Raw genomic sequence first — 70,446 nt, forward strand, 5'->3', positions numbered from 1 at the left:
GCCGGGTCCACTTCCTGCCATCCTTGCCAGAGAGCTACCCCATCTTCTAGCCTGTGTGAAGAAAACAAGATAAGTGAATGTCTGTTCGTGCAGAAATAATGTCTCTGCAATTTATGAGCATGTGGTTATTTTCTTGGATTTATCTATTTATTTAAATTTATTTATTTATTACAGACCTTATCTTGTATTTCATCAACCTCATTATCAGTGTGGGCATCTTTGTTGATTAGGTCCAGTATCTCCTGGAAACCCTGAAAATATTAAAGAAGATTCCCAAGTAAGATCAGGACTAATATATCAACCAACAAAGCCCAGAGCAAAAGTTTTCTTCCTTAAACATGCTTTGCATTAGAAATGACATTTTTACTCACTGTCCACAGTTTTTGAACAACTGGTGCCCTTTCTGGTGGTAGCAATTTTGAAAAGTTGCAGGGAAGTTTTCTCAGGAGTAACCGCTTCTCTCCACCCAGCAGAGATGTCCATTCCACTTTCCTTGCTGATTCCTTCGGTCTCCATACATTGAGGGTAATTCCTAGTGAGCGCATTGTGGTTAAAAGTGCATCTAAGTGGATGGGCTTTCTTGCTGATGGGGCTTTATCTTTGTTTTCAGCCTGATTTGGTAAGAGGTAATTCATTAGTAAGATGAAACTGTTGATACATGTGCTATGGTGTTAGTAACTGTCAGTTCATATGTCAGTTAATTATGGTAGGGCAATCAAAATATAACATACATAAACCTTTTTCAAAGCAAAATTTGTTAAGAGAATAAATATTGATTCTACCTCATCCCAATCTAAAACTTCGAGGATTAGGCCTGTTTCCAGTCGATCCATCACACGTAGCATAAGGTGAAGCTCATCAATAATGATGTTGTCGAGGGGTATCTTGAATAATGGCTGATGTTGGCATCCAGGTTGCTTAAACCAATCTGGACCCAGCGTCCTTTTCATGTTCAATGACTGGTAATAAGAGAATGGAACATCCATGTTGCATCTAAAGTTGAAGACCAATAGAACAGAAACTTAAGGAAGATCAGAATTTTACAAAACATGTTGAAACCTCAAATATTAAAAAAGGGTATGCAATCAGTTAATTATCAAGAAACAAGATAGTTCTGAATAGTACCTGTCTTTTTTATGGATCAAGCACCAGATGCATGAATTGTTGGAGATGGCCCCCTTCATTCCCATTGAAAGAAGTAGAAACTGTTGGAATGATAATAATAATGCAATAAACCACCAAGCTCAATGTCATCCAGTACACAGTACACAGTACACAGTCCTGGAAACTTTGCAGTTTTTTTATGTAATCATCAAGTCATAGACATTGTACTTACTTTGTAATCACCCCCCAAGAAGAACTGCAGTTTTACTTTCTTTCCATTCATTACAACAAATCCATCGTCGATTAGCTTATTGACAGTTGATGTCACATTTGCCAATCCATTTCTCAGGTTTTTATAGTCTTCAGAGGTTTTCATTACAGCAATAGTGTGGTTGCCTGTAAAAAGCACAATACATGTAAGGGGGGAGTAGAAATACTTGACCTAAGTTGGTTGAAATGTTTAACTTCAGACTTTTTCAACATGTTCATTAGAATCGAACAACATTGGCAATTAGTCATGAGATGTATAGAAACAAAAACAGATAACTTGTGAGTACACTGTAGTTTTATCAATTAGGGATCTCAATTTTAAAAAACGCTGTTCTGCTATTCATAAATAAATGCATGTATATTGTGGGAGGAAAAAAACAAGTAAACTACATACTCCGCTCTACATTTATGTATTGAGCACTGTTTTACGAAAATCAAATTTTACACTTTAAATGCATGTGTATGTATGTATGTATGCGTGTATTTACCTGCACTAGAGAGTACATTTTGACCTTCATCCAAGATAGAAAAGGAGCACACAAATAAATTGCTGGAATGAGACATTCTTGCACCATCACCAGATATTTTCACTTTCACTGTTGGGCTTTGGTCTTCTGGTTGGTTGGTCTTCTTCAGCTAGAGCAAAATGTAACAGAGTGTGAAATGATTTCTTTTGGACTTGTTCAACTTATAGTTTATTTGCTGTGGCTCCCATAAGCTAACACACTGTGCAACCATAAGCTTAATTAAATTGTGTAACTTGTTTTACTTACATGTTTTTCAATTTGTTGCTTCAGTAGGTCCTCAAGTGGTAACTCAGCTCCTGGTTGGTCCCCTGGTGCTTTTCTTATGTTCCAACTAGAGTCTATGGTGCCTTGACAATTCCCTGTACCAAGTAGGATCTAGGCAGTGTCTGGTTCTGCTGAGTCAGCTCATGGTAAGCCTCCCATGAAATGGAAAACTTGTCCATTATAAAAAGTATTCCCCTGATTTTCTCCTTTTCAGTTTCGGGCAACTTCTCATATGCATGCATTTTCTTCTCTAAAGGGAAATAACAATTTTGATGACATTATTTCTTGAAACAACGTTTAACCATCAAGTACCTAACCCAACATAAGTGTATTTTTTTGTGCTGAAGACTTGGAAGTGTTTATGTTTTGTTATTCTTCGTGTTCATAGAGACAAGACATTATTATTATTATTATTATTGTTGTTATTATTATTCTTATTATAAATATTATTATTATTATTATTAAACGCACAAAGCAGGGCTGTTCTGAAAACCACTTTTGTGACTCAGAAGGCACCCTGTTTAAAGATAATTTTTGTTAGAAAGGTCTCCCTACCTTTGGAACTATCTCCTTGCTTTGAATGGTCTTCGTTTTGTACACGTATGTCAGGAACGGCTCCACTAATGGGCAGGTTTTCTTTCTCAGGACCATCTGCCAAGAAAGTGAAAAGAGGACAGTTATCTTTTGCTCTCGTGAAGTACTCTATTACAGTATATTGGTGTTTGAAGTTTAGTTACCTGTTGGAATACCCTTTAAATTGATGTCATGAGTCTGTCCGGTTTTATCCCGGAGCTTCAAGGACTCGGGCATTAACCCATATGTTTCTCCGAACCAGAGTGCATCTTTGGCTTTCCTTCTGCAAAGAAATAACAAAGGGCAATATGATCCTATGTATACAACCATAGGTAGCTATGTTCTTAGGTCTTGTCATAATTTGTGTGAAGGCTTTCCCTAGGTATTGTTTACAATAGTTGTTTACGATAGTTAAAGCACTTGATTAAAGTTTACTCACTGTATTTGTGTCAATTGCCTGTATTGCTGCTTCTTTCCCACTTCTGTGTAGTCATTTCCAGAGTGGGCTAGTCTTTGCCGCATCTTATTGTAGAGATCGGCCGCCTTTTCCTCCACAGTCTCGCGAAGGTTGCTATTCTCTTCTATGAGGTGAGCCAAGACGTCTTTTGGTGATTCCGCGATCTCCTCCAGTTTCACTCCCAGCTTAATCCACGTCTCCGCTCGCATCTCTTTCCGTTTCGTCGTGCTTTTGACGTGTTGCGTCTTTCTCCAAAACCGCCTGATGCTTTCGGCCAACGCTTTTCCTACGCGCTCTCCAGCAGATTCTGTCAATCGATAGCCAAGAGGCAGAATACTTAATTGCAGAAGCGCAAACACTGTGTTCGGCTGTCCACAAACTTCTCTCCATCTCCAAAGAGCTTTGCCATTCAGTTGAAATTGAAATATGCCATTGCTTTCATTGACGAACGGAGGTACTATGTTCATCAGCAGGGGATGGATCGGGGTTTCGAAGAGCTCTGAAAAGAGCTCCCGATCACTTACGATTTCGCTTTCCATGTTCATTGAGCAACAGGTTTTCGAATGAATCAGCTGCGCCGACAGCATACTTTTGAAATTCGCGGTAATGAATATTTCAGTTACAGTCAAGTGGTTTTCTTGAATGGGTATTGTTTAGTTTTGACAGCTATTGTTATACAGACGTGTGCTTAAGACAATAGCTCTTCCATCGAAGACGCGCCATTTTCAAATGCAACTCCAACAAGAAGTTTTCAAACTCAAAAAGCTACAGGTTCCTGTGGACCAATTTTCAAATTTGAAACAGGTTTTGTTTCAGTAAAAAGCCATCTTTCATTTGCCGTGCGTGAAAATTAGGAAGGCCGGTTTAGATGGTCTGAAAATTGCTTCTGAAAACAGTCCCCATACAAAAAATGGCCAATTTTTGCCCATTTTCAAGAGCAAAAAGCTACTCCTTATACCTCATATATCAACTTACTTAACGGCTTAAATTGAAGATTCAACCTTCTTCAAAAAGCCGCGCGTGAAAGTTGAAGTTTTAACTCCTGGAAACCAGAACAGTAAGTTTTATCAACGCTATTGGGCCAATTTGGACCCTTTCTTCTCTTAATCAGGGCATTTCACGACACGCAAACATTCAAATTTGCCGCTTCGCCAGTCATGAATAATTAATAATGTCCAGGCATTCTACCTGATGATTCGCATCTGTTGGGGCAATCGATGAGCGTGTGCCCATCCGATAACCCACAAACCATACGTTTTCTTAATCATGTGTCCCCCATTATGAAGAGAATCTTTCTTGGCATGGAAACTTAACTCCAATTAACAAGTTTTGCTTGGTTTGAGTTATATACTTGTTTAACACTACCGCCACCTGCTGGCCGGCACCCTTGGGACGGACGGCACCATGAAGAGTGTAGGAAAAACTGACAATTATCAGATCAGAAACTTTTAGCCTCAGGCCACTAAAAATTAGGGGGATCGGGGCTATCCAGAATTCTTGCAGTTCAGTCCCAATTCTCACATTTAGAATGCAAGTTGATTTATTCCATGACTAAGAGGTAAGTAACGATAGTTACATTCTTTAAATAATATTACTTACGTTTAAGAAATTTTTTAATTTCACACCCGGCAATTCCCTTTGTTCTTCCCGCTGCTCTTTCTTCTCCCGCTAATCTTTTTAAAAGTTCTTTCAGAAAAGGGCTGTGACAAGTGTTCTGGTCACGTTTTGTGATCATCTACGAGCTCGCGTAAAGTTCACACGCAGCAATTTGCTTTGTTCTCCCTGCTGTTCTTTGTTCTCCCGCACCAGCAATACTGACAATTTTCAGTGATTCATCACTCTTTCAATATGCCATCTAAACAAATTGTTCGTAAACAGTAGTGAAATTTCATGCCCCTACATCTAGCCATAAAAGGGAAGTCTGGGAACAGGTAATAGCGACAGTGACACTGCCAGGCTGGTGAATTTTACAATTATAGTTGTAGCATCTGAGCTACATTTTTAAATGGAAACATTTCCCATAAAAAAAATTTCCAAATTATATTGTTACCAGTACAACAACATACCAAATATATTTTGCAGAGAGGTTTACTTACTAATTTTCTATTTAATTTTTGTACACCTGATATCACAGAGTGCAACCTTTGGTTTAACTAGTTCACTTCACTGTTAAGGAATAATTAAACCACACCAGAGTGGCTTTGTGTCTTTATTACAATTCTCAGTAGAGAAATCACACTTGTACACTGGTCTACTGATGCTCTTACGTGTATGTTAAACATGGGAAAGCAGGTTGCATCATCTAAATCATAGCATTGTATGCAGGCCTGTGTGGGGTGTATATGCCAGGAGGTACCCTTGTGAGATAACTTTAAGAATTCCTAGGAATTCCTAGGAAAAAATTCCTAGGAATTCCTAGGAATCTAAGGTGTGAATTTTCACGGTAATTCGGACTCGGAATTCCTAGGAATTCCTAGGAATTCCAAGTTTACATAGAGCTGACTTGGAATTCCTAGGAATTCCTAGGAATTCCAACTGAAATATACTCACCTTGAAAATTCCTTAAAATTCCCAAAAATTCCTAGGAATTTCTGAGAATAACTTGGAATTTGTAGGATTTTTTGAGAATAGGTTGGAATTTTTGGGAAAATCTGAGAAAAACTGGGAATTTTGTATCATTTGTAGGCCAGACAAAATTTTGATAATAAATGCCCAGCATTAAAATAACAAATAAAGTCACTGATATCACATCACACAGGTTTTAAATGAATGGTTTATTACATTGGCTCTCATGAATTTAAACATAAGAATAATCATCCTGTTTGTTTTTCATTACATCAAGAATCAAAAGTAAAACTGAAAACAGATATGAAGGTCAAACTTTTACATGTTTGATAAAAAGAGAACTTTTTCAGATAATTTACTTACTTTTTTAGTTTACAAATCCAACAATTTTCCATACACAAGATTTTACCTTAAATTATTGTTACTGTGTGGAACATATCTGGATTTTCATGATTGTAAGGAATCAATGATAAGAACAAAACTGAGACATTCCTTAAAATTAAAAAAAAGGCTGAGTTTGGGCAAACTTAGCTGCTGTTCAGTTATTTCTGTTGATTCTGCAGCTAGCCTCTTCATCTTCATCTTTGTTGTATGACACCTAAAACAAAATTAAAAAAATACATTACACTGAGATATATATGAGGTACTGTAAGACTGAGATCCAAGTATTTATGTGCTCACAGTTTAATACATGCAGCTAATAAAGGCCTGACTGTAAGCTGGTTGAAATGTTAAAAGAGAAGACTTGATAATTGTGAGGGTGCTTGTATACTATTGATAAATATGTTACATAAATCTTGAGCTTACAGTAGACTAAATCAAGGTTTTCCTTCTTCTATAAGTGTATCAACAACTCTCAAATTGGAGGATATATATCACGGTTTTTAGCCAAATTTAGACATTAGAAATATTAAAAAAGACACTTAAAACATTAAAGGAACATTTAAATAATAGAGTAAACGCAAAAGAATATACGGATGGACAAAAATTGAAGATCAACACGGATTGCCATACAGTCAGGCTGAAACACTCAGGAGACATATCAAACTCATGCAGACTGTGGCTGCCTCGTTGGAGTTTTTGTCAAGAACTTTGACTGGGATCAGCGAGAACTGCTATATTTGTTTCGTTTGAACAAGTGTGGCGAGAGAAACGACTTGTTATTCGCAAATCAAATTGTTTAAGCATGCCCTCTGGGCAACCTAAATTGTTTCAACCTTGCTTTAGCCAGAATTCATTTCATGCCATGACTGAGTGACCCACTCGTGTATGATTCATGATGACAAAGTTCATTCAAAAGCTTTTGTCTAAATAAAAGAAGTTACTTTGTATAATATAGGGTTACTTGAATTCGATTACTCACCAAATAATTTTGTATACAGCTAATCTGCCCTTTGAATTTTTCCCCGTTGAAACATCCACAGTAAGACTTTCTTTTAGCTCCAAATCTTCGCCAAGAATAACATGTTTCTCGTTAATGACACTCACGCTGTTTCCTTCTAGTCACAGGACCGCAGCAAAAACCATTTTGATATAATTTTGGAAGTGAAATCTACTAATACGCACGAGCGATCAACCGTTAACGCTGAATTCAAAGATGGGCGCCAAAAGAAAATGACTAACGCGATCTTTGTCACGTTCAGTCACGAGGATAGTCACGTGAAAATTCGCATGCTGTGATTGGTTCAGTTAATCAGTTGAGGAGAGAATGGAAACTGGAGAAGAAAGAGAGAGAGAGACTGGCAACGAGGTTGCCAGACCAGTGGCCTTTCGATGGTAAGTCTGCTTCCCTTTCCACGCTGTGTTGTTGGTCTTTTGAAAGATGGGTCTTGCTTCAAAAGGAAAAAACTACACAAACTTTTTACGAAGAAATCGAGGAAAATGGAACGTACTTTAACTAGTTGATCTGTTCCCGACGGTTGTCAAGATAACAAAGGATCGTGAGGCACTTAAATCAAGTTCACTGCAAAGGTAAGGAATCCAATTTTATAGGGATTTTCTGTTATGATAAGCTATAATTCTAAATAAATCAAACTAAGCAATGCATTGTGTGCTCTTTAAAAACCCCAAAAGCCGAAATTCACCTAAAAGGTTTCAGATCGACCTGAGAAAACGAGATAAATTCTGCGAAATAAGCTTAAGCTTGTTGTAAGTCCACCAAATCTATTTTGAGAGCCCACGTGTTTCAACACCCAGTCAGCACAATACAGCAAGTAGAAATTTGCAATGCTTATCATTTTTTCCCTTTGCATTATTTATATGGATTAACATTATATGAGATCTATAGTCTTTTCAATACATCAAGATGTAGGTTTTTTTTTTTATTTGTCATTTATTTATGTCAGTTATTTATTTGTTTCCCACTGACTCATAATCTTTTTTATTCTTTTGATTTTGTTGTGTCATGAATTAAAGTGACCGCGAGTACAAGGAAATAGAAGAAACATATTGATGAACCCACCATACCCATACCAAAATCTACAAGATTTGACCACATAAATTGCTTAAAGCAGTCTTCCCAGGCCAGTTGATGTCATCTCCTTCTCTTGCATCACTTTTTCCTGGAGGTCATTTCTAGCACCATGAACAGAACACCTCAGAGTTTTCGGCTCGCCTGAGTGAGATGGCTGTTGGCAGAAATGTTGTGGATGACTTTGATGGACTATGGAGCCAACCTTTATGCAAGAATTGAAGCTTCACAGAAGCATTTGATGAAATTAGTTGCCTATACACTGTACCTGAAAAGACTACAGAAATACCAATTGATGTAACACACACAACAACTCAGATTTGTCCACAGACAGTGATTCAGATAATGATGTTGAAGTTTCTAGCTCTGACTCCTCTGAAGAAATTGAGAACTCTGACACTGATGGCCATTCACTGGACTCCCCTGATGAAAGTGAAACTAATTGTTCACAAGAAAAAAGCATTTTCTGCCAAAGAATATGCCTGTATGGCTATTCTGGCCTTAATTTCAAGACATTGTATGACAATGAGAGGCTGCTAAAGATATCCTTGTTTTAATGAAACTACGGGTAATTTGTCCAGAGAATGTCACAGTACAGTTTTACAAATGTACAGCAAGTGTGTGGAAACTGTGAGCTTTTCATTTCTGACATCTGTGAGAGATGTCTTCCTCTTTTTCCTAAAGTCATAAAGGATCAAGTCAAAAATTGTTCAACAGTGGGCTGTGATGGGTATGTGTGTGAATCTACAATTATATTAAATATATACATGCATATATATACTTTTGGTTTTATTGAAATTGTAAATATTATATATATACATTTATGCTGACAGGAATTTTTTGCTTAATCTATTTATCAAATCTGAGAGCATCCATTTTTCTATCAGTTAAACTCTGGGTGTTTGATTTAAGGGTCCATACAGGCACATATACAGTAACAAATCAGGTTGGATCTAAAAAGCAATGTTATGAGTGCTATAGTTTTATGTTGAGTTGTCAGACTTAAACTGGAATTAATGTTGTAACATTTGTTTGGAAATAATTACCTTGGAGCTTGACAACAATAAAAAGGTATGGAACTCCAGGGAAATGATCCTGTTGATTTTTACTAATTCACAAAAACTGATTCATGCACTGAGTTCATCTTTAATTTTGACATTTTGGGAAATTTATAGAAATTTCAAACACAATATTTCATGTGTTTTAGCTGTTCTCAAAAATTCCTAGATATTCCAAACACATTTTTAAAAACAGTCTGGGAACTAATAGGAGTTCCTAGGAATTCCCAATAATTCCCAGTCATACTTTTCACTATTCCCAAATATTCCCAGAAATTCCAAGGTCTTGGAATAAGCATAATTTGCATGGCTTGGAATAACTTGGAATTCCTAGGAATTCCCAATAATTCCCAGTCATACTTCCACTATTCCCAAATATTCCCAGAAATTCCAAGGTCTTGGATAAAGCATAATTTGCATGTCTTGGAATAACTTGGAATTCCTAAGAATTCCTAGGAATTCCTAGGAATTCCCAGACTACTGGGAATTTATTTCGCAGGGGTAACCACCTAAGAAAAGACAAACATAAATTATCTCATTGTTTCAGCGACTCACCCTAAGTGGGTATTTGCTCATTTACCACCCTAATAAACAAGATATATTAAAGTATAATTTTTACCTCTGCTCTAAACTTTTCAAACCTACAGTTAGTTTTCACTTTCAGAGAGGTTCTTAAATTCACAAGCACACCACCCACCCCTCTCGGTCCTACTCTCCCATAGCCAGGATCCCATTTCAACCCTCAAACATTTCCATAATCACATTAAATCAGTAATTTTTTTTTCTAATTTTGGTCTGACTTAGATTCATCTCCCCTCAGCCATGAAAGCAATGGTGGCAGATTTCCATATCTTTGTTGGTCTAGTTTACTATTGCTCTCAGATTCCCACCTCCCTTTTGACAAAACTAAATTCGGTTAAAAAATAAACTACAGTAGTTTAATCAAATTAATGCAGAGGCAAACATTGAACCAGAAAATTACTATAATTTTGGTATGAATGACACCAAAGTATAACTTACATAATTAATATCACATCTTTTCTATTGTAATTTAAGACAGTGCAGCTACCAATAGATTGACCACAAAAACCTAAAAACATGACTTTAGAAACACAGGTAAGTGAGAATATTGCCAGTTTTGCTTTTGCCACCAACCACTCTGGTTTTAAAAAAAATACATGGAAGATAATGGCAAAGCAATAACAAAACCAACCAACCAACCTCTGCCAATTCAATAAACACACCAAATTCCCCTCCAAAATTCTCTTCAACACCTTACAGTACATGTAAATGTCAGCAGCATAAATTCAACTCAATGATTTGGCATGCTACTATCATCAAATGTTTACCCCTTGATTCAGAATTTTCAGGAGTATCAATTAGAATTCCACTATAGATTACAAATGCTGTTTACCTTTGCAAATATCTGCATTAGTTCTCATCTGGAGATATTTAAGTTTAAAATGTGTAAAATATATGCAAATGAGAGGACTGATGATGTCATACACCAAACCCAATATTACATCAAGTGCAGACCATATATACAGCAGAGATCACTGAAACTTGGTAGCCTTATAGTTCTACAGGCAACACACTAATATGGCCATAAAAGATATGTTCCCAATTGGCAATTCAATCTTTTCCAGTCCCCTCTAACCCAATTTCAATAATGCAGTGATTTTCAGTTTGAAAAACATTAATCAAGGCCACGACTTCGACCTTACTATTCAATAAGCTTGCTGGATCATGCAGATAAAGCACCATTGGCAAATATCAAAATGGAACTCCAAAGGTGGCCAGAAAAGCCTAAAATATCAGGGAAGGTCTGAAATGCAGTCTGTTGGCATGGTAACAAAGCCGTTAAGCTCATATTATGTAGCACATCTGCAAATTGCATCGTAATAGCACTGTCCCCACTGGAGCCCATGGTTCAGTAGTTTACTTGGACAATAAATTTCATAACTTTCCTGGGGGACTGGATGATATAAATGGTCTGTGGGAGACTCCCAGAATATTTGCAAGGATGTATGACTATCTCTTTACAGGTATTCATTAATAAATAAATAAATAAATAAACAAATAAACAAATAAATAAATAGACACTAACACTACTAACATGATTGAGTTTGGAAAAAAAAAAATTTTAGTTTATGATATTTTGAAAAATTCCTCCCTCCCATCTAACATGCTGATCTTCTTTAATTTGGTACTTGAAATTGATAACAAGGATGCTACATCTTGGCAACTCATTGGCCAGGATATGTTGGACAGTCTTCACATCAGATAATGGGTCTGTACATATTATTTATGTATTTATTAAACAGAGATCTGCCCATCCCATCCCTATGGAAATTCCAATTTTGATTAATACTTTTCTTTAAAACGTTTGGCTTCTGAGACCCTCCCCATCCTTGGAATATCCAATAATCTCCTTGGGGTGGGTATGGAAATTTTTGTAGAACCACACTGACAATAAAACAAATAAACAAACTTTAAGATAAAATATTAAAGTATAAGTCAGTGTGACATATATACATTGATTAACTTATAAAGACATGATTGATCATTGCAACTATACACAACTTGAGCAAAGGTGAAATTATAGCCTGAAAAAAAAATTAGGTGTGAACTGGATTCCAACCCATGACCTCTGTGATACTGGTGCGATAACTTAATTAATTAAAGTTCTATGCTACAACATACCAAACTGCTAATTTATTATGAAGTGACACAGCTAAAGGAGAGTTGTCAAGATATCAACTTTTTTGTGAATTCTAAAAGATCAGTACGAGTCTTCTAAATTTAAGATTATTATACCTAACAAAAGACATACAGCAGGGCACTGCACTGTGTGCTCTCTCTACACACTCTTCCAGGCAGGATAGTAAAACATATACATGTATTTTTTTTTTTTTGGAAATTCCAAATTACACTGTTACTGCATGGTCATACAAGAGGTACTAGTTGCTGATGAGTAGTCTTAAAATAAATGAAAAAGTGTGACAAAATATAACGTATATTAAATGTGCACCAGTTCAGTACAATTTAATACTAAATTTTAATCAGCCACAAAAAAAATTATTGTTAGCACCTGATATTACATGTACTTTGTGAAGGCTTCTGGAGGGGTTATACTTTAATTTATAAAGTACCTGGCAGCAACTACTATTTTGATTTACTAAAGCAAGACTGTAATAACTGCAAGAAAACGTGTTTGGTACATCCCAGAAAAATTGGCTGGGAGTCAGTGCGGCCCTCTTCACAAAAGTTAAACCCTTAACCTATTTATGACCATAATCTGCAATTTTCCCTACCCCATTTATGACTGTTGTGACTGCTACAGTTGCCCTAAACATAAGTTTTGAAGGACTTTAGTTGATGGTCTTATCAATAATGATGAAAATTTAGGTAGCTTATTCTAAAAAACATACCAAATTAAAGATAAGAGGGCAAAAGCCTTACCCTAGAGTATTCATGACCAAAACAGCTGAATAACCATACCCTTTGGGGCTGTACATAGCTATATATAGCACATAGAAGAGAGTCTCCCCCCTCCTCCCACTGGAGCAGGAATCAAACTATTATTGCTCTGATGACAAAATAAAGATAAAATCTCAAAATAATCAAGAGTTACATGTATGCATGGGCCTTCACTATCAAAATGATGCCTGTTGCTTACTGTAAATTGCATAAATTACTCCTACAATGTGCCAGAATTCTGTTAATCTAGTCACCAACAGGCCACAAAAATCTGACTGTATAATTAATAAATAAGAAAATGACCGACTGAGCTTTTGTTTGAGCCAGAATAGAGTGGCCATAATAACGAGGTGGCTATGTTAACAGGGGTGGCTGTAAGGTGAGGTACATTCCACGGTAGTGATAAAGATGACACTCTCAAACACCAATACCCATAAAGATTTTGGACAGTATATTTTGCATAATCAGTTGGAAGAGGAAGAGGGAAAATGGAAATAAAATAGAATGGCTCTTGTGTGCCAGAGACAACCCTTTCCCCGAGTTACCCTAGTGGAGCTAACTATTCACTTAATTCTTTGCAAAATTCAACCAACCGTTTACACGAGGATCGCAAACCAGACTTGGGGGCAAGACAATTCAGGTGGGCAGGTTGACTCAGTTGCCCTAAGTCAGGGTAAGTTGGCAGGTAAAGTAACCAACAACTGTTCTTTGAGTATACATAAACACTTTGGCTCGCCTAACTGGAACAACTCTTGGCATGGCGAGTGTCACGTAATGCCTAGATTTAAGATTTAAAGAAGCAATTTGTATCAAAGAAGAGAAAATTAACTCAGCAAAACCCACTGTGATCAAATGACTGAGGGAAACAAACAAAGAGGGATAGTTGCACATTTGATTATTTAACCCATTGACGTCTGTGCTGCCCGTAACCGCCCGAAAAAAAGCACATGGGGACAACTGCCTTTCCTACCCTCCCTGAAGATTCTTTGGTTCCCCTATTGTTCTATTGTTCTTGAGGACAAATAAACCAATCACAATGGACTTTCTGAGCATATTTTCAGAGGACTTTAGGGGTCCTAGAAAGATGGTTTTTCTTAAAATCGCGTGCTCGAAAAGTGCAGGTAACATGGCGCATTGCGGTCCAAATCTAAAAAACTTCCAAGGTCTTGTTTTCATTCCTAACACGGATAAATTACTGCTTTGGGCTTTAAAATAGAAAGGAAAAATACAAATCAATGTTCAGGTGGCCTCAGAATGGAGGATCAAGGAATACAGAGTCCTAAAAACTTTCTGGTGAAGAAGTTTTTCTTCCTACAACCACCGAGAAAACATGAAGATCGGACGCTTTCAAGTAAGTTTCGACGACAGATCGCAGGTTTAAAGCGGCTTTTCAGATTTCAGAAACAAAAGTGGTAATGTACATTATTACTTCGAAGTTGAATTCAAGTTTTGGAACGATTGGTAAAGCCACGGGCGTTAAAATGACTGCAAAAGCGGTCGGCAAAAACTCAAGCTTTCGCGTTAGCGTGAAGAATAATTTGAACATGTGGTCATGCAGCGAAGCACGTCTGCAAAATTTTGAACAATTTTTTGCTTTTAAATAGGTTTCTTCGTCTCAGCTTGAATGAAAATTTATTGTTATTGAACTTCCTTTCGCATCTCTTTCATTTGGTTCCCTGTATTTGGGAATTTTAGGTTTTAACAGTCAACAGTAACTTGCACACTGGATTTCTACATATTTAATTTACAGCAACCTCTAGGCGCTTTGTTTATTTAGTTTATTCGCTTCGTTCAAATATTTTTTGGAGTCTTATTCAGCTACTACAGAACCGCTGAGAAAAGAACTAAATGGCCACTGATTTAACACAGTTGAAATACGACTGATCTCAAAATAATTCGCTTGTTTTTGACGTCTTTTTGATTGACGACTTTCATCTTTCTTTCGCAGGGCCGTAATATTTTCGTCGCGCGGCGAAGAAATTACTTGATTTCTTGTTTTCAGATTGATTTGTACATGAGTTCTTCGCTTTTATTTTTCGTTGTTTTCTCAAATGTTAGCCGTTATAGTACAAGAAATTCAATTCTGTTGTATTTGGTTTCGTTTTTGTACTCCAAAGTCAATAATTGACTCATTTTCGCAAAGTCAATTTTCTCAGCTTCTGTGGGACATTTTGTCACGCGGTAAAGAAATAATATAATTTCTTGTTTTCTCATCAGTTTTACACATTAGGTTGAGTTCTGTTTGCTAATATTTTTTAATATTTTGACCCTTCATTTATTCAAGTTTAAATAAACGATGTCTTGAAACCTGATCCTGTGTCTGGTTACTGTGCATATGGTTTATTTTTGTGCTTTCGCTCGCTCAGAAATATTCCAAAAAACGCCAGGGAATTAGGGGTGGGTCGCGGGCAATTTCATTCAGGCGTCAATGGGTTAATAAGAGTTACAAATAATCATGCAGGGTCAACTTTTACTCCACCTACAGGGGCTACACTTTCACCTACAAACATGTGATAACGTTGCCTCAGGGGGAGGGTTATCTCGGGTACCTGAGACTATATACCCTTGTAAAACAAATCTGGAATATTCTAGGAATTTCTAGGATTTTTCTAGGAATATTACAGAAATAATCTCTGGAAATTTCTAGAATTTACTAGTTTTCTTTTCTGGAAAATTCTAGAAAAAGCTAGAATGTTAATGAAACATGCTAATTAGGGTGGAAATGCCAGCCTTATTCCAGAAATCATAATTTGGGATCAAGTAAGATTTTTTCAGCTTTTTCCAGGTTATTACAAATGCTGCTTTCTAGATTTTTCTAGAAAATTCTTGCATTCCTTTAATGAAAGGAGGCAGAGATAATGTATTCATTTCCAGTTTTTTCTAGGATATTTCAGTTTTCAGGATTTTTCTGCAAATTTTCCCAGCCAGCATATAATTCTGATGGTTTTAGCTGGTTTCTTATAGCATATCAGCTCCTGCCAGCTATTAGAAATTAATTCAATTCAACACAAGGTAATTGCCATGAACTTTACCAAGCTTCTTATTCAATAAAGGAGTCCCATGCCCAACAAATACAAAAGTCAAAACAGTTCCAAAACAGTAACTTTTTATTTTAAAACAATTTAAAACTTTCACGAGGCAAATTAAAGAGTCTATTTCCTATCTGTTTTCGTCCCATTTGCACTGGCCTTTTTTAGTAACAGCCCAAGATCTTTTCTCACAGATGACCTTGTTGCCGCTGGAAAGCCTTTCTTCAACACCATACCTATAAAAGAAAAACAAGCAAATGAAAATCAGCCTTAAAAAATCAAATAGAATAAATTTTAAGGGTTAAATAACAGATGCTGTCATGAAGGAGATATTGAATTATGATATTACAAGTAATTGTTCAAGTGGATGTTTGTGACATTGGGGACTACTGGTCATTTAGTGATTTAAAAACCGTGACCTGCAGTTGAACTGAAAAAGATCTATCACAAGCTGTGGTCTCGTTTTCTGAGCCGAGCGTGAACCAAGCATTAGACTTGCAATCTATAAAGTTCTGGATTGCTAAGTAGATTTGGATGGGTTTCCTTGAGAAAAATATCAGACTGCTGGTCATTTTGACCAGCTCCACAGCATTCAAAATTCTCAAGGCTCTCCACACTTAAACTTCACATTTCAAGCAAACAAGAAATTGGAAAGCAAGTTTACATTACAAGTTACATTATTACTCACCGAATATCCCCAGAACATGTCCATGAAACAAGATCAGTCTCTTCATTGCTGGATCAGTCCCTTGTATGGAACATTCATCACCTTCGCTCAGATTGAAGGGATCAGAAACAATGATCTTTGAAGAACTGAGCTGCACATCAATCCCCTACGAACCCCAATCAACAACGTGCTTGTGTTTCAGCATGTTTGGAATCAAAGCTACTGTACGTACTAAAGATGAAGATGAAGCAACTAAAATGCCAACGATCACGCCAAACTCACGAGGAGATATGAATGTCAAACCACAAAAACCACAAATAGGACACTTTCAAATTCAAATCTGGCAGAAGGTTTTCTTTGATTGTATTCTTCATTTGAATATACGCAGTTCACTTCAAAGTGTGGGAAAAGGTGTCGGACGAATAGCACATCTTTAGATTGGTTGGCATAAAACATGCGAAAATTCCTCTCATTCCGATATTGTTGAGCAGATCGATTTTCTTGTTTGCTAAGTAACTTTTTCTTAACATCACACTCTCTTTAGGAAGAAAAACACGGCATCAAAGTCATCAGCCAAAAAATAAATTGAAAAATGTTTCAATTTCATACACGTCTCACACCAAGTGCGATACTGCTGTCAGCGCCATATTTGTTTACAAAAGCCAACTCGCATCACGTGATCTAGTAGGATGCGATGTTTCAGTAATGGCGGTTCTGCGCAAAACGTTCAAAGCTACAGCAAGCGATTGTTATGTTTCCCTAGACGAGGAGGTATCGAAAGTCTCCAACAAACTAATTTTTGAGACTTTTCTAGATGTTATTGTGCAGTTACGAGCGTCATGTTCTCTTTCAAGCTGCTGGGAAATTTCATATTTACTTCATCAATACCTTCATCGCAACATGACTGAACTTGAAGTCAACAATTACAACACATCAAGAATGGCTGTTCCGGTATTTAAATTGCCGAAAAAGTATTTCAAAATGATCGATTTGAGGGATATCAGGGTAATTCAACACTTGGCCGTCTTTAAAACTGCATTAATGACTCTGAGCTTTCGTGACAATTTTTTGGTCGAAACAATCTCCACTCGAGCTTTGATACTTGATCATAGTAAGCTTACTATCGAGGAAAAGCCTTGCAGTAGTGATGGCGATGGAAAGGACTTCAATACAACGTGTAAAGAACACCGAGTGGAGATTGACGTAAAATAAATTACCTTACCTTACCTTTACCTTACCGAACAACTGAACTTATTCTTTCAGTTGGCTTGTCAGTGCTACGATTGTCATTAGTTGTAATCATACAGTCACATGTAAATTGTAAGTTTTCTTACTTGTAAACTTATATACATACTGTAGCAAGCTGACAACTTAACTCATTTCTTTCAGTTGTTATCTGAAAAGAGTTAAATTCACACTGATCAAAACTGGAATATACTGGAAATTTCTTTCATTTTTGTTCAATCTTAATAAGCTGTAAACTGTTTCTGGTTTATTCCAGTTTCCTGCAAGAAATCAAGCCTGGAAAAAACCGTCAATGTCTTACAACAACTGGTAGATGTGTCAAATTCCAGCTATTTCCAGATTTTGACAGAATTCAAAACTTGCAAAACGTGGAAAAAAATTTCTGGAAAAAAGCTGGAATTTGATTCTGGAATAAAGCTGTCACATTCTAGAAATTTCTAGAAACTTCCAGACCTTGACAGAAAGCTAGAAATTTGTTTTGCAAGGGTAAATGGGACCTGTGTTGCCTCAAAGAACACCCCTGCGATTTTCAAAGGGGAAGGTCGTTAAACAGGACCTTAAGTTAGGGCAGCTCCAATGGCAGATTCCCTCTGATGGCTTGGATTTGAATAACTGATTTAATTACTTTTAAAGGGGACTAGAACTTAAAAATCGTGCTCGAATTTCGATCCAGCAAGACATAAGCTTCCATGCCGTGAATCAAGTTTTTACTGGGCGTTTTAAAAGCACTCACCAAAGAGAAAGAGACTGATGACCCAGAAGTACCAATATATATGTACTGTATCTTACTGAAAACAACAATCTTCAATGAGAGATATGGGAATGTGGGATACTGACCTTCAGCATGCGATCCAGCTTATCTCTTCTACCAATACATGTGAGCCAAGAGCAACAAAAGCTCTGGTGACAGCGACTTTCGGAGCTAAACGGCTTCTGTTAATTATGTTCCAGTAGTACACAGTGCAAACTATGACCAGCAATACTTCATCCAGGTTGTTAACATTACAGGCTATTGCTCTTATTGTTATCACTAAATCACGAACAACAAGAACCAAAAGGTGGAACAACACCAGTTTTGCAAATGTGTAAAATTCGCCCGACAATGACGGAAGGCTCTCCGTTATTTTGCTTCAAATCAATAATAAACTTTTCTCTTCTCCCGAAATCTTTGCTTAAAAAGTCGAAGTAATGAGTGTGCAATATCTTTCCATCATCAATATAAAATGAGACGAAACTGATGGTTTACAAATAGAGGGAAATGGTGAGTAATCGAAACACCATTTTCTCGCTTTGTGAAATGAGCCTCGAAGTGCAGTTTAAACCGGATGTGACGTCATTTTTTGTTGGATGATGCCTATACGAAAATTTCAGGAGTCTTCTGCCCCACCCCTGTTGATCTACAAACATTTCCATGGTCACTAAGTAAAGTTGAAGTAAGTACATTTTGCCCCTTCACACTCAAAGTAGGTTCCAAGTGCACATAGATTATACTTACAAACTCTAGTGCGAATCCAAGTAATAAGTACGATTCTTTCATTAATTCTTTCCCATTGCTCTTTAGAGATTGTTTCGCTGGTAGTTCAAGTGGGACTGCAATGATGGTTAAGCTTTTTGTCATGAGGAATTCCTGCTTTTGGCATTTCCATAAGGCTTGGTCAAAGGGGATGACATTATTTTTAGCCCTCCCAGCTTGTTTGGTGAGAGTGGGAGGTTCAGTGATCACATCTCTCGCTGTCTGGTCATTGGGGAATTGGTTAGGCTTCAATGATTCTAATAATTCTTGGTGGTGCGAGTAATCATAATGGTTGATGGGGGTTCTCTCCAAAAGCCAGGTTCTGACCTTATTGCTAGGTGACTGATCGACCTATTAAAAGAAACTACAGATGCATTTGGGGCATTTGAAGAATAGTCATCCTGGGTTCTTTAAGCACTGCGTTTTATTCAATTCGTTCTCCAGGTTGAACTCCGGCAATTGACGTTTTGTCGAGTCTACATGATACTCCAGGCAGTCCACACCACAGGTCACGAAACGTTTGGCAACAGGACACCTGTAGTACTCCCACTCCCAATAAATTGTGACTTTTTTCCTTCTGTAAAACCTTGGACTAGTGTAGCCGGCAATTATACAAAATCTCTGCTCTTGGTAGTGATGGTGGTGACGAATTCCTGCTGGGTTGTGAGATAGGGTTACTAGAAGGGGCGACTCCATCTAAGAATTCATCAGCATTTGAAGTCTTCACTACTCATCACTTCATCAATTTGCTCAGACACTATTAAATATACATATTTATTTAAACATTGACTTTTTTCAAATTATCTTAAATGCAAATTGGGAAAAGACGTCCGGCAAATCCCTGTTGGTCAGGTTCTTCAACAAATTGCTGTCGACTCCGTTGTCTTCAAGTCACGAGAAATCAAAAGTAATACTAGACAGATGATGTAGGATTTTGTCCTTTGGATTTGCAAAGAGTGGGAATTTCCAATACCCACGAGAATATAATGATTCACCGACTACAGAAATTTCCCACCTTTTACAACGCATAATTAACATAATTAAAGGCAATTCGTGAAGGGAGAAAATTGGTGAGCTATTTTCAGGCGAAATTAACCAGCGCACTGGAATTTAAACCTAAACATACATTTAAAAATAGCAAAAGAAGTGATTCAGAATGACAAATTTTTGGTCAACCTGTGGTTTCGCACCTCACAACACTGATGCGGGCTCGTGAATCGAGTCCACGTCAAAAATTAACTTACACACTCGCCAAGTAAAATCCCAGTGACCTTCTTGGACACTATTTTGTCTCAACCATCGCCTAAGATCTGCAGCGTGGACTCGAATATCAGCTTTGAAATCCTCAGTGATTAGCTTGACCTGAAATTTTTGGCTTTGGTCACAATCTTGTAAGATAGGTGAAAACATTTTATAGTAATGTATCCAGTTACATTATAAACAATGGATCTTTTTCTGCTGATTTTGAGTTAAGCAGAGGTGTTCGGCAAGGGGATCCTCTGCTGCCATATATTTTTGTGATCGCAATTGAGACTTTAGCTGCTGCAATCCAAACTAGTATCGATATTAAAGGAATTAAATTAGACTTAGAGGAATGGAAACTTGTCCAATATGGAGATGACCTCACTGCCTTTATCTGATTTAACATCCGCACAAAATCTCTTTAAATTACTTGATCATTTTGGAAAACTATCAGGTTTAAAGGTTAATTATACTAAAACAGAGGCAATGTGGATTGGTTCGTGTCATGACAGCCCTGAGAGACCCTTATCTTTAAAGTGGTGCAAAAGTGTAAAAGCTCTTGGTGTACACTACAGTTATAACAAAGAAGTGTCTTTTTACAACAAGATTACCGAAATTAGAAAACAAATACATCAGTGGAGCTGGAGAGGTCTCTCTTTATTTGGTAAAGTATCAATCATTAAAAGTCTTCTCCCTAAATTGGTATATATATTTTCTATCCTCTCACCTCCCTCGGAATTTATATCACTGATTCAAACGATAATATATAAATTCTTGTGGAAAGGGCCTGATAAAATAACCAGAAGAGCTACAATTAATTCTTCTGACTATGATGGGTTAAATCTCACTGATCTAGAGACTTTAATTAAGTCTCTTAGATTAGCATGGATTTTGAAAATTTTTAATCCTGAACCGTCTCCGTGGAAAAGCTATCTTGGACATTTGCTCAAACCTTATGGAGGTTTTTTCTTTTTTCACTGCAACTATAATATTAATGACTATCATATTAATTTGATTTTTTATTTAGAAATGCGGCAGTGGTGGTCTGAATTTCGCTCAAATTTCTCAACGGATTCTAAAGCTTTTGACTCTATAATTTGGAATACTTATAAGATTAAATTTGGAAATACAGTTAACGATAAAGATTAGCGAAAAAACTGAGCAACGACGTTTCGGTGTCATCCTGGCACCATTTTCAAGTTAAAAAATATTTGTGCGAAAAGTAAATTAATTTATACCAATGGTAGAGGTGCGAAATTGAATAAATTAAGATTAAGATAGCTGTTCAATGTTCATGTTCATTCCAATGAGGTGTCAAACACTGGTAATGAGTTCAGTGTCTGTTCAAAGCCTAAACAAATACTTTTGCGCGAATGGAGTCTGACTGTGTTAAGGCTCGGTTTCTTCTTGCGAATCCACAACATTTCGTGGATCAAGCAATCGAACTTTCCCTGACATTTCTTTAGGATCTTAAAGTTGTTAGTCAGGTCACCAACTGTATCAACTCGGTGTTCATTTTGAAGGTGTTTTCCGATGGCGGTAAATCGGTGTTCCTCAATGCGCTTGTAAAGATGACGGCTAGTGTAACCGACGTATTCTGCATCACACAGATCACATATATAGTTATAAACAACGCACTGTTGATTGATCAAAGGTGGTTTTGGCTCTTGTACTTTGAGATCATCGCCAATTTTACGGCTTCTGAACACCGGCTGTAGTTTGTGATCAAGTTTATTACTCAAGTCCGAGAGATGTTTCTTTACTATGTCCGCTGATTTCTGGTCTTTAAAAGGCAGGACAATGCGGTAGATATTCTCTGTTGGAGGCGTCGATCTTGTGTCTGGTGACATCACTGAATTAACGAAACGGGTGATGGTGGAGTTGACAAGAGAATCTGAGTACTTGAGGTTAGAAAAGATCAGTTTAAGGCGTTCGCATTCTGTTGAGAATAGTTCCCATGTTGAGGACAAGCGGTAAGCACGGTTTAACATGGTTTTAACTAAAGATCTTTTATAGCGGTTGTCGACATGACTTTGGTGGTGTAAGAGGAGACCAGTGTTTGTGGGTTTACGGTAAACACTTGTTACCAGCTTGCAGCCCTTCTTGCATATTTCAATGCCGACAAATGGTAGCTTACCGTTAGATGCGATCTCCATGGTGAAGGATATGGATGGATGACAGTTGTTCAAAGTCTTCAGAAAGGCTTCTGCGGTTGGCATGTCTTTCATTGTGGCTAGTGTATCATCCACGTAGCGTCTGTAGAAGTCTGGCAACTTGTTCTCGTTTTGTAGCTTTTCCTCGATAGAACAAAGAAAAGTATTGGCCATTAGGGGACCCAAGGGAGAGCCCATCGCTACTCCATCAATTTGTTGGTAGAGTTGACCGTTAAATTGAAATAGCTGGTCCTTTGTTGCTACTGACAACAGTTCAATTAGATCAGCTTTGCTGATGTTTAGATGGTGTGTTTTGTTAAACCAGTTGTCAACAAAAGCTCTATCAGCAAGGATCTCGATGGTTTCTTGTAGTGGGACGTTCGTAAATAGCGAAGAGACATCATAAGATACTAGGATGTCAGATTCGTTGAGGCTCAGATTGCGAATCTCATCAGCGAAGGAAAATGTGTCAGATATTGTGTAGCTGTTGATCGACAGGGGCTTCAGTTTATCGTCGAGCCATCTCGCGAGGGCGAAGTTGTAAGTACTTGTGGCGGATAGAATGGGCCTCATTGCCAGTTTTTCTTTATGAGTCTTTGGCAGACCATAAAGATGGGCGAGTCGTGATCCTTTCGGGCAAACTGAGTCGGCAATCTGTTTTGGGAGAATTTTGCACACGACAGATTCAAGGTGTTTCTCTTTCTGCAGTAAAGGGTGGTAGTTTTTGAGCGGTCGTCCACGCGTCTTGGGTCTCTCCGAACTTACGGCGGTAAATTTAGCTGTATCGTTGATGGAAGATTCACTCAAAAGGCGAACATATTCTGCCTTATCCATAACAACTACTCCTGTACCTTTATCTGGTTTCGTGATTACGATGTCATCTCTTCGTTTTAGTTGCTCAATAGCTCTTTGTAGCGCTTTCGGTGGTTTGGGGGCTTTGCACTCGATGTAGTTAAGCGCGATCGATCGAAGGGTGGCCGCAGCTAATTCCTTCTTATTGTCGGATAATGAAGGCTCCAGTTGCCAGAAGGCTTTCTCGAAGCTAGCTTGAATGTCCATTGAAGAGATGCGTTGCGGCAAGGAAAACTTCAAACCTCGACACAGAACAAGCTTCTGGAAGAATGAAAGCTTGTAGGAGGAAATGTTCTGGATATGTTTGTCCACATCGTGATCTTTGTTTAGCAGCTTCATGATTTTGTTGATATGGCCGCTCATCATTTTCTCATAGTGCTTTTTGCGGAGGTTAACCATCGTTCTCAGGATGCACATGTATTGGAGCGATGAACAATTCCGGCGTATTTCAACATAGATTCCGTTAAGTTCCTTCTTCAGTGTCGCATTTTGCTTTACTTTTGCCCTTAGTTCTTCTGCGATGACATTAGTTGAAAATTGCTCGGAAGCCTTTGACGTTGCCTTCTGGCAACTGGAGCCTTCATTATCCGACAATAAGAAGGAATTAGCTGCGGCCACCCTTCGATCGATCGCGCTTAACTACATCGAGTGCAAAGCCCCCAAACCACCGAAAGCGCTACAAAGAGCTATTGAGCAACTAAAACGAAGAGATGACATCGTAATCACGAAACCAGATAAAGGTACAGGAGTAGTTGTTATGGATAAGGCAGAATATGTTCGCCTTTTGAGTGAATCTTCCATCAACGATACAGCTAAATTTACCGCCGTAAGTTCGGAGAGACCCAAGACGCGTGGACGACCGCTCAAAAACTACCACCCTTTACTGCAGAAAGAGAAACACCTTGAATCTGTCGTGCGCAAAATTCTCCCAAAACAGATTGCCGACTCAGTTTGCCCGAAAGGATCACGACTCGCCCATCTTTATGGTCTGCCAAAGACTCATAAAGAAAAACTGGCAATGAGGCCCATTCTATCCGCCACAAGTACTTACAACTTCGCCCTCGCGAGATGGCTCGACGATAAACTGAAGCCCCTGTCGATCAACAGCTACACAATATCTGACACATTTTCCTTCGCTGATGAGATTCGCAATCTGAGCCTCAACGAATCTGACATCCTAGTATCTTATGATGTCTCTTCGCTATTTACGAACGTCCCACTACAAGAAACCATCGAGATCCTTGCTGATAGAGCTTTTGTTGACAACTGGTTTAACAAAACACACCATCTAAACATCAGCAAAGCTGATCTAATTGAACTGTTGTCAGTAGCAACAAAGGACCAGCTATTTCAATTTAACGGTCAACTCTACCAACAAATTGATGGAGTAGCGATGGGCTCTCCCTTGGGTCCCCTAATGGCCAATACTTTTCTTTGTTCTATCGAGGAAAAGCTACAAAACGAGAACAAGTTGCCAGACTTCTACAGACGCTACGTGGATGATACACTAGCCACAATGAAAGACATGCCAACCGCAGAAGCCTTTCTGAAGACTTTGAACAACTGTCATCCATCCATATCCTTCACCATGGAGATCGCATCTAACGGTAAGCTACCATTTGTCGGCATTGAAATATGCAAGAAGGGCTGCAAGCTGGTAACAAGTGTTTACCGTAAACCCACAAACACTGGTCTCCTCTTACACCACCAAAGTCATGTCGACAACCGCTATAAAAGATCTTTAGTTAAAACCATGTTAAACCGTGCTTACCGCTTGTCCTCAACATGGGAACTATTCTCAACAGAATGCGAACGCCTTAAACTGATCTTTTCTAACCTCAAGTACTCAGATTCTCTTGTCAACTCCACCATCACCCGTTTCGTTAATTCAGTGATGTCACCAGACACAAGATCGACGCCTCCAACAGAGAATATCTACCGCATTGTCCTGCCTTTTAAAGACCAGAAATCAGCGGACATAGTAAAGAAACATCTCTCGGACTTGAGTAATAAACTTGATCACAAACTACAGCCGGTGTTCAGAAGCCGTAAAATTGGCGATGATCTCAAAGTACAAGAGCCAAAACCACCTTTGATCAATCAACAGTGCGTTGTTTATAACTATATATGTGATCTGTGTGATGCAGAATACGTCGGTTACACTAGCCGTCATCTTTACAAGCGCATTGAGGAACACCGATTTACCGCCATCGGAAAACACCTTCAAAATGAACACCGAGTTGATACAGTTGGTGACCTGACTAACAACTTTAAGATCCTAAAGAAATGTCAGGGAAAGTTCGATTGCTTGATCCACGAAATGTTGTGGATTCGCAAGAAGAAACCGAGCCTTAACACACAGTCAGACTCCATTCGCGCAAAAGTATTTGTTTAGGCTTTGAACAGACACTGAACTCATTACCAGTGTTTGACACCTCATTGGAATGAACATGAACATTGAACAGCTATCTTAATCTTAATTTATTCAATTTCGCACCTCTACCATTGGTATAAATTAATTTACTTTTCGCACAAATATTTTTTAACTTGAAAATGGTGCCAGGATGACACCGAAACGTCGTTGCTCAGTTTTTTCGCTAATCTTTATCGTTAACTAATTTGGAATAATTGTAATATAAAGATAGATGGCAAACCGATCTGTTATCATAATTATATGAATGCTGGGGTAATTTTTATCAGCGACTTAATATATTCTTGGAGCAATGTTGAATCCTTTAACATAGCAAAGGACAAGGGACTAATAGGCTCAAATTACTTGACGTGGTTTGCTGTTCGTTGCTCTGTGCCAAAGCATTTAAGGAATCTCATCATTGATAGAAACGTTTTAAAAAACACTTGAGTTAAAATGTGGTAGCAAAGATTTTGATCCTCCCTCGAGCAAGAGTAGAAACTTTTATGCTTTTCTCATTCAAGAAAAAGCCAAACATTCAAGAAGGTTCTCTAAACTAATGTCAGATAAAACTGGAATGTATTAACATTATATTAGGAATATTAGATCAGAGATCTAACCTGCTCAACTACTTTATCATTTTTGGTAAAATTTATTTATTGCATTGTCGCAAAAATAAACAAATCCCTCTCTTTTTGCCTTTCAAAGATGTGGTCAAGAGAAAATATGAAATTGAAAAGCTTATAGCCTCTCAAAGCATCTTAGGCTTAAAACATTTTCAGGCAAAATGGAACCCAGTTTTGAATAAGAATCCAATTTTTGTTGTAAAGGAGTAAGTGCTGCTTGAAAATTATGTAAATTTATATTTACATTCATGATAATTCAAATACCTGTATTGTAATTTTATATAAAGTATCTTGTTAACACAAAAAGTAATTGTGTAATTAGAGTACAATGTAGAGCAAGATCTGTATTATCAGTTGTGTAGGCAGAGCATCTGTAGTAGTTGTTGTGTGTAATCGTAGTGTTAGTAGTAATCATAATGTAAGTAACGGTCGTATTGTAAGTAATGTCAGTAGTGGCGTAAGTGATATTAGTATCGTAAGTAATGTAAGTATTGTAGGTAATGTTAGTATTGTAAGAGGTCTTAGTAGTGTAAGTAATGTTAGTATTGTATGTAATAGTAAAAAAAAAAGATTAGCTTGACCTAGCACATATTGTTCTTAACAACAATTTGACAATAATGAAAGGGGGAAAGAAAGAAGTAACCTTTCAATGCAGTCTACGGTGGGACTCTTCCAGGTGAAATAGTGTTGACCAGTTCGTTCTTTTCAAGGTCTATTTAAATTAAGTAACTATTCTTTTATTTATTTCCAGAGTTTGGGGAATTGTCTCCTACAAATCCTGAGGTTGATTTGGCCAGTATTGTTAGTGACTTAAGTACCGATATTGGCTCTGTATTTGTCGGGTGACCATCTATAGGTTTACCCTCATATTTCCTGTCAAAGGTCGGTCACATGCAATGGGCAATGCTGCAGACACATAATAGAGGCTCAACCTTCTTTTCATGATGTTGGTGCAGAAAAGAAGATCTGTCTTATATGTTAACAGCGCCTTCTTTTCTATGTTCAAACATTATACATTATACATCATTCGCGGTAGATCCACGAAGTTCAATGAGCATATATTTCGAGACAGGTAGTTCCACGACTTCCACGAACTCAAAATAGTACAAGTAAAAAAATCGATTGATTTAGCGAGGGTCTTACTAGAACCAAACCAGAAATCAAATGAGTTATCAATGAGCAGAAAATGTGGACAGTGTAACAATATTGTGCCAAAGTAATGCAAGTGAAATGCTCGAATTTTGTTCTTTTTTCCTGCAACTTTTCAAAGAAAGTTCGCAAGAAATTTTGAGTGAAATTTTATGGCGTATCAAGTGATAATTGACTTGAACAAAGGGGCGATTTTTCTTTGAAGCCTCGTTAAGCTAAAGAAAATTCGTGAGCACAAAGGATAATTTGCCAGGCAATACACGAAATTTTGCAACGCATTGAACTGCAGGTCGGCAGCATTCACGCAATTTTCTTTTAGCAACTGATACAACCGTTGTGTAACTTGCAAGTGATAGTTTGTAAATATGTGCCAGTTTGCAGTCATCAATCACCGATTAAGGGGATAACAAATTATCTATGACAGATATGGCTTCTCAGTCGAGTGTTTGTATTTTTTGCTGAACCTTTCTCCCACTTTCTCCTACTATCCATTGTGGAAATTACTGCCATTCATCTGAGCAAGAAATTAACATTAATATTTTAGGATACTTAAAGGACCTTATAGAAGAACACTTGCAAATGTTCAAGAATGTCTTCAATGAAGATATTAATCCAAAGCAGCACTATGTGGTGTATTTACCAAGCCAGATCTTAAAGTTTGGTCCATTAGTCAGGGTATGGTCAAGGTGCTTCAAGGCCAAACACCAGCAATTTAAATTGATTCCAAAACTAACAAAAAATGTTTGCCATTTACCCAAGACTTTGGCAGAGAGGCATCAGAGTGAAGTACGAGCACACTCCATTTCACTTTCAGCAGCTGACAATCCACCTGACCATTGTCTCTTTCGTAAAGACTTTGTTTATGGTGAGAGCTCATCACATGTTAGGGCACTTGACCAACATGATAAGGATGCTGCCAAAGATTACATATTGAGGTTCTACCCATCATTTGAAGATGAGTCAGATAAACCAATTTACCAAGATTCCTCTTTAACTGTTCATGGCACATGCTACAAAAAGGGTAACAATACAATGCCTCTAGCTGAAATGAGTGACTCTAATCATGTATTTGGATCATTGGAGAACATCTGGCCTTGTGATTTATTTGTTTTCTTGAGTTTGAAACTCTATGAAACACTTGGCTTTGGGCCAAATCTGTTATCTTATTGAATCAAGGAAGAGGAATTACCAAGTGGGCTATTTGTTGTAGAAGTCCAAGATCATCCTATGACCTGTGTCATGTGTACTCACAAGTACAACGGTTATCTCTACATTTGTCCAAGGGAGGATCCAAAAGTACTTATAAATGATTACAGTAGTGATTGAGATTCCGTTTTAATACAAGTGTCTTAGAATTTGACTTTCTTTATGGTTTGCCTAACAATTACTGTCTATAATTAATGATTGGTTGTACAAACTTGCACCTGCTATGTGCCCATTTCAATAACGTGTCAAAACCAATCACAAAATCACCAAGAAAGAAACAACCTAGAATGACCTGTAATGAGCTTAAGTATAATTGAAGAGGAAAGTGGTTGTTACAAATTTAGGACTTTGCTCCAGAGCACAGTCATACGTACATACATACATACATGATTTATTTGATAAAGCAGGTTACAGATCAATTGGCAAGACGTTAAGTCCTGATGTGGACCTGCACTATCTAAGATAATAAATTACAATAAGATCCTACATAATACATGATCCAAAATTTATTTACAATAGCTGAATAAATAATGATAGGTAAAATAGATGAATTAATAACAATGTACAGTAAAAATAAATAAATTAATTAATCAAAAATATTTGAAGTCCAGTGATTTGTTAGTAACGCAGCAGGACGCTTTAGTGAAACTGATAGAATTTAAGAGACTCTTATTTGCCTTAAGTTTTTTCTTGAAAGAATCAAGGTTAGAGCAAGACTTGATGTCATCGGGAAGGAAATTCCAAGATAATGCAGCACGATGTTTAAAAGAAGATCTTCCCACTTCTGTTCTTGGTCTATCCACCTCAAAATTTAGGGATTTTCTAAAGCTATAAGTAGACTCGGGTTTCACTAGTAAGTCCTTTAGAGGATTGATGCTATTTCCATGGTAAATATTGTATGTAATAACTAAAAGTCTCTTAATGGAAAATGAAACAATAGGGTTCCAATATGGAGCGTTCCTGATGTGATCACCATGGATGTAATGCGGTAGACTATTAATAATTCTTGTTGCTCTCAAATGAATTCGGTCTAAATCATCTAACAAAGCTGGAGAACAAGATCCCCAGACTGCAATACCATATAGGACACTGGGGATGATTGTTTTATAATAAATAGTTTCCAAGACTGGTTTTGGTAGGAACTTTATCCGTTTTAAGACTGCGACTTTGTTACTGAAGGACTTACAAACGTTCCCGATGTGTTCATACCATGATAGCTTGTTGTCGATTGTTAACCCAAGACATTTGGATGATTGTTTGTACTCAGTAGTGCTACTGCCGTAAGTCAAACGTCGCAAGGGACCAATAAAGCTCTGTCTTGAAATTATCAGGGCTTCCGTCTTCGATTCGTGGGCTATTAATCTGTTAGACTGACACCAGGTGTATACCTGGTCTAAAATGGATTGCAGTGTCAGGGTGATATTGTCGATATCCTTACTAATTGTGTAAATTGTGGTATCATCAGCAAACATAAAGACATTACCACTTGTTATCGATTCAGGAAGATCGTTTACGAAGATTGAAAATAATTTGGGCCCTAATATTGAGCCTTGGGGGACTCCAAACGTAATGGTTTTGGGCTCGGACTGATATTCTGATAATTGGACAAACTGCTTACGTGCAGACATGTAATCATCAAGCCAGGAAAGCAGGTCACCTGATACACCAATGGCTTTTAGCTTTTCTTGTAGGATAGTATGGTTCACAGTGTTAAAAGCTTTCCGGAAATCGATAAAAAGGACACCCACTTTCAGGCCCTTGTCCAGTGCATTTCTCCAAGTCTCTGTTAGATGAAGTAAAAGGCTCTCAGTTGAGTAATTTTTTCGAAATCCCCATTGGTTGTTGCATAATAAACCTTGTGTATCCATATGGTTGTTTAAGGTATCGCTCACAATATCTTCTAAGATTTTTCCTGGGATACTGAGAAGGGAGATAGGTCTGTAGTTGTTTACGTCTATTGGTGATCCTTTCTTAAATATGGGATTGACACATGATAATTTCCAGCTGGAGGGGAAAGATGCATCTCTCACACTCTTCGTAAAAATTGGTAATAGACTATGGATGACAGGGTCGCCAATTATGGAGAGGTCCCTTGGAGAAAAATGGTCAGGACCAGTAGCCTTCTTGGGGTTAGCAGCCTTTATTAGTTTGTTTTTTACCAGTTCCCAGTTCATGTAAATATTGTCTCTGGTAGAGGTAATTCTAGTGATAAAGGTATTTAGGGATGAGAGGTCCAAAGGATGGAGTTGCTTAGTGAGGTCTTCACTGACATTCACAAAGAAGTCATTGAAATACTCAGCCTTCTTTAAGTCGTGGGTTAATAGCTCTCCGTTGTGGTTGCGGTCACAGATTGGACCAATGCTTTTGACTTTGTGTTTTCTTAAAACTTGGTTAGTCAATTTCCAAAATTCATTAGGGTTGGTAGCTTCTTTGAATAAGTTATGCCAGTAAGCAGCTTCAGCACTCTTTAATAGCTTTTTCACCTCTAGTCTCTTCTGCTTGTAGAGACTCCATAATTCAGGATTACCTGATGACTTTGCCTTTTTTAGGAGTTTGTATCTCTTGTTCATTTCTTTTCTAATGGAGGTGTCAATCCATGGAAGGGATTTATCTCTTATCCGAACATCTCGTGGGGGTAGGTGGTGGTGTAGGATTTCATCGTATAAGTATTGCCAAGCATCTACGCTGTCATCAATATCATCGAATAATCCAGTTATATGCCATGGGGCCTGATCGAAGTCGCTCCTAAATTGCTTAGTGTCTAACGATTTATAGTTCTTGGTTGAGATAACTTTGGGTTTTGGATTACTCCTTGCAACTTTAAAGACAGCGAATATTAGGTGGTGATCGGAGATGCCCAAGTCGATGGAGCCAGAGGTTTGGATTTTTGAAGGTTGACTTGTTATCACGAGGTCGATAAGCGACTTTGAGTTGGCAGTAATACGGGTTGGACTGCTTATGATGTTTTGTAGACCATAGCTACATAGGATCCTTCGTAAGCGTTTTCCATATTCAGACTCGCCGTTGCTGGGTTTGTGCAGCATATCACAGTTGAGGTCACCAACTAGGATTATATTTTTTCTCTTTAGCCAGATATTAGCAATCAAGTCCCTAAAAGGTTCGAAAAAGGAGGAGTCATTTGATGGTCTGTAGACACAGCCAACAAGGAAGGATTGAGATCTCATGGTGACGTTTAGCCATGTTGCTTCCATGTTTGATCTTTCCCAAGAAAGAGCAGGGTGTACAGTAAGATCTTCTTTGAAATATATCAAAATACCACCTCCACAGGAATCACGGTCCCTCCTCACAAGGTTATATCCAGAAATTTTGATCCAATCATCTGATATACTCGAGTTTAGGTGAGTCAGTAATACCAAGAAGGTCAAACTTGACTACATACAAGAGGTGTTGGACCTCACACAGCTTGTTCACAAGGCCATTGATGTTGAGATGTCCAATCTTGAGATTTTTGTCGCCAACAGATTGTTTAAGGACGAGAAATGGGTCCTCCCGAGATTCTGTAAGCTCGGTGTTGTTATTCGTGGTAGCAGTTACAGGGGTGAGAATGGTCTCATTTCGGAAGGAATTTGCAATAATCTCAGTGGTTTGGAGGCAGCGAGGACAGGACCAATTGAAGGTCGTTAGGTGTTGTAAGTTTTTATAATCACTTGGTTTGACGTTTCCGCATCTAATATGGCACCACTTTTCACATTGATCACAATTCAAGGCTCTGTGGTTACAAGCGACTGTTCCCGAACAAACAGAGCACTTTGGAGGATTAGAGCACGGGCCAGGATTGAGGGAAACATCACCGCTTGTAAGGAGACGACTATGTTGGAAGCTGCTGTCGGAGTTTGCATAGTAGCACGTCCTTGAGGCAAAATACCTTCTACCACGTGGAGCAGAAACAAGATGGCGGACATATTTTGACGTGGAGCGAAGTTGGTACCCCAGCGCAAGATTCGCTATAAGAGGGACAGAGTTTGTGAAAAGAAGAGTTGGGTCGCTGGAAGAGCGGTTCCAGTTACATTTTTGTCCAAGGAGAGATGAAAAGCTGAGCAAATACAGCAAAAGTACAGAGAAGACAAATACGCGTCCGGCCGCCATTACGACCGCTGACCAGATCGTGAGTGGTGTTTTGGCCCAAAAGGAAAGTAATGTTTGGTGCAGCCAAGAGTGTTCTTCCAGTTCTCGGTGGTATGGAAAGGACATTCGACAGTACTTTAAATCAATTCAAATGTACATTTTCATTTCAGGTAATTTGTGCTCATTTGAGGTCATTTTGGATGTACTTAAGAATAGTTTTGACCATTTTAGATCATTCACACTTTTAGAACGTAGTTCAAACCAATCAAAGTCTGCATTCAGCACTGCTTACACATTGCTTTAAGGTTTCTTTAATCCATTGTGCCACTTGTTAGTTGGGTCGTTCGAGCCAGTTAGGTTGCTTGTGTCATTTAAGCCAGTTGTACTGCTTGGGTCATTTGCACTAACTCAGTTGTAATAGTTGGGCTATTTCTGCTGGTTGGTTACTTTTTGTCACTTGTGCCATATTTAGGTCATTTGGACCACTTTGGTAATTTGTGCCAGTTAGATTACTTGTTTCAGTTTGGTCATTTGAGCCAGTTGGCTCAGCTGTGTCATTTGTTCCAGTTTATCACTCAATGAGCAGTTCTGTCATTTCAAGGGCAGGTGTAATTAAGAGCGTGTCCACGGGTGCACCAGGCAGGTCTGCTACATGCCATCTCACCGATTTCAATGAAACTTAGCCAGTATAAAGGTTCTACCCCAAAACTCAGAAAGACACATTGGTTTCGGTTTTGGATCTTTCAGGGGGGAAGTAGGTCACCCCCCTGGTTTTACTAGATTTTTGTCAAGAAAATTGCCGCAATGTAGGCAAAATGTATGAAGCTCTCAGAACAACTGTATTCAGTAGATTGCTACCAGGTTTTGTACACGTATTGGTATATCTATAGTGAATGCAAGAACCAAGTGACACTCTATTTGATCAGCCGCTTGTCAATCAATGGACATATATATGTGACTGTGTTTTTAGACCTTCAAATATTTGACGCTTTTAAGGTCAAACATCTCACCTTGCCAAAAAGGTATGACACTAATTTCAACGTTCCTTTGTCCATCGATCATTTATCTTTAAAAAACAGTTAAAACATCTTTGGGCACAAATCAGCTGTTGGTTTTCGTACGGCATAAAACACTTTTCAGTCTTTCGTTCAGCTGTTTATTATCAAGAGGTCGTGCTGTTTATAATGCCCTGCGGAGATTTCAGGGTCACATACCGAGTTGTTGTTGACAAGTACATTCCAGCTAGTGTGCAGCAACATAAACTTGCACAAGCTAAAAATGACATTACGAGGAAATCTTCCTTTACTGACTAAAAAGGAAATGCAGTTCTAACAAATTCGTTGGTTCAACCATGCATAATTCTAGAGGAAAAGACTGCAATTGTATTATTATTGTCACTTACCACGGGTTAACACCATCGAAAATTTCCTCCGGGAAGTATTTGTAGCGTGACCTGACAACCTTTCAGAATTCCAACAAATTGTTCATCCCTTCAGTAAAGAAACTCTTTCAGAATGTTCTACAAATCTCTATAAGTACATTTATCTACTTTCTGGCCGGCATATATCCACATTTTTTTAAAATACATGTTGTTCTGACTAAATCTATATCTCTCTCGATCGCCAGCGTTGAATTGCGTTACATAAAGGTTGAGCCAGCAATGTGTTGACCAGCAGATCTCCACGTGTTTCCCGTCATTTGCATCTTCAGTCGACTCTTCAGTCATATTCAGCTGTTCGCATAGGGAAAGATAGTGAATTTGGAAAAAGTTAGATTAGCAGTAAACATTTACATTTTTTCTAGCTCACTTTTATTAGTACCTTCCCACTTGCAGTCTTCCCTACGGAGGGCAGGTAGGGCTAACTTTTTTGCTTTCTTTCAACAATCCATATCAGACTGGGGGGTTTGGGCGGGATTAAGTGACAACTGATAAATTGCTAAAATTTTCACTAACAACTGAAAAATCGCCTTTAAAATGTAACGGGCTACTGACATTTGTAGTCCGTTTTACTGACAACAAGAGCGGTTTTTAATTGAGTATCGTAAAACTAAAACTGAAGTAATCACTCTCGCCAATCTCAAAGGACACAAACAATGCGGTGAACCAATCAAAATCGAAGTAATAACATGTAACAGATGCAGAGGTAAAACGGGAGAAAGCGTGTTAGAGCGGGACAACATTGGTTTTGCTTTTACTTGTGACTGAATAAGAAAGTGGCGTGAGACTCTTAAGTCAATCGTGTAGCAAAGCGATGCAAAACCAATTACTTTTCGACGCTCAAATGAAAAACCACTCTAATAAAACACTTGATTGCTCTTTTATTTTAATCTTTTTCGATCCTATTTGGCTAATAATTCTGCATTTTTACTTAATATTAATTATTTAAGAAGTTAACTGCAGACAGTACTGTTTCGGCCTTCTGGGCCTCATCAGTGCAGTGCTGAAGACTGGGATGGAGGCTAAGCTTAAAAAGCCGCCCCAAATACTACACATGTGGTAGTATCTAAGCCATTACCAGAGTGCTCAAACTAGCGAGCTAGTGAGCATGCGCAATTGCAACAGTAACGACTCATCCCAGTAGAGTGCTCAAACTGGACATGAAAGCAGAGCTTTGTATGTCAGCGAGCTATATCTAACTGCAGACAGTAAGAAGTTATTATTTTTACAAACTAGTATTGTGTTCTTATCTCTTGTGACTTTTCACCTAAATCAGTTCCGACAAAACAAAATTAAGCTAAATTAAAATCAGCTGATAGATGGCACTGACCAATGATGAATAGGTCATTTTACAATTGTGTGCTTAGTTATCTGGCCTATGAATGCAAGCGAGGCTGGAGGTGACCTTGCTTTGATATAGACCTCTATGCGGTCCTCATTGCCAACTAGTGAGCATGCAAACAACTTGATTTATACAACAAAAGCAGTAAGGTCTTTACCAAGAAAAGGTCATCTGCAGCCTCGCTGCCATTCAAAATCTGTGCAGGCCACTGAACAGACAACTAAAATGGTCTATTGTCAAAAGTTACATATACAACTGGCATTTTTAACGTCCTATCCAGACCCTCCCTCCTACTTCTTTACAAGGTGATAATTGCACCCCTATCAAAACTAATGATCTAAAGTCCAAGTTCTCTCCTTATCTGCTGCCTTCTTTGGACAGTTTCAGCCTCAGCAGCAAGATCATCGGCATCAGCTTCCTCGTCCTCATTCATACTTACAGAGCTGGTCCTTTGTAGTTGGCCACTCTTATTCAGGGCAGAAAGTCGGCTAAAGTATTGAGCAATCTGTTACTCTGTCAACCAGTCGATCTTGGTGAACATTTTCTGACCAGTCTCGTCTCTGAAAGACTTCATTCTAAAAGCCACATCGGAAGCGGTTGCCTTCTTACCAGTTTTTTCTCTCATCCAGAACATATCTAACAGATAGCTCTTCAGTTTTTCTGAAAAGGTCACTGATTTCCGTGTTCTCCGAAGAGCCCATCCGTGTTCAGATGGCTGATGTCTGACCACGAACGTAGCCACCACCTACGGAATGACACGCCTCTGTCCATTTCCGTTTGATCTCGTCGTACGCGGACTCCTTCGCTAGCTTCACCATGTGTTTCCCGACGTCCAGGCGCTTTTGGAGGGCGGCGAATGACTTGAATGTCTTGATGCATCCTTTTTCTTGACAGGAGAACATTTCACTTAGAACATCTCAATTGTTCGCAATGGCTGTTGTTTCCTGCCCTGTATATCTATCACTAGAGTCTAATCCATAGACTCCCCCTCTTGCGTAGCTGAAATTTCGAAGGGACTACAGGATCCCCGTGTCTTGGTGGGGATCTCAGAGGGTGGCTCACCCTCTTCCATATTATCTGTATGGGCACTTCAGTATCTGCACATACCTAGTAAGTGATATGATTTATCTTTTTAAGTAAACTTCATTTGCATACCCGACTTCTTGGGAAAATTGATTTTAGATAACCGCCTAATAAGTAGATTGCTCCTCCAAACTTTTTTATTTCAAGGTTAGTTTACAATCAGACTACTTTAATCAGTACAAAAAATACAATCGAAAATTACCTGCACAAAATGGAACACCAGTGTTCCACTTTGCTTTGATTTCTTTTGCCATTTTCAGATTTATTCCCCTCTCAATCTTGCTCCTCCGATTGCCGTGAAGAGGATGCCGGCATTTTATTGAAGGTCTGAATCTCACCCCAAGTTCTGCACGATGTTTGGGGCATATTGTGAAATCGCGGCCGTCAGAATGATCAAATAAACCAGTACAAGCTAAAATGAGCTCTTTCTCAGACGCAACAAGTGTTTGAGATACTTTCATTTCTCTCAAATTTCCCATGCATGATTATTTTAGATCTGATAAGATCTAAGCCAATGATCACGATTTACGGCTGTTAAAAATCTTACCCAATTGGTTTGGATTGAACAGGCCTAATATCAACTCAGTTGAAATGAAGAAAAGCTATTTTTGAGAATTATTTACTGTAAACTTCTTAATGATGCGCTCGAGCGCTTTTGATTACACAAATGTAGACATAATGTGTGTTTATGTACTTTGACGTCGCGAGCATATTTCTTTGGTTTCACAAAACATTACGTTGGCGTCAAGTTTCATTGTCACTGGATTTTGAACAGTAACAATCTCTCGAAAAAAAAATATACATATTGCAACAGAAATGCTGTTAAAAATGACAAAGGTTCTTTAAGAAAAACATCGGAAGGTCAAGGTTGACTTTTGTATCAATCAATTCGGAGCAACAACATCCCCCTATCACGCAGCTGTGTACTGGCTGTCTCAAAAGAGTGCTAGCGCACATTTACTGGCGAGAGGCCTAGAAAGTCACATAGCGTAAAAATAATTCGAAATGGCGGTAAACCAGGTCACATAGCAGCCAAATGTACTCTAGAGGTTTCCAGGACATCCCAAAAGCGTTGCTTAGCGGAAGGGATGAATAATTTGTTGGAATTCTCATGAAAGGTTACCAGGTCGCATCACGCCCCTGCAAAATAAATTCCCAGTAGTCTGGGAATTCCTAGGAATTCCTAAGAATTCCTAAGAATTCCAAGTTATTCCAAGACATGCAAATTTTGCTTTATCCAAGACCTTGGAATTTCTGGGAATATTTGGGAATAGTGGACGTATGACTGGGAATTATTGGGAATTCCTAGGAATTCCAAGTTATTCCAAGCCATGCAAATTATGCTTAATCCAAGACCTTGGAATTTCTGGGAATATTTGGGAATAGTGAAAAGTATGACTGGGAATTATTGGGAATTCCTAGGAACTCCTATTATTTCCCAGACTGTTTTAAAAAATGTGTTTGGAATATCTAGGAATTTTTGGGAATAGCTAAAACACATGAAATATTGTTGGAAATTTCTATAAATTTCCCAAAATGTCAAAATTAAAGATGAACTCAGTGCATGAATCAGTTTCTGTAAATTAGTAAAAAATCAACACGATCATTTCTCTGGAGTTCCATACCTTTTTATTGTTGTCAAGCTCCAAGATAATTATTTCCAAACAAATGTACATTAATTCCAGTTTAAGTCTGACAATTCAACATAAAACTATAGCACTGATAACATTGCGTTTTAGATCCAACATGATTTGTTAGTGTATATGTCCCCGTATGGACCCTTAAATCAAACACCCAGAGTTTAACTGATAGAAAAATGGATGCTCTTAGATTTGATAAATAGATTAATCAAAAAATTCTCTCAGCATACATGAATATATATTATTTACAATTTCAATAAAACCAAAAGTATATATATGCATGTATATATTTAAGATAATTGTAGATTCACACACATACCCATCACAGCCCACTGTTGAACAATTTTTGACTTGATCCTTTATAACTTCAGGAAAAAGAGGAAGACATCTCTCACAGATGTCATAAATGAAAATCTCACAGTTTCCACATGCTTGCTGTACAAAACTGTACTGTGACATTCTCCGGACAAATTACTGGTAGTTTCGTTAAAACAAGGATATCTCTAGCAGCCTCTCATTGTCATGCAATGTCTTGAAATTAAGGCCAGAATAGCCACACAGGCATATTCTTTGGCAGAAAATGTTTTTTTCTTGGGAACCATTAGTTTCACTTTCACCATCAGAGTCCAGTGAATGGCCATCAGTGTCCGAGTTCTCAATTTCTTGAGAGGAGTCAGAACTGAAACTTCAACATCATTATCTGAATCACTGTCTGTGGACTAATCAGAGTTGTTGTGTATTACATCAATTGATATTTCTGAAGTTTTTTCAGGTATAGGAAACTCAATTTCCTCAAATGCTTCTGTGGAGCTTCAATTCTTGCATAAAGGTTCATTCCATAATCCATCAAAGTCATCCACAACATTTTTGCCAACAGCCATCTCACTCAGGTGAGCCGAAAACTCTGAGGTGTTCTGTTCATGGTGTTGGAAATGATCTCCAGGAAAAAGGGATGCAAGAGAGGGAGATGACGTCAACTGGCCTGTGAAGACTGCTATAAGAGATTTATGTGGTCGAATCTTGTAGATTTTGGTATGGGTATAGTGGGATCATCAATATGTTTCTTGTATTTCCTTGTCCTTGCTGTCACTTTAATTCATGACACAACAAAATCAAAAGAATCAAAAAGATTATGAGTCAATGGGAAACAATTAAATAACTGACATAAATATATGACAATGCAAATAAAAAACCTACATCTTGATGTATTGAAAAGACTGTAGATCTCATATCATGTTAATCCTTATAAATAATTCAAAGGCAAAAGTGACAAGCATTGCAAATTTATACTTGCTGCATTGTGCTGACTGGGTGTTGAAACACGTGGGCTCTCAAAGTAGATCTGGTGGATTAATACAACAAGCTTAAGCTTATTTCGCAGAATTTATCTTGGTTCCTCAGGTCGATTTGAAACCTTTTGGGGGAATTTCGGCTTTTGGGGTTTTTAAAGAGCACACAATGCATTGCTTTGTTTGATTTATTTACAATTATAGCTTATCATAACAAAAAATCCCTATAAAATTGGATTGCTTACCTTTGCAGTGAACTTGATTTAAGTGCCTCACGATCCTTTGTTATCTTGACAACCGTCGGGAACAGATCAACCAGTTAAAGTACGTTCCATTTTCCTCCTTGATTTCTTCGTAAAAAGTTTGTGTAGTTTTTTCCTTTTGAAGCAAGACCCATCTTTCAAAAGACCACCAAAACAGCGTGGAAAGGGAAACAGACTTGCCATCGAAAGCGACTGGTCCGGCAACCTCGTTGCCAGTCTCTCTCTCCTTCTTCTCCAGTTTCCATTCTCTCCTCAACCGATCAACTGAACCAATCACAGCATGCGAATTTTCACGTGACTGTGCTCGTGACTGAAAGTGACAAAGATCGCGTTATTTATTCTCTTTTGGTGCCCATCTTTGAATTCAGCGTTAACGGTTGATTGCTCGTGCGTTTTAGTAGATTTCACTTCCAAAATCATATCAAAATGGTTTTTGCTGCGGTCCTGTGACCAGAAGAAAACAGCGTGAGTGTCATTAATGAGAAACAAGTTTTTCTTGGCGAAGATTTGGAGCTAAAAGAAAGTCTTACTGTGGATGTTTCAACGGGGAAAAATTCAAAGGGCACAAAAATATTTGGTGAGTAATCGAATTCAAGTAACCTTATGTTATACCACGTAAATTCTTGTATTGAGACAAAAGCTTTTGAATGAACTTTATCATCACGAATCATACACTAGTGGGTCACTCAGTCGTGGCATGAAACGAATTCTGGCTAAAGCAAAGTTGAAACAATTTAGGTTACCATTGCCGAGAGTGCGTGCCTAAACAATTTGATTTGCGAATAACAAGTCGTTTCTCTCACCACACTTGTTCAAACGAAACAAATATAGCAGTTCTCTCTGATCCCATTCAAAGTTCTTGACAAAAACTCCAATGAGGCAGCCACAGTGTGCATGAGTTTGATGTGTCTCCTGTGTGTTTCAGCCAGACTCTGGCAATCCGTGTTGATCTTCAATTTTTGTCCATTCGTATATTCTTTTGTGTGTACTCTATTATTTAAATGTTCCTTTAATGTTTTAAGTGTCTTTTAATATTTCTAATGTCTAAATTTGGCTATTAAAACCGTGAGATATATCCTCCAATTCGAGAGTTGTTGATACACTTATAGAAGAAGGAAAACCTTGATTTAATCTACTGTAAGCTCAAGATTTATATAACATATTTATCAATAGTATACAAGCACCTTCACAATTATCAAGTCTTCTCTTTTAATATTTCAACCAGCTTACAGTCAGGTCTTAATTAGCTGCATGTATTAAATTGTGAGCACATAAATATTTGGATCTCAGTCTTACAGTACCTCATATATATCACAATGTAATGTATTTTTTTAATTTTGTTTTAGGTGTCATACAACAAAGATGAAGATGAAGAGGCTAGCTGTTGACACCCTAATTAGAGGGCAACAAAAGAAGCTGCAGAATCAACAGAAATAACTGAACAGCAGCTAAGTTTGCCCAACTCAGCCTCTTTAAATTTTAAGGAATGTTTCAGTTTTGTTCTTATCATTGATTCCTTACAATCATGAAAATCCAGATTTGTTCCACATAATAACAATAATTTAAGCTAAAATCTTGTGTATGGAAAATTGTTGGACTTGTAAACCTAAGAAGTAAGTAAATTATCTGAAAAAGTTCTCTTTTTATCAAACATGTAGAAGTGTGACCTTCATATCTGTTTTCAGTTTTACTTTTGATTCTTGATGTAATGAAAAAGAAACAGGATAATTATTCTTATGTTTAAATTCATGAAAGCCAATGTAATAAACCATTAATTTAAAACCTGTTTGATGTGATATCAGTGACTTTATTTGTTATTTTAATGCCGGGCATTAATCATCAAAACTTTGTCTGGCCTGCAAATGATACAAAATTCCCAGTTTTTCTCAGATTTTCCAAACCAATGTGTCTTTCTGAGTTTTGGGGTTACCCAAAAGACCCTTTATACTGGCTAAGTTTCATTGAAATCGGTGAGATGGCATGTAGCAGACTTGCCTGGTGCACCCATGGACACACTCTTAAACTCCGAGATAATCAATGATTATATGGTTATTGATAGTTGTTGGCTCAGATGTCTTATTATGGCTACCTCATTTGTATGAGTACAAAAAGGGTAAGTAGCTAATGATAACCCGAAAACATTTATTCAGCTCCTTAAATCTTGTATATTCATCCATAAACTATTATTTGTAATAAAACAAAACAAAGCATTAAACTATGACTAAAGTATGCAGTATGTACAATAATTTTCAGTCAGGACAGTCAATGTGTTTCTTAATTTCTTCAATAAAATGACCCCCATTGACACAATAATAATATTTCTAAGACCTGTAAGCTTGTCAATTCCCTGAAGAATTAGAATTCCTTTTCCAGAATGAAACCTTAATGAGAAGAGAAGGAACTGAGCCCTATTCTTGTACTGAGAAATAAATGAGCCACACTCTTTTCAGGAGAACATAAATTCTCTTCCGCAGAAAAAAAGACTTCTTTTCCTTAACAAGTCAAAGCACCTGCTTTTAGACAGATAATGCGGGTCCAGAGTGGTATATAACAACCATCTTGCTACAGTTCAATGCTTAGTCTAATTTCAAAATCTGTGATGTCACTCACATTTTGGCCTGGGCCAATAAAAGAATTAGGATTCTTATACCAAGAATGTGAATTACTTGGGATAGGAATAGTGATTAGCCTAATTCTTGTATTGAGACAATCACATGAGCTACACTCTTTCAAAAAGAAAATAATTCTCTTTAGCAGGAATGATACTCTATACTCAACAAGTTAAAGATATACTTTTAGACCATTCCACAGGTCCAGAGTGATGTATTACAAACAACTCTTGCTTTTGTCCTCACTCGATTTTTGAAAGCTGGTGTTTTAATTGGATCATTGCCTGAAGATTTCAAATTCTTTTCCCAAGAATACAGATAGTTTGGAGAATAGACAGGTGACATGTTCTTTTAAAGACAATAAAAATTCTCAATAGCACAAAAGGGAGGGACTCTTTTGTGAAGAAAAGCCTGAAATATACCATAAGAGTAGCATACAAGTCACCTGAGTGTGGCAAACAGTTTCTGGTTGTCTTTACCAAATGTGGGGCATCAGAAAAGAAATACAGGAACCAATGGGTGCAAATAGATTGATGGTGGGGGTAGAACACATCGGTGTCTTCACTTCCATCCAGTGATTGTGCTTGGAGATGCACCATCGGAGGTGGCTGCAAAGACCCACAGATTGCAGGTGGTCTCAAGAATGGCAACCGCTTCCTGAAAAGGGGCATCAACTGGGCTGCAGTGAGCTCTGCGCACACCCCACTCACCGGGAATGTTAGAGCATGTGAGGCAACCTCATCAACTTTCTCCAGAGATCCCAAATTCAAGTTTGGGTCACCTAGATCAGTGAATCCAATAGGTTTTCTAGGCACCTTATCTAAAACTAGGTTTGCCATGATCTTCATCTCATCAAATAATAGGACCTCATATCTCTGTACATCAAAGTAGGTTTCTGTTTCAGGCCCAGTTCAAATGGCGAACTTTTCATGCGCCAAACCTAATGTCCGAATTAGTTACGTGAAAAGATCGATGTATGAATCAATTGAGATTGACATATTTGAATTCGGGTCGACCCTGCTGTTCTATCTGCCTGGGCCGGTCGAAAAGAACGGCAAAAGTGCGACAACGATTCAAATGTCGAACTTTTCATGTGCTGAATCTAATGCATACATTACGTGTCCATTAGATAAATTATTTTTTACCCACGATGCAGCAAGTTTCGCATACATGTCATGCGCAAAAAGCTTGTATTCAAACATCATGGCGGGAAGAGAAGGTACTTGTTCTTCTTGCTTCAACACTACCAAATATACTTGTTTATCTTGTCGAGAATACTTATGTATGGTATCCCTTGTAAAACAAATCTGGAATATTCTAGGAATTTCTAGGATTTTTCTAGGAATATTACAGAAATAATCTCTGGAAATTTCTAGAATTTACCAGTTTTCTTTTCTGGAAAATTCTAGAAAAAGCTAGAATGTTAATGAAACATGCTAATTAGGGTGGAAATGCCAGCCTTATTCCAGAAATCATAATTTGGGATCAAGTAAGATCTTTCCAGCTTTTTCCAGGTTATTACAAATGCTGCTTTCTAGATTTTTCTAGAAAATTCTTGCATTCCTTTAATGAAAGAGATAATGTATTCATTTCCAGTTTTTTCTAGGATATTTCAGTTTTCAGGATTTTTCTGCACATTTTCCCAGCCAGCATATAATTCTGATGGTTTTAGCTGGTTCCTTATAGCATATCAGCTCCTGCCAGCTATTAGAAATTAATTCAATTCAACACAAGGTAATTGCCATGAACTTTACCAAGCTTCTTATTCAATAAAGGAGTCCCATGCCCAACAAATACAAAAGTCAAAACAGTTCCAAAACAGTAACTTTTTATTTTAAAACAATTTAAAACTTTCACGAGGCAAATTAAAGAGTCTATTTCCTATCTTTTTTCGCCCCATTTGCACTGGCCTTTTTTAGTAACAGCCCAAGATCTTTTCTCACAGATGACCTTGTTGCCGCTGGAAAGCCTTTCTTCAACACCATACCTATAAAAGAAAAACAAGCAAATGAAAATCAGCCTTAAAAAATCAAATAGAATAAATTTTAAGGGTTAAATAACAGATGCTGTCATGAAGGAGATATTGAATTATGATATTACAAGTAATTGTTCAAGTGGATGTTTGTGACATTGGGGACTACTGGTCATTTAGTGATTTAAAAACCGTGACCTGCAGTTGAACTGAAAAAGATCTATCACAAGCTGTGGTCTCGTTTTCTGAGCCGAACGTGAACCAAGCATTAGACTTGCAATCTATAAAGTTCTGGATTGCTAAGTAGATTTGGATGGGTTTCCTTGAGAAAAATATCAGACTGCTGGTCATTTTGACCAGCTCCACAGCGTTCAAAATTCTCAAGGCTCTCCACACTTAAACTTCACATTTCAAGCAAACAAGAAATTGGAAAGCAAGTTTACATTACAAGTTATATTATTACTCACCGAATATCCCCAGAACATGTCCATGAAACAAGATCAGTCTCTTCATTGCTGGATCAGTCCCTTGTATGGAACATTCATCACCTTCGCTCAGATTGAAGGGATCAGAAACGATGATCTTTGAAGAACTGAGCTGCACATCAATCCCCTACGAACCCCAATCAACAACGTGCTTGTGTTTCGGCATGTTTGGAATCAAAGCTACTGTACGTACTAAAGATGAAGATGAAGCAACTAAAATGCCAACGATCACGCCAAACTCACGAGGAGATATGAATGTCAAACCACAAAAACCACAAATAGGACACTTTCAAATTCAAATCTGGCAGAAGTTTTTCTTTGATTGTATTCTTCATTTGAATATACGCAGTTCACTTCAAAGTGTGGGAAAAGGTGTCGGACGAATAGCACATCTTTACATTGGTTGGCATAAAACATGCAAAAATTCCTCTCGTTCCGATATTGTTGAGCAGATCGATTTTCTTGTTTGCTAAGTAACTTTTTCTTAACATCACACTGTCTCTTTAGGAAGAAAAACACGGCATCAAAGTCATCAGCCAAAAAATAAATTGAAAAATGTTTCAATTTCATACACGTCTCACACCAAGTGCGATACTGCTGTCAGCGCCATATTTGTTTACAAAAGCCAACTCACATCACGTGATCTAGTAGGATGCGATATTTCAGTAATGGCGGTTCTGCGCAAAACGTTCAAAGCTACAGCAAGCGATTGTTATGTTTCCCTAGACGAGGAGGTATCGAAAGTCTCCAACAAACTAATTTTTGAGACTTTTCTAGATGTTATTGTGCAGTTACGAGCGTCATGTTCTCTTTCAAGCTGCTGGGAAATTTCATATTTGCTTCATCAATACCTTCATCGCAACATGACTGAACTTGAAGTCAACAATTACAACACATCAAGAATGGCTGTTCCGGTATGTAAATCGCCGAAAAATTATTTCAAAATGATCGATTTGAAGGATATCAGGGTAATTCAACACTTGGCCGCCTTTAAAACTGCGTTAACGACTGAGCTTTTGTGACAATTTTTTGGTCGAAACAATCTCCACTCGAGCTTTGACACTTGATCATAGTAAGCTTACTATCGAGGAAACGCCTTGCAGTAGTGATGGCGATGGAAAGGACTTCAATACAACATGTAAAGAACACCGAACAACTGAACTTATTCTTTCAGTTGGCTTGTCAGTGCTACGATTGTCATTAGTTGTAATCATACAGTCACATGTAAATTGTAAGTTTTCTTACTTGTAAACTTATATACATACTGTAGCAAGCTGACAACTTAACTCATTTCTTTCAGTTGTTATCTGAAAAGAGTTAAATTCACACTGATCAAAACTGGAATATACTGGAAATTTCTTTCATTTTTGTTCAATCTTAATAAGCTGTAAACTGTTTCTGGTTTATTCCAGTTTCCTGCAAGAAATCAAGCCTGGAAAAAACCGTCAATGTCTTACAACAACTGGTAGATGTGTCAAATTCCAGCTATTTCCAGATTTTGACAGAATTCAAAACTTGCAAAACGTGGAAAAAAATTTCTGGAAAAAAGCTGGAATTTGATTCTGGAATAAAGCTGTCACATTCTAGAAATTTCTAGAAACTTTCAGACCTTGACAGAAAGCTAGAAATTTGTTTTGCAAGGGAATTGCTCCGTTTTTGAAAACAACAAAAGTGTTGTGGGTTGAACGGCAGGAAGCTCAGTGGCCTATTGTGACCCTTGCCTTTGAGAGAAGATGGAGCGAGAGGTGAACTCACTGGTTCACTCAGATCCACCCAGCAGAAAACGCAGAAGTATTTCAACCATGGTGGCGGCATCAAAAAGGTAAGGTCTTTTACACCGTTCCGGCGCAAATGCATTTGAAACATCACCACAGTTCCCTTTGCGCCACAGAGATATGTAACCAAGTAGGGAGATTTAGCATAGATGTGTTATTGTTTATTCCTGGTGTGAATGATGTCTTGTGTCCTCGTATCTTTAGTTTTATATTCGTCAATATTGATTTTGGAATTATGTCCCATACATGTAGCAGGTTCATGAAATTTGTAAAAACAGCTTGTGTTGTAAAGTGAAAACCAAAGTTCACCAACTTGTTTACTATAAATGTTTTCTTGCTCCCCTTCCCCGCTCTCATCACAGAATACTAAGAATTACAACTGCAGATTGTACGATGCTTTTGTTCTTGAGTTAATTTTTATTTTGTTGTTTAATCTCTGTTGTAACTGAGATCACCGTCATTAATGAGCTGTACCTTATTATTGTCAACTGTAGGAAAGGAACTTGTGATGGGGATGGGGACACAGATGAGGAACAAGATCTAGAAGGTGATGACGAGAGGGGTGATGATGGAAATGATGAAGCAGAGGAAGCCCGTAACCTGTTTGCGAAGAAAAGAAAGGGTAAGATCAAGAAGAAACCTGTCAGGAAGCCTAGGTGGTGTCCCAAAGCAGTTGATGACTTCATTGACATTGTTGTGACTAATGAAAATTAGAAGACAAAGTTGATTTTTACCAACAGTAAAAACCAAAAAAATGGGCAGATCTGTGAAAAAATATTAGAAGAGCTCTTAGGCCAGGGCTTTGAATAGAGGTGATTTGTTTTCATTTACTGTGCCTCAACTTCAAAGCAAATTTAAGAAGTGTGTCAGCTTCTGTAAGCAGGCAGCCCTTACCCAGAAGACTGCAACTGGAATAAAGCGCTACCAGGAAGATCATGGTTTTGGTAAGTGGTTTAAAGACCTGTTTGAAGTGGTTAAGACAAGAGACTCTTGCCAGCCTGAACAGGCATTGGAGCCTTCATCGACCAATTCGGAGAGGTCGTTTACAAGCGCAGATGGGCTTTGGGAGGAAAAGGACCTCTTTGTCCCAGTTAGAAATGCCAAGAAGAGGCAATCAACAAAAGAAAAGCTGGATGCCACTACAATTGAAGTTATGAAACTAGTTAAAGAGGCTGTTGACAATGACCCAACTAAAGAAATGATCAATTTCATGGGGGAGGAAATGGAAAAATCCCGCGAACATGAATTAAAATTACACCAGTTAATGTTTTCCCACAGAGCAAGTAACAGCTATGATTACTATCAAGGAATGCCTTCATCTGTAAGCACCGGTATTCCATTTGGAGATACTGGATATTACCCAACTTGGAATGGGGGTTTTGGACCAGGCCCTTGAAATCAGCTGGGAATGCCAGATGGGTCTTATAAGCCTGCTACATCTACCCCAAGGATGCCATCATCAAATGATATTGTTTTGGTACAGGAAACTAGCAAACGTTCTAAAGGTAGTGGTGAAATTTTGAAGAATCCCACTGTACAAAAATAATGGAACTTTATTGATGCTTGTTATTTCTAAATATTATCATTTGAACTTGAGCAAATATAATTAATATGATAGATATGTTTCAACATTAATATATGCTACAGTTCATAATCCAAAAGACAAAGATGACAATGAAGGCTCTGAAACATTATGTGAAGAGCACATAAGACATAGTAGATGGTAAACAATTATATCAAATGGAGATTTGTTACAGTTAATATTTAGGTTTTCCTCTTTTTGTGATTTAAATATTTCAATCCTTGACAACAAAAAATGTTTATCAATATATTGAATAAGAAATTTAAAAAAACAATACCAAAGATATAGAATTAATCCAATAGCCATTTGTTGCAATTATATACTTGGGGAAAACATAATCTCTCTTTCTTGATGACTATAATATCTAAATATATATATTCAAATATATCTTTATAATATATCTTTATAATATATCTGGATGATGATTACACTTTGCATTTTTAATATATTTGCTATTATAAAATTACATAATAAACATTTCAATCAGGGGAGGAAAAATGTGGATAACAATATAAAAATTAACCAGCATAGTATGAAATTGAAAAATGTTATCAGATAAGGTTATTTATGTTTATAGTCTAATTACCTTTTAATATGAAAGTTATACCTCGATTTTTGTTCCAGAAGATAAATTCTATTAAAAGCAATTACCATAAACTCTTTAAGCCCCAATATACAAATTCTCCTTACTGGATTTTTTATGTTTCCTTTAGTTTTAGTTGGGAGAATTTGTTAAAAATTCAAGGCAATTTCAATTTGGTGATCACTTCCTGAATTCTCACAACCTTATGATTATGCATTGATACTGTGAAGAGAAATTTGATCTTCATCACTCTTGGGCCTTAAGGGTTTTAAGTAATGTTTTTCTAGTTGTAAGGTTTAGCTTGGTGAGATTGAAGGTTGTCAGGTTCACAATCCTCATTCAGTCTTGCATTTGATACAATCATGTTGAAATAATTCGGTGAAAATAATACATTTAATTTGATTTAACACTCAATTAATTGACCTCGCTCCCAATGTGTGGCTTCATAGCTCAGTTGGTAGAGCATCGCACCGGTATCGTGGAGGTCACGGGTTCGAATCCCGTTGAAGCCCTGATTTTTTTCAGGCTTCTTCTTTCCAGTTGCTTAAATTGGAAAATTTACTGCAATGATCATACTTCACTTTCATCTACTACCGCAGTTCAAATATGAATTATTTCATATATACTTCACATCATTTCACTCACGGGAAGATATGAACTCAATTAATTGACCTTGCTCCCAATGTGTGGCTTCATAGCTCAGTTGGTAGAGCATCGCACCGGTATCGCGGAGGTCACGGGTTTGAATCCCATTGAAGCCCTGATTTTTTTCAGGCTTCTTCTTTCCAGTTGCTTAAATTGGAAAATTTACTGCGATGATCATACTTCACTTTGATTTAACACACTTTGCCAGTTTCCTTCTCAAGCCATAGTTTCTCGCAAAGTGCATTCCTGACTTTATTTGCTTCCTGTGACAAATCCTTGATGCTTGAACAATTTCTCATTTGCAACAGCTTTCTTATATCTTCTCGATTTCTCTTTTGACCATGTGCATCCAAACTCAAGTCGAGCGTTTTTGAAATTGCATCTCCATGTGCAATACATATATTGTGGAGAACCATGCATGCCAATGTCGTAATGCACACAGTATCTTGACTGCTTTCACATTTTTGGAGTAGCACCCTCCACTTACCCTTGAGTTGTCCATAAGCACCCTCTGTAACCATACAGGCTCTGTTTCAACGGTAATTAAAGTTGTGTTGCTGGGGTGCCAGGACTGGGTAAGTGTATGGTTTCATTAACCATGTTCGTAGAGGGAATGCAGAGTCCCTCACTATAAGTGGTGGGACAGTTACATCTGCTACAGGTTTTACAATTACTGGAATTAGGCCTTCTTGGATACGGGTCCAAAGGTCAGTTGATTTAAAAATAACTGCGTCGTGTGAATTTCCTGGAAACCCACAGCTGCCCCACACAAATCTGTAATGTGAATCTACCATTGCCATCAAAACAACAGAGAAGTTCTTAAAATTATGGTATTCTTTGCATGCCTGAAGTCCTCAAGGTGGGCATTTCATAGGAATATGACAGCCATCTATTGCTGCCCAGCAGCAAGGAAACTGCCAAAATTCTTCCATGTTGAGAGCTTTTTGTTTGAACTCCTTTTCAGTTTGAGGCATGTGACTTGACACAGTCTCATTCCATAAATGGTCAACCAAAACTTGACAGACTTCCTGACAGATTGAGGAGACTGGAAATTCCCAGTCCAGACATTTCTGCAATGGTATAGAGATAATCCCCTCTGCCTAGTCTGTACAGACAGATAGCAAGCCTTAGTGTCGGCGGTATCAGTTCTTCCTTCACAGTTTGCCAAATGAGAAAGGGTTCAATACGGTTCAGGATGAAATTAAATGTTTCCCAGGGTGCTCTGAATGTTTTCTTAAACCTCGCCTCTGAATAGGTGTTGATAACATTTTCCTACCAGCCAGTATTTCTTGTTAGCCGATGACAAGAATGAACTGCATGAAGAACTGATGTTCCTTTGAGAAATAAGCAACAATAGAAGGCAAGCCAAATTCAAAACTTGTCGTCTCCTGGCAAGGAGGTTATTTAATGCTAACTGCATCTTGAGGCACCTTCTTCTATCCTCTTTGATTGTGCTTGCAAGAAAAACAAACTCTTTGTTTTCACAATTTGTCTTCCCCGCAATTTTTTTCGCCATTTTGATAAGCAATAACTGCTGACCGCAGTAGAGTCAAGCTCACCTTAACAATATTAAGTTCAACTTAATTAGGTTCAACGTTTGAATCAACTGCCAAACTCAATTATTCGGGTCAACCCAAATTGGTATTAGGTTCGGCACATGTAAAGTTCGACATTTGGACTGGGCCTCAGACTCCAAACCTTGACAACCTTGTCTTGGAACCCTCTCTGGGGCGGGATGACATTTCTATAATCTTTCAGTCGTTGCTGACTTGGCAGCATAAGAACTTAACTGTTCCTTAGTTCTTCATAACATGAAGGAGACTTTGCAGCCAGTGATAAACAGAATCATATAATCATGGGATGATATTGGATACCAACTATACTACTTTTTAACAATTTTTTTGCTGCTGCCAAAACAGATTCATGAATGGTGTCATATCTAAACTACAGTCACCAACTATTAAAGTTAGATCATTACTTTGCCGGTTATCTACCAGGACTGAAGATGTTTTTATCTCTTGCTTCACTTCCTCCAGCTGGTGCTCTAGCTCAGAACATTTCAGCCATTGCATCTGCAATGTGAGCTTGGTCTTTCAGGTGCTGTACTTGCCACAGGTGCCTTGATGTGTGCTGGTTCTGACAGCTTCCTTTGCTTTGCTCTTGCTTTGAGGTCACTAGCATGTGAATAGCTCTTTCCTACCCCTGCCTCATCATCCAGGTATGTGAAGATTCTGACTCCTTGTTCATGCCAGTGCTTAACAAGGGCTTTTTGGATTTTTGTGAAAACAAAGGGGGCGGATGCCAGACTAAATGGGAGAACTGAAAAAACAAAAAAACTTCCTTTGCCTTTGTATTGTCCAGCTGAAACCAAGAAACTTTTGGTGGGATAGAAATATGTCCACATGATGATACCCTGATTTATTATAGTCAAACTTGAAAAACCAATCACCCAACAAGAAAATGTCACGCACTGTCCGAATGTCCTCATATTTGAACTTGAAGACTCGCAAGTACTTATTAACATAGCAGAGATCCAGGATCAACCTTTTCTTGCTACCATTCCTAACTACTCCCAGGGGACTGATAACATGAACATCCGACCGGTTTGTCTCTGTCACACAACCTGCAGAAAGCAATTCCATGATTTGCTCCAAGACAAAAGTTTCCTCTTCAAAAGCGGACTTGTGGTTTTTCATTTTATTCCTAGGTGTTAACTCAATGAATAGGAGGGCATAATTGTCGCTTATAATGGAAATAACCCACCGGTTAGCTTGAATTCTCCCAAAAACCCGAATGGTTTTTCAGCCGACCTTTTACATGGACAGGCCCCTGTGTACAACTGTTAACTAGCAAACAACAACTGGAAACAGGTGGGCTACCAACAATGGTGGAGTCCTCAACATTATCATAAACATCCTCTCTCATTTCATGTTTTGTAATTCCTAATTTACTATACAAATCAAATAAGTTGCCATTCCAAAGGGATCATCATAATCAAAATTCTGATCATATAGTTCATCGCAACCCTCTTGCTGTAGTCCACAATCAAAATGTTTTCCTGGCTGAAGACACGGGGATGGTTGCTCGGCAGTTCCGGGCAAAATGGCCTGATCCCCCACAGCAAAAACAAGACTCACTCAGCCCCAATTTGGCCTTCAGCCTGGAGGTGGGAATCAACACGCGCCTAGACATGGGGGAATTCTGTTGAGAATTGTACGGGTGCTGAGGGCGAGCTGAGAGCTGTGAGCAAGGTTTAGAAGGCTTTTTTGATTCCAATTTAAGCACTTTGCTTTTCTTTACTGCACGCGTGATGTGTTTCTTGTCATCAGAGTTGCATGCAAGGGGTTCCTGGATGTAGCAACCCACGCCTCCCAGCCATATTTTTCGGCAAGCATAATATGCTTATTTCTCTCCAGAGAAAGCTTCTTACCTTCGTCAAGCGCCTCGTTACGTTCCTTCTTGTCGCTAGCGTCTGTGGCCTCCTCCAGTTTTCGAGAACTTTGGCATTCAGTTCATATTGAACTTTGTTCCTCTTGTATTTAAACTCCACCTGAGGAGATTTCGCTCGGCCAGGCTTATCGCTACGTGGGCGTGATTTCAGCTTGCTTTCGAGACATTGAAGCGGTCCTTTACTTTTATTGTGTGCCTCTAAGAGCTTCTTGGCCCAGGCTGGCATGTGTTCGGCCTCTGGTGAATCGGGAAGGACTGAGTGGCATTTCCTCAAAGGAGATCGAGAGTGGTGGCAGGAACTCCTTGAGCTACCAGAGCAATCTTCGATGTGTCGTTTTTCCATGGCATCAGGCTCCTTTCTCTTTCTTTTCCTGCCAGATTTATCCGGGCTGCGATTGTGAGGCATTAGTTGCTTAGCGGCCCTGGATTTTGGAGGCATCTTGCAGAAGAAAATAATGAAAAAAACCAAGAATAATGACAAAAGCTGGTGCTCGTATGGCAAGAAACAGAAAAACTGAGTCACGGGACTAGCAGGACACGTGACATCCTAACTTGGGCCCAGCCCCCCTTCAATGTGTGAGAACCTCATTTCTCGTGTCTTTCGCAAGCTCAGCTGGCGAGAAAGCCATTTCTTGTGGCTTCTTGTGGCTAGACTTTCAACTTCTTGCAGCTTCTTGCGGTTAGACTTTCAACTTCTTGAGTTTCAAATGTTCTTGCGGGTAGTGTAAAAACATGACATTTTTACTTCTTGCGGCCACTTACGTGTTCTTGTGATGCAAGAACTTCTTGCCACTTCTTGCTCATGCATTATTTTGGGGCTGTACTTTACATGACCTCTTTAATGGCAGTCTCTTATGGTCAGATCAGTAACATGATGCTTGCTAGGCAGAATCATGGGATGCTTAGCACTCAGCCGAATAGAGGTTCTTTCCAGACATCCATCAACAGTAATGACACCATTGACCATCGCTGGGTTAAGCTTCCAAAGAGGACTAACATATCCCACAAAACTCAAATTATTTCTTTGGGTAACCAAAGTAGTGGATGGAGTCCCGGGAGAGATCCTTGCAAGAACTGCTAATTCTTTAGAGAAGGCTTATCTCTCTACCACTTTAACCACCTCTCTATTTGCTGTAACAATTTCGTCAACCGTCAGGTTTCCACTCTCCCACTCTCGGGATCGGTGACGTAAAGAATTCTTGAATTGAAGCAACCACGTGACAGAGACGTCAGAAGCTTGTAAAGGGAGGAATGACGTAGTAAGAGGGGCTGGAGACTGTCTGGAACTGGCAAGAACTCAGCAGTCCTCACCGGACATGGCCAACTTGCTGCTTGCTAGACACTCGCTGAACTCTGCATCATACATCATCCTGAGCTGGAATGACAACATTTACTGGCTACCTCTTATGAAGTTAACCTGTGCTTTTTGTGGTGCTGAGAAGGTGCTCTGGCACCCGATAAACATCCAGCCAAGGGATCTCAAACCATGGATGGTTGGCCTCATCTTCCATGTCTCTCATTGTAGACCGAATGCCCCTCTGACATGTCATTTCCATTAAGTATGCTAGCAGCCTTTTCTTCTCTGTCTAGTCTTGGCAAGTTTATGCCCTTTAAGTGAGGCCATTGACTTGCATCTTTATCTGAAGGTACACTTCACTTAGGGATGAGAAGATGGTCCACACCTTGTCCAGGAAAATAGGGTCATCACCATCAAGAGCCAACACATTCGATTTAGGTATGTTCTCACATTTATCGAAGACAGCAAGAAGTGAACAGGTCTCCCAAAAAGGCATAGGTCTCAATTTGTCAACTGTCCTCTCCACCACAAACTCTCACTGGAACTATTTCCAAGCTAACACGGGATCTTCCAGATTGACAGCAACACACTGCACTTCTTGGCCAGCCCCACTGGGGCTGTTCTGTAGACCGCCCTCTGGTAAAGACTCTTGGGTGTTCCAACCAGGAGGTCTTTTGACACCTTCGGGTGCAGGAGGCAGTAAATGAAGGAGTGAATGATGGTGTTGTCTGCAACCACTGAAAATGCACGACTTTGCCATTCTACATCGTCTAGCAAAGTGATTACTCTCAGGCAGTTGGCACACAATTTCCTGGTCGACTCAAACTCATTTTGTTTGTCAAAGGCCTTGTCTCCGAAGTTAAAGTATCTTTCCAAACTGTGCATGCCGTTGCAGAACAGGCAAGAGAGAAATGCACTTGAACCTTGGGCAACAGGACTGAGGGCAGGTTAGCCAAGTAACATGCCTTCTAGGGCACATACACCATTCGCTGACTGAAATCCGAGAGGTGTCGCAAAAGTGTCAAAATTTAGGATTAATGCCCTTTTTCAGCCTTGCTCCCACCAGCTTAGCAAATGCAGTGTTTGCCACTCATTCTCCTCTCTACAAAGCTGGCAAAGTGAGAAAATTCCAGTCCTCTCTCTGCCTCGATGAGTTTGTTTGACTCCTTGGCCCACTTAGCTTGGAGATGAGTTAGAAGCCTCATAACAATCCTCCTAAGTGTGTCCATAGAATTAATGACAGCCTTGTAATGTATGTGATCTGAGTTTAGGGCACAGCTCTTCATGTCGTGAGCCAATCGAGATGAGTTCTCCCAGGCGCGGATCTGAGGTCCTTTGACAACCTTGTTGATAAGCGCTCTCGCAACTGTTTACTACTGTCCAAAGTTCTTACGCAAAATCTCTTTCGCTTCTTTGTAATCTTCCTCAGGTGGTAACATCAAACAGTTCTTGATAGCATTCTTTCAGGGCTCAACACTAACGGTAGCCAACTAGCCACAAACTAGAAGAAATTAAGTTTTGACTAGTAAGTTTTCGATTTCCGCTAGCCACTTTGGCTAGTCAACAAAATGAAATTGGCTAAACTACAATCATGAGCAAAAGTCCCAAGGACTTTTGTGTCCTAGATTGTAGTTTCTGTCCGTTTCAAGGAAGACAAACAAAATTTACACTTTTTTAGGAGACAAGGTCAGAATTTCATTGTGGACATGTCATGGTACCAAGCATGTGCTGTTCAGCACGTATGCAAATTTAAGTTTGTCTACTTTTCGTTGGGTGGTACGTAAACGGGGAACTGAACATGTTTTGACAAACAAGACAGCATTTTCTGAAAGCACACATCAATGCTCTTTTTTGTTACGAAATTTTTTTCATGCGCAAAATAATGTGGAACTGTAAAGGGGTAACATTTCATTTAGCATAACAATACATGGGTGATTTGTCATTGTATCCATACTTACAAACTCACCACTACAGAAATAATTAGATGACAAAGATTTATTTCCTTCAACATTTAAACCAGCTATAGCAGTCTAATTTTGCCAACGACAGTTTACAGTATTGTTCGGAGAGTTGTTTTGCTTTTGAAACATTTCTACAGTGCCTGTTTATGACGAAGTCTGAACAGCTTCTGAACAGGTCTCGGAGAAAAACAGGGTCCTAAATGTCTTCAGGAACTGGAATTTTTTTGTAACTAGTTTAACTACAGTATAATTACCGATGTTATGTATTAAAAAGAGTTGCTTGCATTGTGCTTTCAAGTATTGCTTGTAATTCTGTTGTTATTGGAACTACCTGAAATTTTTGCGTCATGTTAATTTTGCGAATTTCACAAATTTCGCTATTTAAAAAAAGTCACAAAATTAAAGTGACATGAACAAGTAAGTGTCAGGAACATAACACATTATGTTACTGTTGGTATATAGTACTGTCATTGTGTTTTTCTTACTTTTGACGTTATTGTACCTTTGATAAAGTCAGTTTACTAAATTCAAAGACATGTTTAAGTAACATTGCAAAGGAAATAAATTTTGTGTTGCTTAAAAACACGTAGTTAAAGTGATTCAAATACAAAATCTTAGTAAAATTGCTGAATTTAAGTGTCGCACAATATGTGCACCCCCAAATCGCGAAATAAATATGCCATGAAAATTTCATGTAATAAGGTAGCCAACCACATCGCTTGGCTAGTAAAAAAGGTTTTGGCTAGTAACATCTAAGTTATCACCAGCTACCAGGCTAGTAAGTTGAAAAGTTAGAGTTGAGCCCTGATCCTTTGCAGCGCCCTTGCAATAATGTGTTTGGTAAGAGAGTTTTTTGTCGTCCTCTTTCACTCTCCACCCTATGTTTATCTCAAAGCTCTTAATAAAGTGAGGGTACCTCTTCAGATCACCGTTGAAAGAGAGAAACTCTATTTTAGGCATTTCAATCTTCTCTAGACCAGAGACCATTAAACATACTGCTTTGTCATGCTGTCTCATTGCTTCCTGCTGAACCTTTGAAATACTCTGCACCTCTGGGGCAATGACTAACCCTACGGGTGCATTAGGAATGTTACTGCTTGGAAGATTTTCAGTAGGCTGGGGAGGTGGGGTCTGAACTGGTCCTGGGCGATCTTTGTGACATGAGGCAAGAAATCTGCAAACAGTTTCGTGTAACATCTGCTTGTGTAGCAAGGGGAGGTCTGAAGGTCTATTACTGATATCGCCATTATTACCACTGCCACCAGACAACTTGATCTGCACTTGTTCGACTTTCACACATGCATCCAGGCGCTGTCTTTCCATCTCAAGCAGTAGCCTTTGCTTTTCAAGATCATACTCCATCGCCTTTAATCTTTGCTCCTCCTCGAGTTTCTTCACTTTCAACTGAGCAACCGCAAGCCTCACCTTTGATGATTTACCCAAACTCAATCTACTTGAACCATGAAGGGGATAACCATTTGCCTAAAAACCAGCTCCTCTCTGGGATAATTAGTTGCGTGGTGTATCCCATGAAACATCACATAGAGTCACAGGCAGAGTCTTGACATTTAGGTGGAGTCCTGCAAGGAATGTACAGTGGGTGTTCCGTGGAAGCTCGCATGAAAACTCAGTTTGAGTCCTGCAAGGAACATACAGTGGGGTCTTGCATGGAATCTCGCGTGGCACTTCAGGTGAAATTATGCTTGGAATGAAAACATGCATCAATTCAGCAGAGACGAACTGCCTCGGTGAATTAAACCATTTCGTAAACTCTTCATTGAATAGGGCCTTTTTGTCAGCCTCAAGGTGATGACAACTTGCAATTGTTTCCTGTTCCTCTATATCTATCACATTCTGAAGTAAACTCTGAACTGCTGCTGCATATCTTGCAAATAAATCATCCAAAGCACTCCTCATTGACAAAGTCTTGGTGAGAGATCCTGAATTAGAACTTAAGAGTGTTATCTCCTTGTATGCTTTCATCAAATGTCCCTTAAACACAGAAACGGATCTCCATAATTGCTTGATTTCTTCTGAAAGAACGCCTTCTTTATCCAACAAAGTGTTACAGGTTAGGCTAAGAACCAATATGTAGGTGCTGAAATTCACCAGCACACACTACACGCTTATTCACAGAAGTACACCTTGAGATACTCGCTGTACAAGAAAAATGAACAGTCCCATCCCAGCATGACAGTTCTAGCAAAAAACAACAACAAAATACTGAGAAAGTGACAAAAAATGAAATAAAGGTAGCGGAAGAACTTAGAACGAACCTTATCGGTAAAACTCCATAAGGCATAAGGAAAAACATATGATACGACACCACACAGATGCTTAAATGACAAAAACAGTAACAGCAAAAGCGTAAACTAGAATAAATCAAAGGATACCTATGGCCAAACTCGTGGATTAAGTAGTCTAGAGATGAAACATGTTGGTGAACTTGCAATTATTGCTCAATTTTTAACAGCTGTTAATACAAGCTGGGTTCATACCATGCAAGGTCGCTCTTATCTCACTTGGTGTAGGCTTTGTACATATTACAAAGACATATGTCCAGAATAGCTAGTGTGGCAAAATGGTAGGTGAACATGGTGTGGTATAGGCAAAGGCCTCTTGGGTCATAGTGGACTCTAACCCTGCCCCCCCACCCCCACCCCCTCCTCCACCCAGACCGTGATGTTGATGTTTGTCTGCCTGCCGAGATTACTGGGAAAATTTGCATGTATTCAAGATTCTTTTTTCATTCTCATACAAGCTTACAGACCTTTCTCATTGCATTTCGCTCAATGCTATATAGGTAAAGGTTTCTGGACAGCACTTGCTTTTTAATGTGGAACTGCTAGTCTTTAATTTATTGCATGTAAAATACATCAAAATAGGTAGCCTCTTTTGCAAGCATTTTCAGTGTTAAAAAAAAATCTGTCAACCCATGAGTATGTGCTTCAATGAGCTCAGAGGGATTCTTTCCTTTGTTATCTTTTCAATCAGGAAGCAAAAGAGTAAACAAGACGGGATAAAAATCATTAAACTTATCAAAGTCAAGTATTTGAGAATTTCTTTTCACAGTTATGTGCATTTCACATCCCACCTTTAGTTCAGATCAATGTACTAAAATAAACAAGACAAGTATAGAGAACGCAACTTTAATCTAAACTTAATCAACATGAAAAACTTAGAAAAAAATGCATAACTTAACTTAGCTTAACTTTTGCATTTTGGTAATAACATTCCTGTCATTATATGTAATAGAAATGTTTTCTTGGAACAATAGTTCTGCAATATTTTCGGTCTCAACAGACTGATGGTCAAAGTCACCAAGAGTAGCTTTCAAGACTTCATCGAAAATAGTCAGTGTTTTCTTTTTATCATCGATTTCAACATTTACATTGACATACAGTTTTGTGGGACAATTAGAGGCTCTCATCATATGAGAACAGTAGTTGCATTTAACTACAATGGATTCTAGTTGAATAATGCACTTGTTACAATGACAACAGGTTTTCTACCTTTGAACTTCTTCAACTGTGCTAATCATTGGGACATGAATGGTATGTTCGTTTTCCAGTTCAGTAGGATTGCTTTCATTGAATTGAAGGGAACACAGATCAGCTTGAAAGCTTTGCTTGATGGCGGTGTTCATGGTGGAAGACAACTTCTTGGAATTATTCCAGTAACTTGTCGATAATGATGTGAATTGATACACACAGTCTATCTGCACCTGAGAAATTTGCTCATTCCACAAATCTAACATCATAGTTCCTGTGTTATCCAGAAGCGTCACCTCTGAAACTTTGTTTATACCCCTCGACTGTTGTGTGAGGACACTCTTAGGAGGAGAGACTTTCATGAATTTAGCGCAGATGGTGATGTTATCCTCTTTGGAAGCATCGTCCGTCAAGAGGTCACCGAGCCGTGTTACAGGTTGATCTGCGTCGTCACAATATTGGAATGTGTACTCCATTTCATATGGTTTGGTGAGCAAAGTCTTGTCGTTGATCACTATTTTAGTCTTGTCCGCCGTGTTATCTTTATGGGTGCTCTTTTTGTTTCATGCTCGTCTAGGAGTTTTCATTTCGCCTTCGAGTAACAAAGCGCTGGTTGGGTTGTGGAGGCGTCCGTTTGCAAGGTTAAAGTTGTATAATCTATGGTGTTCTTCTTGTTTCGCTTGAGCAGGGAGACATTATGAACATAAGCAATTAGAACCGGACCTTCAGGACTTTTTGGAAGGGGAGTTGTCCTTCCAGTGTTCGTAGGCGATGGTCTTGGAAGCGGTTGACCAGCAGCGCTTTGAGCGCTGGTTGAAGAGGATTGCAGAGGCGGTTGACCACTAACACTTACGTTAGTGGTTGCAACAGTTGTTGGATCGCGGTTTAAAGACGATTGAATGTCTTCGACGGTGCAGTCAGGCGGCTGACAACGTCGGATAGTACTGGTTGCGTGTTTACCATGGTCTTTCTTGCAATTTCGTGACTGCTTTCTAGCATTCGACATTTCCATCTAACCGCGCTCAACTCACAACCTACAAACAGACGGAACGATAAGAAGCACATGGCAGTATTTATAGGATGATGACGTAATGCTAGGATCGAAAACTAGAGGCTCTGATTGGTTATGTATGGATGGCTTTGATTGGCCTATTTCTAAATGTTTTTGTTTTGATTCAGAATTTCGATTTTGGAGCTTTCTACTTTTCTGCATTTGAATTGGAACTGTACGTACTTTTATTATAGAAGGCGAGCATGGATTAAGGGGAGATCAAAGAAGAAAACGTAAGATATTTTCATCTTTTAGTTTGATATTTATATTTGATATATTTGAAGACGGCTTCATGCTAAACAGACAAATACTGGCTTGTGATCACTGTAATAAGATTCGAGAACTCTGACAGACTGAAGATCATTTGGTACATTAGTATATATATGATTGATTTGTGTACGACAATCTGTTGTTTACTGGTTAAGTTGAGTATACCCTCTTTGGTTTATTAAACAATTCATTAATGTTTTGCATTGTGAAGAGCACTGATCCATCAAGTCAATATTAAAGTCACCAAGTATAATAGTAGGAGTGTTACGGTCACAAGCTATTGTATCTAGGACGTGATTTATAGTGGTTACAAAGTTTTGAAGATTAACTTTGGCTTTTGAACGATATATGCCTATAATATGTAAATTCGGAATAGGTTCATGTATGACGCAAACAGTGATCTCTACATCATTGAAGTTACATCTGTATGGTGCAGATGTACATTTTATACTGTTTTTAATATAAAAAGCAGTGCCAAAGCAGTTGTTACATTGCTTTGTGGACAAAAGTCATTTCTAAAAAGTTTGAAATTGCCTATTTCATAGATTGCATTGTTGTCAGAGTGGCATAATCGTGTTTCAACAAAGATATTGACATCAGCAGCTTGGACATTGTAATCACATTTAATATCATCAAAATGAAGGCGAAGAGATCTTACATTGTGAAACAACACTTTAATTCTAGACGGTTGATCATTGTTGTATAGGCATGGTATACAAGGTGCTAAAGGTTTTTTTCCCAATCTAGAATCTCTTGTTTAGCCTTCTCACTAATGCAGATTTTTTGTTCATTTAAGTTGCGTATGTGTAATTTTGAACTATTTCTTACTCTACTCAGGGCAACATAATGCATATGTTCTCTGCTGGATGATGGTAAATCAAGTACTGCTTCATCAAGTGTGTCACCCTGGCAACGGTGGATAGTTTTTGCTGCTGCTTGCCGTAAAGGATATTGTCTTCGCAGCACTTGAGACTGGTGTTGCTTAGAAATTTTAAACTGTCCGGTTATTTCTAAAATTGGTGTCCAGGTTTCGTCTTCATTATTTGTAAATAAATGTGCATATTCTTTACGGTGGTTTTTGCCAATATCGGTTTGTGGAAAGGACACCCAGATTATACTTGGTCTATTGGAATTGATAACCCTGTAATCTATTTTTTCTATGACACACTCAGCACCATTTGTCATACCATCAGTAACATTTACATTGGCAGTTAAATCATATTTGGCTCCTACAGCAATTAATACAACATTATACAAACCCATAGTTTTACTGGGATCATCAGGTATTTTCTCTTTCATCTTCTTTTTTAGGTCATCAGACATGTCTCCAACAATTATGTCAATGCATTTAATTTCAGCCTTTTCATTATGTGAAGCTTGGTAAATGGTGTTGTTGTGATCATTTACTAGTGCATTTGTTGAGAATAGATGAGTCGTATTGATTGGGTAATTTTCCTGACCGGGTTTGATTTTGAGGATTCTTTCTTTTAGCACTTCAATGTCGTTTTGGGTATGGTCTCCCTCCCTTAATCTATTTAATAATTCTGCAAATTCCTTGTCATCTCTCTGTCTCATAATTTCAGTGAGCTCAAATAAGGTGAAATATTCACTCCATACTGTAACACGTTCGGTTTTGTCCACTATCAGGAGACGTACAAACGGCTCTTCAGGAGTCAATAGAAAGTGCTTTTTAATCAGGTCTCTTACTTTCGTGATCTTACACGTTCAGCGAGCTATCGAGAGTATTGAATATATAAGTGATGCCAATCATACTATGATCAAATGTCACGTGAATCATATCAATGTCAATAAACAATCTATTGTGTCCATATTGTAACATCCTTTCTCTTTAAAAAAAACAATAATAAAATTTAGACGAACAAAATAAAGAAATGCTAAAACATATAAGATATAACTGTAAGCTCGACAATCATGCAATGTTTAGTAGCACACATAATCTTTAAAGCGTTCTGGTGGCCTTCGAACACGTGCAGGCCTCAGGGTCATTGGTGAGGGGTTGACACCTGATCCATTTGATTCACAAGCTGGCTCTGGCGGCGGAATGGTCGCAGGAAGCGTTTCAGATCTATCAGTTGGCTTGCTTGGGTTTGGGTTGCTTAGCAGAAGCGGTTCATTGTGCTGTTGGATTATAGGTGGTTGCTCTTGGGTCTTTCGAAGCTGTACGCGGTTGCGACGGTACACTCCACCATCTGCTGTTTCAACTGTGTATGAGCGCTGGTCACGTTTCTCGATTACCAGTGCTTTGCACCACTTTTTCTCGCCCAGACGGAGTGGTTTCATGCGCACTACGTCACCCTTGTCGAGGGGATGAAGATCTTTGGCTGTGCGGTTGAAATAGTACTTCTGTCGATTTTGGCGTTCGACAAGTTTTTCTCGCTCATCAGATGGTTCGCTGGCTTGCGGCTGCAGAAGCTTGCTCGTTGCTGGTAGCAGGGTCTTCGTTCTCCGGCTCATAAGGCGCTGGGCTGGGCTGGATCCCACTCCTTGTGTAGGTGTGTTGCGATGGTCTAAGATCGCCAAGTAGGGGTCAGAACCAGCTTTACATCCTTTGCGAAGGAGTTGCTTTGCTGTCTTTACGGCGGACTCAGCTTTTCCATTCGCTTTGCTGTTTCCTGGACTGATGGTGCTATGTTCGAATTCCCAGGTTTGAGCGAAGGTGGCAAATTCTTTGCTGGAGAACTGTGGCCCATTGTCGGATACAACTGTATCTGGACATCCATATCTGGCGAAGTGGTTCTTGAGTTTCAAGACGACGGTGCTTGCCTTAGTGTCAGGTAGTTTGTCCACTTCCCAAAAGTTACTGTAGTAGTCGACTGTTACTAGGTAGTTCTTGTCTTTGAATTCGAAAAGGTCTGTTCCCACCTTTTCCCAGGGTCGTGATGGTACTTCATGCGGTAGGAGGGTTTCTTTCTGTTGACTTTTCTCAAACGTCCTACAGGTTTCACATGTTTCGACTAGTTGTTTGATCTCTGCAGACATTCCGGGCCAGAAGACGTAGTCTCTCGCTCGTCGCAGACACGATTCGATTCCCATGTGTGAGGAGTGAATCTTGTTTTTCATCTCTTTCCGTAGAGTGGCAGGGATCACTAGTCTTTCTCCTTTAAAGATCAATCCGTCTTGGACTGTTAGCTCATCTCTTAGGCTGTAGTAGGGGGTTGCTTGTAGCGGTAGATCGCCCTTGTCATCTGGCCATCCCTTGAGGATTAGGGACTTTACCACCTGTAGTGTTTGGTCAGTGTCTGTTTCTTGCCTGATCTCTTGTATCCTCCGGTCACTGATGGGGAGGGCCTTGACCATGTTTACTAACTCAAATTCTTTGTCGTCTTCGCATCCTACTTCAGGGAGGTACGCTCGGGATAATAGATCAGCTATGTACATCTTTGCCCCACATTCATAGTGTACACTGATGTTGTACTTTTGAAGTCTCATCATCATGCCTTGAAGTCGGCGAGGCGCGGATGATAAAGGCTTCTTGAGGATAGATTCTAGTGGCTTGTGATCGCTTCTCACTGTGACTGGTCGTCCGAAGGTGTACTGATGGAACTTCTCGAGAGAGAACACTATCGCCAACATTTCTTTCTTGATTTGGGCGTATCTCTCCTCAGTATCAGTGAGTGCACGGCTTGCATAAGCGATTGGCTTTCCCTTTTGAAGGAGTGTGGCTCCGAGATCCTTTTGGCTTGCGTCGCATCGTATCTCGAGCTCTGCTTTGGGGTCGTAGTAGCTTAGTATAGGAGCCGTGGTCACAAGCCTCTTGATTTCTTCAAATGATTTCTCCTGTTCCTCAGTCCACTGCCATTCCACGTCTTTTCTTGTTAGTCGCCGCAGTGGTTCCGTTACATCGGCCAATCCAGGTAAAAACTTCGCAAGGTAATTGATAAATCCGTTAAGTCTTTGTATGCCTTGAACGTCTTCAGGCTTCGGCATTTCTTGAATAGCTTTCGCTTTCTCTGGGTCCATCTTCACACCATGACTCGTTAGTATGTGACCCATGAAAGACACTTCTTTTTGCTTGAGCTTTAACTTATCTCTGTTAAGGGCAATGTTGCGCTCACGACATCTTTTCAGTAAGGTTTGGAGGTTCCTGTTGTGATCTGCGACTGCTTCTTGTTCGCTGTTTCCAACGCCATATACTAGGATTGTAGCGAACAGAGGTCTTTTATAAAACATTCCAAATGCTCCGGACGCGATTTCATTATGTTGGATGGAGCTTTACTATCAACCAAGCGAGTCCTTTCTATCTATCAACTCTTTATTACTTGCTTGATTCACGTAAAAACTGAAAATATAATTATGGGGAAGCGCCTATTACTATAACTCGCACAGAACATCGATTGCAATAACAACACAAAACAGGGGGCGTATCACGATACTTGAAAATTACGGAAATATTACGAATTGTGAACAATACAGGGAATGATATCAAACTAACTAAATCGAGCATACAAATAAAACTACAAATTGTACCTCTTTCTCCAATCTAAACTCCTTTCTTCGATCTTTGATGAATAACGACGTCTATATCCTATCGCACGTGTCTATCTTTCTTGTACCTTTTTATTGCTTAGCGTGACAACGGAAGTTACGCAATCATGCAGGTTACCTATTACGTGTTAATCAGTTACATGGCTCCCCTAAATTGAGACAATTTACTTAATCAACAATAAAAAGAACGACAACAAAACAATCAGTAATCAGGTAAAATGTTCCAAAGTCAATGTTCAATCATTGTCTCTAACGACACGACACTGCTCATCAGCAATTCTCATCTGATTTCATGGCTCCTCAGCTGAGAATCCCCGCTCCTTCTGCTCCTTGCATGACATAAGTAGAATCAACCCGTGGATTGGTCTTTCAAAATGGGACACACTGGACCTTTGGGATTGATCTGCTGCTCCCACCTTTACCTTTCGTACATAACCGTCTGCATCCGGGTAAGTAACCTCTACACGGGCAAGCTTCCAGGAATTTCTGGGAACACTTTCATCTTTTAGGATCACGATATCTCCTTCTTCGAGGTTCTTCTGAGGTGTGGTCCATTTCTGTCTGGTCTGAAGAGTTTGCAGATAGCTCTTTCTCCAACGCTGCCAGAATTCATTAGCAAGTTGTTGTACCCGACGCCAACGTTTCCTTGAGTACACATCGGTTCCTTGGAAATTTCCGGGCGGTGCAAGGATAACTGAGCTCTTCATCGTTAGAAGATGATTTGGTGTTAGGACATCAAGTGAATCTGGATCTGACAGATCATCTGTGGTAAGTGGACGGCTGTTGACAATAGCCTCTGCTTCAATCATGAGGGTCCTCAGGGATTCGTCGTCCAATTGACTTCCATGGCTTTGCAGTAGTTCAGTTAATACGCTTCGTACTGTCCTAATTTGTCTTTCCCACATGCCACCCATATGACTAGCGTGTGGAACATTCATCTTCCATGCGAACCAATCGCAATTATCCTTTAATAGCTCTCTTTGGATCTTCTCATGATTCATCTCATTGAGGGCTGCTTGCATTTCGTTCTTTGCGCCTACGAAATTGGTACCCTGGTCTGATCTTAGTTGCTGAATGGGTCCGCGACGACAAACGAAGCGACGGTAGGCGTTCAAGAATAAATCAGTTGTTAACGAAGTTGCTATCTCCAGATGGATGGCACGTGAGGCCATGCAGGTGAACAGCACTCCGTATCGTTTCATCTCTTTACGCCCTTCTCTTATATAAAATGGACCAAAATAATCGACGGCGCTGAAGGTGAATGGAGGGACTTGTTCGAGTCTGTCTGTGGGAAGTTCAGCCATCATCTGCTGCTGGGGCGCTGCTCTCAGCTTCTGACAAGTAACACATTTAGATATGTGTTGACCAACCAAAGAACTGCCGTTTATGATCCAGAAGCCAGATGAGCGGATTTCGGCATGCGTTCTTGATCTGCCTTGATGTCCCGAACGTTGATGGAAGTGTCGGATTATCAGGTTTGTAAGGTGCGCCTTCTTCGGCAGCAAGACAGGATGCTTTACAGCATATGGTAGGTCGGCTTGAGGAAGTCGTCCTCCAACTCTTAGAACACCGTTGTCATCTAGGACTGGTTTGAGGCGATGTACAGGGCTTGTCCTCTTTACTGACTTAGCGTTTATTTCACCTTTGTGTGACTTGTTCGCTAAGGCTTCGATTTTTCTTGGCAACTCCTTGTACTGTATAGCTTTGATCAGCAACAGCTCGGCTCTCTGGAGATCCTTTACCCTTGGCGTAACAAACTTGGAGGACTGATCTTGCCGTTTTCGTTTGTTGTCTTTGTGCAGTGGGTTGCCTTTGTCACTGACGGAGTTGTCTCGATCTTTCTTTACGCGAAGTTTCATTCTGTGTATGAACAACAGGCAGACAGCAATTGCTCTTTTCGCGCGGTACCAGTCTGAGAAGTACTCGATGCGGTCCAATAGGGTTGGGTGTTCAATGGATTTAGTTGCCAGTACTGTAACCTTCCTAACCTTGGGGTCATCTGGAGATACTTGAGGATCAAAGTGGGGCTTATCTGGCAGTGGTCTCCACAGGAAGTTCAGTCCGTTCCACCATTTGTTGCTTGTTATCAGTTCTTTAGCTCCAAGACCTCTTGAGGCGTCGTCGGCTGGGTTCCCTTTGGTATCAACGTAGTGCCACTGATCAGGGGATGCATGATCTCGTATTGCTTGCACTCGGTTAGCGACAAATGTATGAAAACGCCTTGCTTCATTTGAAATGTAGCCGAGGATAACTTTACTGTCGGTCCAGAAGAACTCGTGGATGTCTTCATAGCTTAGTTCTTTCAGTAGGAAGGAGCTGATTTTCATGGACACCACGGCAGCGGTGAGCTCCAGTCGGGGCACGGTGACTGGCTTTAACGGGGTAACTCTCGATTTTGCCATTACCAACGAACAATGCACTTCATCGCGATTGTTGACCATCCTTAGATATGAACACTGTCCATAACCATTTATGCTCGCATCAGAGAAACTGTGTAACTTGACTAACTTGACTTCACCAAAGTTGTCTGGTTTGTAGCAACGACGGATCTTTAACTCAGCTAATTCGTGCAACTCTCCTCTCCATTTTTCCCATTTTGCTCGAATGTCATCAGGCACCGTCTCGTCCCAAGCAGCTTGAGTCTTACAAAGATCTTGAAGGATCTGTTTTCCTTTAAGCAGAAAGGGAGCTGCCAGGCCCCGAGGGTCGTAGATCAAACTGATGGAGGCAAGAATCCCTCTTCTAGTCAATGGTTTGTCCTTGAGTACCACGCGGAATTGGAGGACATCTGACTGCACACACCACTGCACTCCTAAGGCTCCTTCAATAGGGAGAATACCCTGCTGAGATCTAGCTCCTTGATACCGCTTGCTCGTTGCTCTTTGGGAATGGTTTCAATCACTTCCTTGCTGTTAGATATGAACTTGTGGAGGTTGAAGCCTCCTTTGGCAAGCAAACTCTTTGTATTCCTTATTAGGGCTGAGGCTTGAATGGCTGTTGCAACTGATTTCAGTCTGTCATCCACGTAGAAATCATCTTTGACAAATTTGGCTGGCTCGCTTCCAAACAACTCCTCAAAGTCGTCTGCAGTTCTTTTCAGTGTGAAATTCGCACACCCTGGGGATGACGTAGCGCCAAACAGATGAACTGTCATTCTGAACTCGGTCGGTTTGCTGTCTATATTTCCATCATTCCACCAGAGAAATCTGAGGAGATTTCGATAGTCGGGATTGACGTACACTTGATAAAACATTCCTTCTACGTCACAGGTGAAAGCGATGGGTTCTTTACGAAAGCGGCAGAGGACTCCGTTAAGACTGTTGGTCAGATCAGGACCCTGTAAAAGGTGTCTGTTAAGCGACTCTCCCTTGTACTCTGCACTGGCGTCGAAGACGACTCGGATCTTGTCCGGTTTCTGGGGGTGGTAAACACCGTGATGCGGTATGTACCAAACGCGACCGTTAGAGAGGTGTAGTTCCTCGTCGGGAACTCTCAGCCTGTCCCTTATCAATCATCTCCTTCATGAAGGCTTCGTAGTGTTCTCGATACTTTCTGTCTCTCTTCAGCCTTTGTTTGAACCTTTCGAGGCGACTTAACGCCAGTGTGAGATTGTTGGGTAACTTTAACCCTTCTTCTTTCAGTGGCAAGGGAACTTCGTAGTGGCCATCGTCTCGGTGTCGGATGTTAGACTCCAAGACGTTCAGGAATTTTCTATCCAGGAACGATAGAGGTTGTTCTTCTCTTGACGTTTCATTGAAATCACGCTCCAATGTTTTGATCAATTGCGCAGGTGCGAATACTTCCTTTGCCTGAGTCTTGAGAGCGAAATGACACATTCTTTTTCCATTGCTGGGACGAACTTCTAGGGACGCGATGCGGTGACAAGAACAGTGGTTGTCATCTTCAATCTTGGTTGGATTAACGACACCGATGACACCCCATCCTAGTGCAGTCTTCTTTGCGTAGGGATCATCTTGCCTTCCAGGTATCACCTCTGTCGGTTTGATGGCACGTGCACAGTTGGCTCCTATGAGCAGTCCAACTTCAACATCTTCTCTATAAGGCATTAGATGATTTGCAATGGGTAAGAGGTGGGGCCAATTTCGTGCTGTTTCTGGTCTCGGGATTTGGCCTCTCTTGGCTGGAATGTCCTCACGCGAGTAAGCTCCTGGCAGGTTAATGCCAGTGGCTTCATTGAGGCCTTGTACTGTTAAGCCGTCTATTTTTTTGCAAGAGATGACCTTTTCTGCCAGGATGGTTGACAGCTTAAGCTGGACTTCAGGACCATTTGCTTGCAGTTTCTCCAAAACCGTGTCCTTAATAAAACAAGCATCCGACTGATCGTCCAGGAGCGCATAAACGAGCTGTTTGTCTTGGGGACTTTGTTCATGATGAAGCCACACAGGTACGATGAGGGAGTGTGCATAGCATTCGGCGTGGTTCTCCCTATTGGAGACGTCTACGCGGTGAGAGGTCACCTCTGGAATTCCCTCGCTTATGGTTTGCTCTGGTGAAGCTGGAGTGTCGATGTGCAAGGAGGTAGGGTGAAAACCCTTGCATTTCTTGCAAATCTTTTGCCCACGGCAATCTCTCTTCATGTGACCATACTTTAAGCACCCTAAGCAGATCCCTCTTGATCTTATAAATTCTATCTTTTCTGTCTGAGACATCTTGGCGAACTTCTCGCATTCGTCAAGGTTGTGAGCCTTCTTGCACAGCAGGCAGTGATCCCTTTTTGGCTTCTTATCTTCGTTTCGTTCACGAGAAC

The 70,446-nt window shown here is 39.2% G+C and overlaps 6 protein-coding genes, 6 long non-coding RNA genes and 3 pseudogenes across 13 annotated transcripts in view; 4 read left to right on the forward strand and 11 right to left on the reverse strand.

Annotated features, from left to right (window-relative positions):
• Positions 1-2,795, reverse strand: part of LOC149116639 (uncharacterized) — a 3,838-nt pseudogene extending 1,043 nt beyond the window's left edge. The window contains exons 1-9 of the transcript XR_016205427.1: positions 2,721-2,795; positions 2,148-2,415; positions 1,863-2,010; positions 1,337-1,500; positions 1,126-1,205; positions 783-993; positions 372-611; positions 177-251; positions 1-51 (exon numbers count right to left, since the gene is read on the reverse strand). The exon at positions 1-51 is cut by the window's left edge and continues 103 nt beyond it. The product of XR_016205427.1 is annotated as an uncharacterized LOC149116639 (transcript). The remainder of the gene's footprint in view (positions 52-176; positions 252-371; positions 612-782; positions 994-1,125; positions 1,206-1,336; positions 1,501-1,862; positions 2,011-2,147; positions 2,416-2,720) is intronic.
• Positions 2,796-3,065: 270 nt separating this feature from the next.
• LOC110057449 (uncharacterized) lies at positions 3,066-4,190 on the reverse strand. Its single transcript, XM_020764035.2, has one exon. It carries the CDS (start codon positions 3,780-3,782, stop codon positions 3,174-3,176), a length of 609 nt encoding a protein of 202 aa, XP_020619694.2. The 5' UTR covers positions 3,783-4,190; the 3' UTR covers positions 3,066-3,173.
• A 1,760-nt stretch (positions 4,191-5,950) lies between these two features.
• On the reverse strand, positions 5,951-7,528 carry LOC149116640 (uncharacterized). Its single transcript, XR_016205428.1, has 2 exons — positions 7,124-7,528; positions 5,951-6,358 (listed from the first exon to the last, which is right to left on the reverse strand). It is a non-coding gene; the product is annotated as an uncharacterized LOC149116640 (long non-coding RNA).
• Positions 7,529-7,628: 100 nt separating this feature from the next.
• On the forward strand, positions 7,629-9,320 carry LOC149116641 (uncharacterized). Its single transcript, XR_016205429.1, has 2 exons — positions 7,629-7,731; positions 8,176-9,320. It is a non-coding gene; the product is annotated as an uncharacterized LOC149116641 (long non-coding RNA).
• Positions 9,321-15,945: 6,625 nt separating this feature from the next.
• On the reverse strand, positions 15,946-18,875 carry LOC149116642 (uncharacterized). Its single transcript, XR_016205430.1, has 2 exons — positions 16,486-18,875; positions 15,946-16,033 (listed from the first exon to the last, which is right to left on the reverse strand). It is a non-coding gene; the product is annotated as an uncharacterized LOC149116642 (long non-coding RNA).
• A 2,708-nt stretch (positions 18,876-21,583) lies between these two features.
• Positions 21,584-24,019, reverse strand: LOC149116643 (uncharacterized; annotated as a pseudogene).
• A 3-nt stretch (positions 24,020-24,022) lies between these two features.
• LOC149116644 (uncharacterized) lies at positions 24,023-26,084 on the forward strand. Its single transcript, XM_089282389.1, has one exon. It carries the CDS (start codon positions 24,227-24,229, stop codon positions 25,862-25,864), a length of 1,638 nt encoding a protein of 545 aa, XP_089138515.1. The 5' UTR covers positions 24,023-24,226; the 3' UTR covers positions 25,865-26,084.
• Positions 26,085-31,441: 5,357 nt separating this feature from the next.
• Positions 31,442-33,072, reverse strand: LOC149116645 (uncharacterized). Its single transcript, XM_089280017.1, has one exon. The coding sequence runs from the start codon at positions 33,070-33,072 to the stop codon at positions 32,197-32,199; it is 876 nt and encodes a 291-aa protein (XP_089136143.1). The 3' UTR covers positions 31,442-32,196.
• Positions 33,073-38,415: 5,343 nt separating this feature from the next.
• LOC149116646 (uncharacterized) lies at positions 38,416-40,098 on the reverse strand. The gene is made up of 2 exons (XR_016205439.1): positions 39,984-40,098; positions 38,416-39,538 (listed from the first exon to the last, which is right to left on the reverse strand). It is a non-coding gene; the product is annotated as an uncharacterized LOC149116646 (long non-coding RNA).
• A 173-nt stretch (positions 40,099-40,271) lies between these two features.
• On the forward strand, positions 40,272-41,787 carry LOC149116647 (uncharacterized). Its single transcript, XR_016205438.1, has 2 exons — positions 40,272-40,578; positions 41,348-41,787. It is a non-coding gene; the product is annotated as an uncharacterized LOC149116647 (long non-coding RNA).
• A 2,722-nt stretch (positions 41,788-44,509) lies between these two features.
• On the reverse strand, positions 44,510-45,701 carry LOC149116648 (uncharacterized). Its single transcript, XR_016205440.1, has 2 exons — positions 45,050-45,701; positions 44,510-44,597 (listed from the first exon to the last, which is right to left on the reverse strand). It is a non-coding gene; the product is annotated as an uncharacterized LOC149116648 (long non-coding RNA).
• A 1,099-nt stretch (positions 45,702-46,800) lies between these two features.
• Positions 46,801-48,509, forward strand: LOC149116649 (uncharacterized; annotated as a pseudogene).
• Positions 48,510-61,895: 13,386 nt separating this feature from the next.
• Positions 61,896-62,747, reverse strand: LOC149116650 (uncharacterized). The gene has a single exon (XM_089280027.1). The coding sequence runs from the start codon at positions 62,745-62,747 to the stop codon at positions 61,896-61,898; it is 852 nt and encodes a 283-aa protein (XP_089136153.1).
• Positions 62,748-65,968: 3,221 nt separating this feature from the next.
• LOC110040095 (uncharacterized) lies at positions 65,969-68,931 on the reverse strand. The gene is made up of 2 exons (XM_089280039.1): positions 68,544-68,931; positions 65,969-68,499 (listed from the first exon to the last, which is right to left on the reverse strand). Exons 1-2 carry the CDS (start codon positions 68,929-68,931, stop codon positions 65,969-65,971), a joined length of 2,919 nt encoding a protein of 972 aa, XP_089136165.1.
• Positions 68,932-69,139: 208 nt separating this feature from the next.
• LOC149116651 (uncharacterized) overlaps positions 69,140-70,446 on the reverse strand; it is a 3,149-nt gene continuing 1,842 nt past the window's right edge. Inside the window, exon 1 of the mRNA XM_089280046.1 lies at positions 69,140-70,446. This exon is cut by the window's right edge and continues 1,842 nt beyond it. Coding sequence (XP_089136172.1) covers positions 69,140-70,446 — 1,307 coding nt within the window.

This window comes from Orbicella faveolata, unplaced genomic scaffold (genome assembly GCF_042242905.1).
Source record: "Orbicella faveolata isolate gen_17 unplaced genomic scaffold, um_ofav_v1 contig_12, whole genome shotgun sequence".
Lineage (NCBI taxonomy): Eukaryota > Metazoa > Cnidaria > Anthozoa > Scleractinia > Merulinidae > Orbicella > Orbicella faveolata.

What these genes read in the sequence shown, in the direction of transcription:
- LOC110057449 (XM_020764035.2), bottom strand. Translation starts at nt 3,782, where the DNA reads ATGCTGTCGGCGCAGCTGATTCATTCGAAAACCTGTTGCTCAATGAAC.
- LOC149116644 (XM_089282389.1), top strand. Translation starts at nt 24,227, where the DNA reads ATGGATAAGGCAGAATATGTTCGCCTTTTGAGTGAATCTTCCATCAAC.
- LOC149116645 (XM_089280017.1), bottom strand. Translation starts at nt 33,072, where the DNA reads ATGTCCTTTCCATACCACCGAGAACTGGAAGAACACTCTTGGCTGCAC.
- LOC149116650 (XM_089280027.1), bottom strand. Translation starts at nt 62,747, where the DNA reads ATGAGACAGAGAGATGACAAGGAATTTGCAGAATTATTAAATAGATTA.
- LOC110040095 (XM_089280039.1), bottom strand. Translation starts at nt 68,931, where the DNA reads ATGTTTTATCAAGTGTACGTCAATCCCGACTATCGAAATCTCCTCAGA. An exon ending in CAAAGAGCAACGAGCAAGCG is followed by an intron (nt 68,500 to 68,543) that starts GTATCAAGGAGC and finishes TCCCTATTGAAG; the next exon opens with GAGCCTTAGGAGTGCAGTGG.